We start from the raw sequence: 71,939 nt of genomic DNA on the forward strand, positions 1-71,939 counted from the left end.
TGACTGCGTGTCAAGACACAAGAGTAACATCATCAAGGCACAGTAGCAGATTTTTCAGAGTAGCAGATTTTTCTAAACTTCCCCTTCCTTGTTGTGCAGACTTTGGAATTGATTTGGGAGAAACTTTTGCCTCACAGCAAAATTACATGCCAGATTACAAACACATCAAGTAATTTTGTATTACTGAGCTTCCTTTAAGATTTAGTAATGGGGTTTTTATATCTATCTTGAGACTAACTATCAATTTCCAAGCATCACAATTCTTCCATCAGAGACTTTTGTTACCTACCTATTTTAATACCATTCCTAAAACCAGCACATGTATATGATTTCACATTTGCTTATCATCGTAGACATCAGACCAGAGACCATAAGACGCTGCTTAGAAACTAAGTACTTGAAATTTTCTTGAGCCTGCAGACAATGGACTCCAAATAAAATCTACATTTCCAAAGCATACTTCTCAAAGCAAATATTTTAGCAAGGGTGGTTTGCTAGACAAAAACTCAGGTCCATCCAGAGAAGGAGAAAGACATCCTAAAGCAGGTCTGGAAATTTGTATTTAATATATAGTGGAAGTTTGGAATTTTTCTGTCATTTATATACAGTTCCATCCAATTCACTGAAATAATCTATCAGGAATTAAGTGGTATTATGGCATAAAAAATAAAATTTGATCTTTAAGAAATAGATTTAAATCTTTGATCCAGTATTGACAACTTGCAAAAACTTACAGAAAATTCAAAGGTTTGGAGTTTTTTTACCCTTTATATATTTGGTCACATATAAAACCTCTGAGCCACTCCAGAAATCCATTGCTTGATATTTACTGGAAAAGAGTAGAAATTAATCTTCTCTAAATTGTAAAACACATAAATTTTTTTGAAGACAGATCTTATCTCTTCCTGTGGATAGGCACTGTGTGAAGCTGTCCTTGACAGACAGTGAGAGCTTCAATGTGGTTTTAAATACATCACTCCATAATATAAATTAAACCACAACAGACATCATGAGTGCTTCAAACAGAAGAGCCCCTTTCTACCTCCCTCTACCCCACCCATCTTAACAGTGACTCTTTTGTCTGCCAGTGTGAGTTCTAGAGAGGTTTATCATCTCTGAGTGATCCCAGGCCATCCAGTTAATGTGATTAATTTTTAATCTTTTCCAATAGCTCACCTTTACAAAGCAAAAACCATCAGTTTTAATGACTGGCAATTTCTACTGCTTGCCATTTTAATTGCAGGATTTGTTTCAAACTCTCACCTGTTAGCATCAAGGCTGAAGACTTAGACCCCCCCACCAGCACCAGGAGATGTTCTTTTAAAACCAGCAGGTCAACATTATCTTAGGGTGGCTTTGTTCTGAACAGACCTAAAGAATAAGAAGTGGCTCTGGTTTTAAGACCTGTCATCAGTAGAGCTGAGGGTTCTCAATATTTTCTTGTCATCTCCTGCTGCCTTGCCAGACGTACCTGCTGACTTTCCTAGAGCTGATACAAATACAGCTGAGGAGGTGCTTCCATTCCAGAGAGCAGACTTGACACATTTCCATCTGCTTGGTGTTAAATTTCCTGACTTAAATCTCTTTAGTCAAGTGTACAGGGACTGGAGGATGCTGTGTCTTACTGTAAAAAAATGCACACCCTGAAGACGACAGACAAAGTCTTCTGTGTAGCACTGGTTCTTTGACTTTCAGAGCATGTTTTGGAATTGCCCTTTCTTAGCAGGGGACACAAGCAGGTTCCTTGAATCCCAAAGGTAGCCTTTCACACCATCATGTTGGTATCTTTCTCACTGAGTGGGCTGAAATAAATTTACACATACGCCAGTTTTCTGTGGCTTCAGCAAATCACCTCTTAATCAGCCAAACAGAACAAAAACACTAGCAAAAAATGTTCCTTTGCCCAAGAAACCAATGCAGAAAGCTCAAAAAAAATCCATTTGCCCTGGCAGAAAGGGCATTGCATAATGTCCATGACTACTAGGGAGTGGGTGACTTTTCATCATTATCTTTCTTCAAAGGCTGTCTCAGGTTCCTCAGGGGGCTACAGATCATGGAGATGCAGCTGGCTCCACAAGCAGCAAAAAAAAATAGTAGAATGGTAAAAATCTCCAGTGGTAAAGTAATGGATCAGCTATTGGATACAAAAAAAATCTGACATGATTTCAGATTGCATTTGCATGAGAAGTGAGAAAAAAATCTCTGAATAGTACTCAAATATCTCATATATCAAATATACTCATATAGCAAATATATGAGTCAGTCATCTTTTTCTCTTCCAAGTGAACTCCCTGCAGCAAAATTACCTAAATTAGGATACACTAAATTAGGGTACTGGGAGAAAGGAGGGGAGGGGAGGAGAGGAGACTAATTTACTTTGGGATCAGTTGTCAGGAGATACCAATGACCTCTGAACAGCTACATTTCTTTCTAAAAAATTCTGGAGGTTGTATTCTAGCTGAATCATCCATTATCCTGGTTTTGGCTGGGATAGAGCTCATTTTCATCTTAGCACCTGGCACACGGCTGTGTTTTGGATTGGGATGAGAATAGTGTTGATAACACACTGTTTTGGTTGTTGCTGAGCATTGCTTGCACTGAGTCATGGACTTCTCAGTGTCTCCTGCTCAGCCAGCAAGGAGCAGCACAAGTAAGGTAGCATGGCCAGGACAGGTGACCAGAGCTGGCCAAAGGGGTATTCCATACCACAGAGCATCATGCCCAGCACACAAACTGAGGGCAGTTGGATGAGAGAGGCTGACCGCTGCTTGGTCAGCAAGTGGTGAGTACTATATTTCTTGGTATTTAGTTATCTATTCTTGTTGTTATTGTTGTTATTATATTTAAGTTTGCTTCCATTATTAAACTGTTCTTATGTCAACCCGCTAGGGTATTTTTTCTTTTCTTTCTGATTCTTCTCCCCATCCCTCTGGGGGGGCAGGCAGTGAGTGAGTGTCTGCATAGGGCTTTGTTGCCAGCTGGAGTTAAACCATGACATCCCCAATGCTGAGAGATGTCACTTTGGGCTGAACAGCTCATTCCTCCTGAGTCAGTTTTGTAGCACTGTGCCATAGTCCCTGGGGTTTTTTTAAGATCACAATTAATGGGGTTTGATTTCAAAAGGGAAATTCCCTGCCAGTTTTGGTCTCTACCAAATAGAAACAATTTATAAGCAGGTCCCTTAGAAAAGGCTGGGACTTAGCATGCACTTTATTCCTCAGGAACTTTCAGTTCAGGAATTGAGGGATACCCATTCCCACACAGCTCTAGCCATGCCACATTCTCCTATTGCCCCAAATTTGTCCACAGCATTTCTAAATATTCTGGGGAAAATACCACCACTATTTTGGACAAGGAGGTGCTAATTCATTGTGATTCCAGTAAGCAAGGCATTCAAACTTTGTAAATTATCACCTAAAATGCCTTTTATTACAGCTAATATGACAAAAAGGAGAGCATGGATAATCTTACCTGACTCAGGTGGGACCCCTGAGCTGTACCCAATTCAACGGGTCTCCAAGCACATCATCCTGATGGACATCCATAGGAAGGTTTCCCCAGTTTAGTGTTTTGAGCTTTAATAGGATTTTCTCAAATCCTACTCATCAATCCTACTACTGAACGAAAAGGATTTTTTTACACAAGAATGTGTGGCTGCACTTTTAAAGACAAGAAACATGGGGGTATAATTGCCTGATAACTGTGACCACCAGCAGAGAGAAGGGAGGGTTTTCCTCCTCACCACTACCAAATGGTAAAGAGGTTCCTTTTTCAATGTGGGGGCTTTGTCATTCCTGCCCCAAAGTATTACATCAGTCTATGTATCACACCAAAAGGGAGGTGCTGAGCCCTTGGCTCTAACATCCATGCCCCTGAGCTGTCCCTCTCAGACAAACCAGTATCTGTCTCCTTTTGACCATAAATAACCCTTACTCCACAGAGCCCTGAACAGAGCCTGTTCTACCACTCTGCCAGCCACATGGTCAGCAGTCAGCCCTGGAGTGCTGGGGGGACACAGACTCCACCACTAAACATGGATGGACATCTTCTGGCATGGATATGCTGAATTTCCACCTAGTGTGCGGAGCATAGGCATGCCTTTCATCTCCTGTCTCTTCTACAATGCTACTCTCAGACTTCAAAAATATGAGGAGAAGGAAGCTGATGAAGCCCTTCACTTTTGACACCATATCAGAAGTACCTCGAGGTCTTTTTTATGTTAGAAATTAGGTGACACCATCTTTTCATGACTCATCCTGACACCAAGATTGTGTTTTCATGCTCTGGGTAGCTTCAAATGACACCACGATTAAGCATTATTCTGTTGAATTAGAATTCAAGAAAATCTTGGAACCATTCTGCCTGCTATGGTGAAATACCAAATTGTCAATGACAAATAGCAATGGCAAATCCACCACAATATTTCAAAGAGGAGATGTGAAGGAGCAGGATTCTGTCCACAGCAGATGAACAGAAAGTAATGATCACTGATACAAAGAGCAGAATAAAGATGCTGCAGTGATGATAATCACTTTGTTAACAGAGAACAGCAATGGCAAAGGAAAGTGCTATAATTGAGCTTAAATCTGAGACTGTAGCTGGAATGGATAACACTTAATTTTTTAAATTAATGCAGCATCCAATTTTTTCTACTTAGACCACCAAAGAAATTGGCAGGTTTTTGGAAGGATCTATCTCCTGCTGAGACACTTCAATTAAAAAGCTGGTTCATTTCCAAAAATATTCCCAGTACCCACTAAAAGAGAAGAGGAACCAAGTGTGTCTCTGAGTAAAATCCAAAGTCAACAAAGACTGAAAATCCAAAGGAGTGTCAAGCCCGAATGAGATACAGGATATATTTTGGATACTTCTAAATTCAAAGGCTTTTGAATATGGGGTCTTTATAAACCTGTATAAACCTTGAGGAAGAGGTCAAATGCAGACTTCAGATATGGATCAGGTATAGTAAAATAAGGAATTTAAAATAGGACCACTAGAATCTATCTGGAGCAGCTAAGAAACATTCAATAGTTTCATACAGAAGATATAAGCTCTGCATTAAAAAACTTACTTGCCATTAGGCCAGGACAGCATTTTTCACAGATTATTTGTTGTCTTGATTTGAAAGATAGGAGTCAGCTAAGGAAGATAGGAACCTCCCTTGGAATAGAAGATATGGCCCCCTTCCCTCCAAATTATTATAATTCTGAAATTAAGGGGCTTTCAGGCAAAGATATGAGAGAAGGAAAACAAGTTCTTTACCAGTATGTATACAAGGCAAACAAACAACAGCAGTGTCTGTGACAGCCAAAACACAAACCCCGTCCCGGCTTCTCCGCGCCCCAGGCACGTTCCCTTCGGTGCAGTTCCGGTCACGGCCAGCAGGGGCGCTGCTGGCTCCCGGCCGGGCAGGGCGGGTGCGATGATTCCGCACGCCTGCAGGGGGCGCTGCGGCGGGAGTGTTGGTGGTGTGACTGCCCGCGGTGGGGATGGCTGCGACTGGCGGGAAGGGATGGAGACAAGGCTTCCTTCACAAACTCATGGGGGGAGCCGGTCCTGGTGCCCCTTTGGGATAGCAAAAGGAGTTGTAGCGGGAACCTTGGAGTAGCGAGCTGAGAAGGCAGGGATGAGCAGAGTCCTGGAGTGGTAGGTGAGATGTATCAGAAAGGTCCTGGCAGGGCAGGAGGTGAGTGGTTACAGTGCAGCAAAGAAACCTCAGAGAAGTGGCAGAGAAATGGTGGGGACTGGGCAGTGGCTCTCTGGCTCCTGAACAGCGCCAGCAGAGACACCTTTGGAGGGTGAAGGGGCTCGGAGATCCTGGGATGTCCCCTGAGGCACCTGGGGAGATGGTGACGGGTCCTTTATTTAGTGAGATCAAGTGTTAATAAGGTCCCAGTGCATCAGCTGCTCTTGTGAGCAGAGCTCCGCTCATGCTAGAAGGCTGCAGAAGACAGAACCCCACAGTGGTGGTGAGCTCTTACTACAGTGACTGCAGCCTCCTTCCCCTCTGAATGCCGAGAGACAAAGAAGGAATAACCCCTAGCACCTGCCCCAGCCCCCTTTTCCCCAGCCAAATTCTTTGGTATCTCTGCCCCTCCAAGAGAAACCCTCAGACAAGAGGAGTGCAGCCAGTGCCCTCTTCCTCTGAGCTTGGCCACTGCTTTTATCTCTCTTAAGTTCCTGGTCATAATTGTCTCCTAGCAATACACATGGGGAAAATTCCCTGAGAGAAGGAAGCAAGAGGAAGAATCCCAAACCCCAACATTTGTGTATATGTAACACAGCCCAGGAACAGCAGTACAGATTAGACAATAATCCTGAGATTTCTTAACATTTGCCTGGCAGAGGCCTTCTGCTCAAGAAAAGGGTTTGTGCTAAGAGACATTTGTTCTAAGGCAGGAAGATTAAAAAAAAAAAAAAAAAACAACAAAAAACACACAAAGCCTAAAAAATATATCCAAACCCTTCAAGGGAATAGTTAATAATTAAACAAAAAGTTGAATGTTTAAAGACTGAAATGTTTTTCTTGGGATCACTCATGTCATATACTGTGGCATCAAGACTCATGCACAATCCCTGGGCTGGTCCTTGTTTCCTACCCTGTCCCAAATACTGTTTACTTGAGAGTGACAAGCAACAGTCAGAACATCAGCTTCTTAGAGCTATTTCTACATATTTCATACACTGTTGTTGAGGGCAGGAGGTGCTTCTCACAAAATTCCATCTAAGCTGAAGTGAGCAAAATAAACATAATTTTCCTGCACAATCACGAAAGCCTGAACAAAGATGAAGAAAGCGGGAGATATACACTGTCAGAGAATTATGAAGTAGGGGGAAAAACCCCAGAGAAGTGAAAACAAAGGAGGTTCTACTTGGAAAAGAGCTGCTGATTGCCCCTGTGTCACCTTGCACATGAAGTGAGCCCTGAACAGACTTGCTAAATCTTGTGTCACTCGGCTGTGAGAGCCACCTGAATGGCCTTGTCCACCGAAACCTCTGCTGCTCTGAAAGGAGAAGACCTTGGATGGAAGTGCCACACCTGCTGTTCTGCAGCGCTGACAGCCGTCGTGATAGTGTGTCACTGTGGCTGTTGACAGCCTGCTTTAGGGTTCCTTCACATGCTTTATGCCTTTTGCCAAGCCACAAAGTGAGATACACTCAGTAAAGAAGCAGAAGAAGTGATAAAAGGAAAGTAACATGGTGACATAATCTAGTAATAAAGTCAAATTCTTCTCTACTCCCTCCTTTCCAGGATATTTCCACATCCCAAGTTACCATTGGAACAGCTGAGTAGGGTAGGATACCTTCGGTGTGCCAAGTATTTTTGCCATACTATATCCAAAAGTCACTTTCCTCTTGTGCCACAAGGCACATTTCCATATTTTAAAAAATACGTACATACCTAACATGCTCCAGGCAAATGTAGGGTTCATTAACATCAGTTGCAGACTCTCAGACTGAGTAAAGCCCCATGGCCAAATGGTGGGAATACTGAGAAAAAATACACGTGGTTGTAATCCATGTGTGCCTGCACCATCTGTTTGCTTGTTTTTCCAGAAAATCACAAGTCTGATGCTTTGTCCCACTTCACTGCCTGATTTAAATTAGCAACCTTTGGAAAACCCCAGCTATGCTTTATGCAAAGCTTAGGTAAGATTAATTACTTCACTCAGAGTCCAGTTTATTTAGCAATTAGGAAAAATTAGGCAGTAGCTGAGTTTGCTGTTTTGAAATGAAGGGCCTGAGACCTCAGGTCTGCTCCCAGGCTAAATGCTGGGTTTAGAACTTCATAATTTCAAAGTCTCCAAAAAAGTACTTTGCACTACAATTGTTTTTGCATCATTCGGCCTCCAAATAACCTCCCTATTCAATCTGTGAGCATACTAATGATCAAAACAAATAAACAGGAATGTGAATCTTTGTCATGATTTGATGCTGGCCAAATTCCAGACACCCACGAAAATTGCTCACTCAGCCTCCCCTGCCTCAGCGAGGCAGAGGAAAAAGAAAAGTTTAATGAAGGTTTCATGAATTGAGATAAGGAGTGGGAGAAAACACTCCAAGGGCAAAACAGGATCAGCCTAGAGGTACAAAGTGAATTTATTACTTAAAAATTCAGAGGAAGGTAATGAGAAGTAAAATAAGCCCTTAAAACCATATTTTCTTTCCCCAACCTCTCACTCCTTCCCACTGACAATGCAGGGAGAAAGGGCAGTTTTCCAGTTTGGTCAGTTTGTCACCCAAGATTTTCTTCCGCTGCTCCAGGAGAGGAGTCCTTCCCCTGTGAGACCGTGGGGTCCTTCCCACAGGAGAGACATCTCCACAAACCTCTCTGGTATGGGCCCAATCTCACAAGCAGCAGTCCTCCCAAAACTGCTGCAACGTGGTTCTCCTCCCACGGGGTGCAGTACTCCAAGGACAGGCTGCTCCAGCCAGGGAGCAGGGCCCTCTCCCTCCGCTGGGTCTCCCACTGGATCACAGCCTCCTCCAAGCACCCACCTGTTCTGGCACGGGCACCTCTCCCAGGGGCTGTGGGTGGATTTCTGCATTCCCCTGGATCCCCACGGGCTGTGGGTGGATCTCTGCATCCTCTGTGGATCCCCATGGGCTGTGGGTGGATCTCTGCATCCCCCGTGGATTCCCAGGGGCTGTGGATGGATCTCTGCATCCCCCATGGATCCCTATGGGCTGTGGGTGGATCTCTGCATCCCCCGTGGATCCCCATAGGCTGTGGGTGGATCTCTGCATTCCCCGTGGATCCCCATGGGCTGTGGAGGATCTCTGCATTCCCTGTGGATCCCCATGGGCTGTGGGTGGATCTCTGCATCCCCCTGGATCCCCATGGGCTGTGGGCAGATCTCTGCATCCCCCTGGATCCCCATGGGCTGTGGGTAGATCTCTGCATCCCCCATGGATCCCCACGGGCTGTGGGTGGATCTCTGCATTCCCTGTGGATCCCTACAGGCTGTGGGTGGATCTCTGCATTCCCTGTGGATCCCTGTGAGCTGCAGGGGCACAGCTGCCTCACCATGGCCTTCACCAGGTTTCACCATGGTCTCACCACAGCTTGCAGAGGAATCTCGGCTCTGGCACCTGGAGCACCTCCTCCACCTCCTTCTCCACTGACTTTGGTGTCTCCATGTTATTTCCTTCGCATATTCTCAGAGGAAGCTCCTCCTCTTCTCTGGCTAGGAAAAAAAACCATGTCCCCCATTGCTTTGATTTTCTTGAATCTGTTACCACAGAGCCATTACAATCATCTCTATTTGGCCCAGCCTTGGCCAGCAGCAAGTCCATCTTCAGAGCCATCAGGGATTGGCTCTGCTGGACATGGTGGAAGCTTCCAGCAGCTCCTCACAGAAGCCACCCCTGTGCCCCCCCCCGCTCCCCAAAACCAGACCATACAAAACCAACACAGTATTTTCCGTGATAGTTTTCAGTAGCAACTTTTCTTTCTCAGCATGAATGTGTCACACTGGTAACACTGGTCCCAGGAAATGCCTTGTGATGCTGTGTTGAATGTTGTGACACCATTGGGGAATCATCAGTTAATGTTATTAAGGAGAAACCTTGTCCTCTGCAGAAACCGTACACCCGAATCGTATGCATACACTTGCTGCATATACCCCATGGCTTTAGAGCCCTCAGACTACCACCCTAGCCCTTGTTGCAGTGGGGCAGGGTGCTGGGACAGTCACTGAGGCTCCAGACCCACCCCTGAACTTCCACTCTGCCCAAGGACAGTTCCCAGCACCACTGGTTTTGTTCTCTATTCAGTGACTCCCAGTTAACAGCTACAAAGCACTGCCTTTCACAGCACATGTAAATCACATCGGTTCACAATGCTAGTGGTGTTCTCTGAGAAACAACTTGACACATACAGCACAATTCCTTGGAGCACAGGAGATGAACTAGTGCTTGTACAGAAGCTCTCACTGAGCACGCAGTGCACATCTGGAGTTATCAAGGTTCTGATGCCAATTTGCTTTGAGTCAATGGGGACAGTTCTGCAGCAGATGAGGTTTTGGCCTAAAGGAATATAAATATCTGGATATCATATTGCTTGATTAGCTCACTAGATAACTTCATGTGAAACAGCTGAACAAAGTCTTAAAGAGATCATGAACATTCTGAATGCAAAGCTCCCTTTAGCGTATCAGCTTTTCATCAGGGGCATTTAAGGTTTATGTGGCCCATTTTAGGGATCATTTTAACATGGCTCTGATGTACAGTTTCCTTTGCCTCTCTCTCCATGCTTACTATATTTACATTTTTTGTGACAGAATTTAACAGGTGGACTGGATCTGATTTCCTCATTGTTCATCTGGTTGCACCCTTTTAGGACATTAAAAATTCCTTAGTGTATTTTCAAGTATTAAACTGGCTGTTCAAAACAAAATCAAGCAAAGTATTTGTTGTGAAATTCTTAATGCTCCCTGCTATCTGCAGACATTGGGGACTTTCCAATCTTCAGGTTTTCTGAAAGGAATGCCATAGTAGTGGCTCTTTTACCCCAAGACATATTTTATATTCACAAGTTTCTTTCCTTACCTATTTTTTCCAGAGCTAAGTGCCCACTAGCTCACAAGAGCATTGTGAATGTGCATTGGGGATATTCACAAAGGTTTTCTGCAAACCTTTGACCTTTGATAGCCTCTGATGGTCTCATCTGCTGGGGACTCTGTAATGTGTCCCCAAGGTGTCTATGCACCTTGGAAAATGTCAGCTAAATGAATAAGTCTGGAGGTGAAGAAGACAGGTGATGTGCCACACATTTCCTTTCCTTCTGGAGAGCTGGAAGCAAAAGAACTGCTGCCTCAAGTGTGAGTGCTTTAGAGCAGTGAGGAGACAGCGTTAGCAAAGGACACCAAGTTTTGGGGATTCACTGCCACTTTTCTGCTCTAAGTAATTCCCTGAGAGGGCAAGGAAAGCTGTCAGGGGTCCTCTGATTTACAGCTATTCACTGTGTCTCTCCTGCTGGAGCTACTGCAGCTGCATTCCGAAAGACAATAGCCAGAGACAGACGCACAGAGAAAGACTCCCAGGAAAGTACATCACCCTCCTTCCTCCCCCTCCTTTCCAGGGGGAGGTTTGTATTTTTTTTCTGTGGGACATCAGGTGCAGGCTGCTGCTGCCTAGCACAGGCAAAAGCCAAAGAGCAAGGGCAGACCGGGGGTTTTATGTCCCATGCTCAGGCTGGCTAACAAAGACACTCTGCCGATTCTGTGCATTCAGGGGCTTTAAGGCAGAAGAACCCCAAAAGGGCTGTGGTCTATTGTCTTCAGATCGCGCTGCCTCTTTAAAATCAGAAATGCACGGACAGCTTCAAGGTGCCTCCCACCGAGCAAAGGCTTTAGATGCAGGCACAGAGGCAGAGGAGCCATCCTCCCCTGAGCACAGGGCTAACCAAATGGGAGAGAAAGCAGCACTCAGCGGAGTCCTTGGGCTGCTCCCAGTGATCCTTTCTCTCCTCCACCAACATTAGCACATGCAGAGGAGAAACCTGGCGGCTCTCTCACCAGAGAAAAAACCTGGCTCTCTCTCAGGGTGCCTGGGACCTCCAAGAAGATGAGCACAACTGCAGGTACCCTTTGTTAATAGTGTTATGTTAGTTTGTAGATGGTTGTGTTGTCTGTATTTATTTTACAGATCTTTTGGTATTTAGCAGTGGAATCTGACACAGATACTGCCCCTTGCTTTGGCCAACAGATTTTGCATCCAAGAGTTTATTTAGCACTTCTCTTAAATGAATGTTTACCTTTCCAGGCAGCTGTGGCGATGTCTCCTGAAGCAGTCCCTTGTCAGAACTGTTTTATTTTAGGCTTTGGCTTTCTGTTATTCTGTTCTGCAATGCTCGATTAAAAAAAAAATGTGGTGACCAAAGTTGTAAAACAGAGTTTCTGACAGATATTTGTTAAGTGTCGGTACATCAGGGTCCGAGGGTGGTTCCAGGGAAAGAAGGGAGCAACAGCTCCACTATGCAGATTACCCTTTGTAGCGTGACTGCTATTGTTAGTAGCATTTGATACCTGGAGGATTTACTGCTTCAGGGCAGAAAAAGCAGTAATGCTCCCTGATCCTCTGCTCGGATGAGGTGAGACTGTCCTGACAGCTAGGAGTCTGGTGTGAAGATTCCTAGATGGACCATGGGAACATACAAGAAGATGCCCTCTCAGCATTTTGATACAGAGAGGCAAAAATAAAGAGTGGATGAAATGTTTTTTTTTCCCCTCTGTGTGGGAATTTTTTTTTTTTTTTAATATTTGGTACAACTGGCAGTACAAAGAGGGGAGCCTGCTCCTCCCCAGCATCAAAAATGCAAGGCACTATGTCTTGCTTACAGAAGATTTTCTCTTTCACTCTCTGTGGAAATACTTTCCCTGAGAATGATAGATTTGCCTTCACAGCTAAGCTCTACAAGTTGGTTCATGGGACAAAATTCTTGTCTTTGCAAATTGGCAGACCTTCACCTGTTTGACAGAAGTGATAATGGATTATGCTGGCAGAAAAATTTTGCCCTGTACTCAATTAATGGTTGCCAAAAAGGAAGTGCTGGATTAGTATTTTCTTGGGTCTTTGCAACTGTTACTTCATTAAGAAATGTATTTAGAAGCAAGAACATCAGTTCTCTTTTCATTCCGCTCTACCACGTCACTCTGAAACAACCAGAATAAAGCATAAACTTTGTCCAAAAGGCACATCAAATGTTTTACAGCACACTGAGTTGTCATTTTGTGTCTTTTATCTTGCACGGTGATGACAGCACCATGGGCTTGCGGGCTGGTAGAGTTTTAAACTCGATCTTACATTCCTCCTAGACTGTCATTTCACTGCCTGGTGAAAATTTCATTGTTGGTAAATAAAACTGCAACTGCTGTAACAAACAGTGCATGAAGCAACTAGAAGCATTTATTTTGTGAGAACGGAAGCATCCTTTCACAGGGTACTTCTTCCTTCTGTGCACATGCAGCAACAGATCTGTGGGGCAATGAGGTGGCTGTTGCTTTCCTTCAAGATGAGTACTTTTGCTGTCATTTCCTCTCAGGAAGCATTTTCCTCTTTTTGTTCCCACAGAAGGAGATATGTGAGGCTGTTGTCCTATAATCTTCTGGGGACAAAGACAAGGTTACTCACTGCTCAAAAGGAAGCTTTGTGTGAGGTCTCTCACTTGCCACTCTTGTGCCCTGCCACACTGGGCTAACACAACCCCGAGGGCCAGCCAAGCTGCACATGCCAAAAGAAGACAGACATGGCCATGGAGCAAACTGAACACAACCTAAATGCTACCGCCCACCTCAATTTTGCTTCAATCTACAACACCCACGATGGGGATTTCACCTATTTGAGAAACTTCTCTTTCCCTTTCAATTTCACTTACAGTGATTATGACCTGCCACTGGACAGTGAAGATGACATGACCAAAACCCGCACCTTCTTCACAGCCAAGATTGTGATCGGGGTTGCTCTGGTTGGCATCATGCTGGTTTGTGGCATTGGCAACTTCATCTTCATTGCTGCTCTCGCCCGCTACAAGAAGTTGCGAAACCTCACCAACGTGCTGATTGCCAACCTGGCCATCTCAGACTTCATCGTGGCTATTGTGTGCTGCCCCTTTGAGATGGACTACTACGTGGTGCAGCAGCTCTCCTGGGAGCACGGCCATGTCCTCTGTGCCTCAGTCAACTACCTACGAACCGTCTCCCTTTACGTTTCGACCAATGCTCTCCTGGCTATAGCTATTGACAGGTAAGTGGGATGCTATGACTGCACAAAGATGAAGCCACAGCTTCCAAAGGTCTAAACCATGTCCTCAAGTGTCAAATCCATATTTTTTGTGAACTATTCCATGGGTAGAATGTTTTGATGCCTGACCACTCTTTCAGTGAAGATTTTTTTTTCTAATTGTGCTGCAGTCCTGAGAGACTGCCAGCCTTTTACTTCAGGAATTTTAATTTAATTGTATTTAATTTAATTGTATCCTTTCTCAAGACTCTTCTCTCAGCCTCGTGCACCACGGACTCTGACAGACCAAGACACTGAGCATCAGTCTGGTGCTGACATAAGTCTGACATGACTGACTCACAGAAAGCCAGAGACTGGCTCGGTAAACTCTTTACAGAAAGGCCATCATCACAAGATCTCTTTCATGTTCAAACACAATACACATCTCTGTAGACTCTTTGCACATACATATGTGATTCCCATTTTTCTTTCCTCTTCTTTCCTTTTCTTTCCCCCAATTTCTCTCATGTGCCATTTTAAAGTGTAGTGTTGCAGTTTTCAGCCCCTGGTGCAAAAGTCAGCTCAGGAGTAGTTAGCTCTGCTGAGGGCTGTACAAATACAGCTTGTGAATGGCTGATTCAGCTGTTCCTGATGTGAATGGAAGTCTGGAGAAGTTCAGAGGTGTTTTTCTTGGTTTAGGCAAGGGGACGATCAGCTCCTACAAAACAAATCCTTAACAAGCATCTAACAGAACAGGCTTTCAACAGCAGCTGAGGACTCATGGCAAAGCTTCTAAACACTACCATGTATGCATTACCATTTTCTATCAGTTTTTCAGCTTCTACAAGGTTTTCTTGGAAAGCTCTGCCAGTGCATCCCAGGCTGATGAAGTAACAGGTCATGGCGTCCTTATGTCTGCTAAGAAATCAGATTTATAGCATATCTTCCCACACATCTTTAAAAACAAGCCCAGTTAACAAGATTAATCACTGAAGCATGTTGTAAGAACACACTGTTTTGGTTTCATGGCTTTTCTTTTTTCTTTTTCTTTTTTTTGCAAGCTATTGGTTTGGTAAACAGAGAGAAACCCCATGGTTTAACAATCACCTATTCCATGTTATGTCATGTGGATTGTTGACTTCTGTCTCTAAAAGGAACAGGCTCCTAACAAAAGTCTTCCCATGTTTAGATCGTTTAAAGGGAATCAGCTGTGTAAAGTGAGTAAGCCTGTCCCACTGAGGACTTTCTTTAGGGAGGGCTCTCTTTCTTCTTTGTCCATGTCTATTCACATGAAAAAATAGGAATTTCACATTTTTAAGGCTACACCTACACTAGAAAAAATACAACATCTGAAGAGGAAGAGGGTGTGGTAAGGGTCGAATATCCACACTGCAAATATTTAGCTGGGTCCCCTGTACCAAACACCTGTGGGCATTTGATGTGTTCTATATACACTTTAGGAGCACAACCTCCAGGATAGTTTCATCTGAATTCAGTTTGTGAACTGCAGAACCACTGCACGGTAACAGCCGTGGTAACCAATGACAATCAGGAAATCCACCACAAAACTTCCTCCAGAATCTATTGGACAGATTGATCCAATCCAGCCAAATGTTCTGCTGAGCAGATATGCACATTTATAAATACATAAACATACATTATGCCACAACTTACATCCGCAGAACCTGATCTAAAAATGTTAACCTTCTGCTCCACAATGAGGCTGACTCATTTTGCTGTCCCCTGACATTTACCCTGCACTATTAAGAGCCATGAACAATTTATCTGCTTCCAAGAACTGGCTGATGAAAAGTGCTGCTGACTTTCTATTTTACTTTAAAATAAATATATCTTATGGATGCTATTCTATATATTGAATATATACAGATGTAATAGACTCTAAAAGAATGAGAAATTCCACTTTTTGAAACAGTACTTTGGGTTAAATACGGTTGTACTGGGACCTCTGATAAAAATCTCCTAGCAGGAATACTACAACCTTACAGCTTTACAGTCCTAAGCAGTGCAAATATCAAACTCAAGTTTTCTGCTTTGCCATACTATTTAATACTGTATATTTTAGACAAATAAGCAAAAGTCACCTCCGGAATGCACACAAAAATGGTTTGCGTGGGCAGAAAATAGATACGCATTCTGTTGGTGGCTTAAAATCATGTTTACCTGTAACCACACATTAGCATCCCCTTCAGGTCTTTGCACCCCATGGAATAACCACAGAAATAAGAAAAACACTGTAATGTATATTTCACCTCTTTGTAAAAAGAGCTATTTAAGTAGCTCTCTGCCTAGGGAAAACATTTTCTTGATTCTACATGTTTGTGTTTTCTTCCCTGAACCTGACTAGATGTGTAATACTGCATTTTTCAAACTCTTGCTCCTGTTTAAAAGGAAAAGTTGTGATATAAAATTGTAACTCAGCTCCAGGCTGCTACTTCTCAACATATTCTTACAGATTATTATGTCCTTACAGACGAGTATGTTCAGGCTCTCCCCTCAGGAATGACAGCAATTTCCTCCTGCCCAATTCTGTTTGCTTGTATTTTGAAGTGTGTTCTGACCAGTGTTTTCAGACTTCATTTTGAATATATTTTTCTGTTCTAGGTATTTGGCCATTGTTCACCCACTGAAACCACGTATGAATTATCAAACAGCAACCTTCCTCATTGCCTTGGTCTGGGTCATCTCCATACTTGTAGCTATTCCATCTGCATATTTTGCTACTGAAACTGTGTTGTTTATAGTGAAAAACCAGAAGAAATTTTTCTGTGGCCAAATTTGGCCAGTTGACCAGCAGATGTACTATAAATCATACTTTCTCTTCATCTTTGGCATTGAATTTGTAGCACCTGTGATTACAATGACCTTGTGTTATGCCAGGATCTCTCAGGAGCTTTGGTTTAAAACTGTCCCAGGATTTCAGACAAAACAAATCAGAAAGAGGCTTCAGTGCAGAAGGAAAACTGTTATGGTACTAATGTGCATTCTGACTGCCTATGTTCTCTGCTGGGCACCTTTCTATGGTTTCACAATTGTCCGGGACTTCTTCCCCACCCTTTTGGTGAAAGAGAAGCATTATCTTACTGCCTTTTACATAGTCAGGTGCATTGCCATGAGTAACAGCATGATAAATACCATGTGTTTTGTAACCGTGAAAAACAACACCATGAAGTACTTCAAGAAGATCATGCTGCTCAGATGGAGGTCAACTTATAAGGGAAGCAAATCTAGCATAGATCTGGACCTGAGAACAAGTGCAATCACAGAGGAAGTAGACTGCATAAAACTACAATAAATTTTCTGAGGTTCTAATCTCACCTTTTTTGGAGAGGGGGCAAAGAGGAAATAATACCTTGTCAGAAGCTTCTTCCTTATCTGTGGGAATACCCACCACTGGTGATTGCCCTCAAAAAAGCAGCCTACTTTGCATTCCCACCAGAATTCTTCTCACTGGACTGCTGGATAATCCTTATGCTTGAAAAGATGCTGGGCTTCAGTTCATACATCTGTCAATTTGGGATGTAAACACTAATTTTATAGTTCTTTAATAAGAACAAAGAAGTCTATGAATACATTAGAGTGTACTACAATGATGGAAAAGTTGAGTGCTGACCCTAGCAGTGATGCTTCTTTGTTTCTTAAGAGAAACCCCTTAACACCTTTGAGCTTATGACTTGTACCTTTAAGCTATTTGGTGTCTTTTTCTTTCTGCTCAGAAGACAAAGGATGCCAAGAAAGCCTGTTTTGCTTCCTGTCCCTTTTTAACCTCTCTGTTTACCTTTCCTGATGAAGCTTCTTGAAGTCTACAGACCACCAGCTTTCTATTGTCATTGGACAATATGCGCAGCATGCTCTTATGAAAGGCACGTGCTCTGAAAGCTAAAATCTGCTTCACAGTCAAGTGAAAACCTGAAGTTTCTTCCTGTTACACCTTGTTTAAGAATGCTTTATCAATATTCCACTCTTTAGTTTTATGGAGAGTGTTAACTCTGTTGCGTATTTGGATATGCCACAGATATATATGAAAAGGATCTACTCCCTCACCTCCAGGCACCCTGTGGCCAGCTTCTGCTGCCTTGAGATGCTGAGCTCCTCACAGAATCAATCACAAAATTGTAGAACTTGGGAATAACATCTCCACATTGTCTAGCCCATCCCTCTGCACACATTAGCCAGGATTGTGTCCAGCTAGGCTTTGCTGGCTCCAGGGAATGCTGACAGTCTCTGTGGATCACCAGTGTCAATGTTCAACAGCTCTCACTCAGTGAAAAAGTGTTTTCTTACGTTCAGATGGAGTTTCATGTGTTTTACCTTGCCTGTCAGCAGGATCCATATAAACCTACAGCATGGTGGTGGGAAAAATCCAAGCAGACATCTTACCAAGTCTGTGTGCACCTTCACAATAAACGCTAAGCAACGCCAAAATATCAAGATGATCCATCCATCTTTCTGGGAGCAAGACAGGCTTAGCCAGCCTCTGGTTGAGTTGAGAAGCTTATTGTCTGCTCAGATACGACGCAACTCCAGATGAATTCTGCTTTTCCTTCTGCAGTACTATTCTGATTTAGTGCAACTTCAGTTTGGATGTTTCTTAAATAATAATTGTGGCAAAGCAGGTGACAGTAATACATACTCACTTCAACTACACATAAGATATAATGGACTTCTGTGTACAGTAATAAAATCTTTTCTGTTGTGATGACAAATGTGTATGTGGCTGTGCCTACTTTTGGAGTAAATGGTTTTGGTAAATAACTTGTCTCTTTGTGAATTTAAAGTAAGCAGCAGATCCTGCAAATAAAACATATCCTCAGTATAAACATTCCGAATTATTTTTTGTCTTTTTCTCTTAGACATCACTTTCTTACCCAACTGAGTAATGTGAATGATCCCATTGCTGCTAAAGAAAAACTGACCAATTAAATTTAAGGGCAAAAGGATATTCAAATCCATTAAAGGATATTCAAATCCATTAAAATGCTCAAAGCCTCTCATCATTAGCTGCTCTTAAATATATGTTGAAGACTGTTTTGTCATTTGCTGTTAGGCAAAACAATTACTGAAATCATCCTTCAAAATGTCAGACTTGAACAGGGGTAAGTACTAAATCCATTTGTTTTCCAGCCTGCCATAGAAATTTAAAGGACCGGAGAGTTTAAGTATTTCACTATCAAAAGGCTTAATCTTGTAATCTCACCTGAAATCTCATGGTTTCTTCTGAAACCTGCCCTAGTTGTAAGGGATTAGCTAGCATTACTGCCTGTTATTAGAGTGTGTGATACTCCTTCCACCTGTTTTCCCTACATGGTTTTGGTGCAACAAAGTCAACTGACAATTTCCACACTAGGCAAATCCATCTAAGGCCAAGTTAATAAAAAAACCAATTTCCGCCAATAAATATAGTACTGAACAAAATCTGGGGCAAAGAATTGCTTTAAGACGCTGGAAATCACTCTGAGAGCTCCAAGAGCTCTTGTGGTCTGGCCTAACCACTGTTCTGATTCCTGTGCCTGCCAAGGGTATTAAAGCAGCATCCTCCACAGCCGCTGCTGAGTGTTTAGGTTTTAGAACTGCTGTATTTTTGACATTTTGAGGTCCACCAAGCAGCAAAGCAGTGTTGCTGCCTGAACCTCTGCATAGGGCATGAGAAGTCATGCTTTGCCCTCAACTGCATTTTGCTGTGACCTGCATCCACAGAGAGAGGGACTCCCACTGAGGAAAGGTGACAGTTCTGTTCCCTGATCCAAGAATGAAGCAGTCACATTACCCTTAGCCTCTGTTGGCACCACCGCCAAACAGCCCAAAACAGGGCACTTTCAGAGACAGTACTTGCTCCCAAACTGAACTCCAGCAAGCAGAGGCCCAGGGCTTTGCAGGGGGACCAAAAGTCACTTAAAAACTACTGTGAATACTCCTGAAGTGTGCAGGTGGTGGGAACAGGGTGTGACACAAGTGGCTCCCTCAGGCAGCGGGGGGCAGGCAGGGAAGGGTCTGAGAGAGAAGACCAAACCCCAATTCCCTAGGGCTTATGTGAGCTGTGCAGGGAAGAAAAGAACAAAAAGGCTTTTTTTGTACCCTCACAACTTACTAAAGGACAACATTTAGAGAGGGAATTGAATATGGACTGCACCTACCTGGAGCTCTGCCTGCAAACAGAGAAAGACCAGCACAAGCTGGGAAGAAGGCAGCACCTGCCTCAGAGGAGAAAGTTGTGCCTTTCCAGCACAACTCCTGGAAGCTCTAGGGGAACAGCTGCAATAAGGGCTCTATCATGCAAGAATTGTGCCATGTGTCATGGACGAGGAGTGGGTGGGACCTGAGATCCTTTGGCAGCGTTTAGATCACCATGCAGTGAATCAGCCAGATACTACCATGTCTCGGTTGTGGCTAGCTCCAATTTTTGCTGCCAAATGCAAAACTGTGGTGCTCCCACACCAGATCACTGTTCAGCTGTCCTCCTGCAGCACAGCTCCAAAACCATAGCCTCGCTTCCTTCTGCAGCAGCTTCTCCAGGGATAACTTGAGAGTAAAATCCAGTCTCTGCTCCTTCACGCTGAAAAACATTAAGCCGGGTACACCTGGAGGCTAAAACAGTGACCTGAAATGGCTAAGAGAGCATTAGGAGAAGAAAAAGCAGTTATTCTCAGCAACTGGCACTGCGAAAACAAAGACTGTGTCATTAAAGCAATTGTCCCTCTACAAAAGGGGGACGACCTGCAAGATCCCAGGCCAGCATGCATCAAAGTAAGCAGCACAGAAAATTTCCCTAGAGACTGACTGACTCATTCAGGAACTAGGACTGCTGGGATCCTTCTTGAGTCCTTCCCGTGGCAACAGCACCCTCCAGCTGCTGCCTCTGCAGCACAGTGTCACTACAAACTGCATCAGCTCACATCAAACACTGTGGGAATGGCGTCAAGCAGGTATTCCCAGGATTCCTATGACTCCAACAAGTAGCAACAGATGCTTCAGCTTTCGACAGCTGGGTACCCAGGCACTTATCCAATGCTTGTAGTGTCTGCATTCTCCCTCTCCCTGTGTTGGCAGGGCTGTGACAGATGCTGGGTACTTGGGTTGTGCCCTTTCTAAATATTCTGCACCACCTGTGTAGAAAAACACACACCACTGAGCAGAAAAAAGCAGAATTGAGGCAAGACAGACATTTGTCCCTCAGACTCACAGAGATCTTGCTCTCTCATACACTCTGTTAGGATCCTGTCCTATAGGCTGCACTGTAACCCACATTGCCAGGATAAGCCCTAACTCACAGACCCAATTATTTTGGAAAAGACCTCTGAGTCCTTGAGTCCAGCCTTTAGCCAAACACCACCATATCAACTAGACCACGGCACTAAGTGCCAGTCTTTCCTGAAACATGTCCAGACACACAGTGACTCCATCACCTCCCTTCCAATGTCTAACCCTTTTTTTTGAAGGAAATTCCTCCTAATGTCCAACCAGAACCTCCTCTGGTACAGCTTAAGACTGTCCTCTTTTCCTGTTTCCTGGGAGAAGAGACTAACCCCCATCTGGCTACAACCTCCTTTCAGGTAGTTGATAATGTCACCCCTGAGCCCCATCTTCTCCAGGCCAAACACACCCAGCTCCCTCAGCTGTTCCTCAAAACCACTGACAAGGCAGGCATTCCCGCAGCTTCAAAAGTGACCTTCGCAACACCAGCTAGAACAAAAGAACAAATCCCAGCATAAAAGTCACCAAATAATCATGGATAGTAAGAAACATCACTGAGCATAAAGTCACTCAAAGTCCCTCAAAGGGATCCTGAGGCTCGACAAGGAGGGCTCCAAGACCAAGATGACCCTCCAAGAATGAAAGTTTGATGTCGAGACCAAGATGACCCTCCAAGAATGAAAGTTTCTAAGTGCCAAGGAGGTGTGTACAATGAGGTTTTCTGAGGTAGAAACAGGCAGCAGCTCAGGTCCATAAGGTCCATCCCCAGTGTCCAACCTCTGAACTGCTGGGACCTGAAGCTGCACAGCCCCATCTTGCATCCCATAGCCTGGAGCACACCTCTCCTGTGCCCCAGAGGAAAGTGGCTTCTCCCTCTGCCAACACCTCAGCATGAGGCTGGCTCCCCCTCCTCCTCTTCCTCCAGAGAGCCCTGCTCCAGCCTGTGGCAGCTGCATGCACCTGCTTGTGGAGGTGTCTCCTGGGCAGGACTGAGACAGTTCTGTGACACAGCCCAGCTCAAGCCAGGTCTGTGCTCTCCTGCCTCCTGGCCATGAGGGCAGCTTCCCCTGAGGCCAGCAGTTTCCTTCACAGGGCAATTCCCCTGCCCAAGACAGCCCCAGCATGATGGGAGCAGAAGATCTCAGGGCTGTTGAGAGCTGAGTCTGCACACAGCTCATTGCAGCAGTGGCAAGGCCTGGGCAATACTTGGTTTGATTCCCCCCTGGCAGTTTTTCCTGTAAGAGGAGCCTCTTTACAACAAGACAAGCACACAAGCTCAGTCAAAAACCAGGGCATTAGAGTTGTAGAGGGCACATCCACAAAGTCCTCCTGAAAAGTCCGTAAAACCAGCTGGTGTGTATTTGGATGGCTACTTGAAGCCATACTAGAATGCTTCTCTTGCTGAACTTCAGGACTTTGACCAAAAAAGGTGCCAAATTCACAGGGCTCCAGTCATCTGTCCCAAAATATAGTAAAACCTTTTAACTTGCTTTCCAGGAAGCTCAGGGGAGTGATGAACACACCAAAGGCAAGATCTTCCAAGGTCTTTAGAAATCAGCGACACAGTTAACATGCTTTTCCCACAGTATGTTACAAGTTTAATTGTGCAAAAATACAGTCATCAAGACTTTGCTGAGAAATGGAAACAGTTCCAGTGATGTACGTAGAAAGAGGTACTGTTGTAATCAGAGCAAATAACACTAGTTGTTGAGCCAATCAAGCACTTCAATACACTGAGATCCTGTTCTCAAGTGATTTAGACAACCTGTATTTAACTACTGCACCTCAAGAGAATCAACAAAACAACATCTGGAAAAGATGGAAGCAGAATAACAAAGTTTAAAACTGCACTAACTCAACAATAAAAATGGCTTAGGCTTTCCTACCAATATTTCTTTCAAGCACAGGAAGATGAAGCTTTAAAACTGTATTTCAAAATACAAGATACCAACAACACTGTAGAAAAAAAAAACAAAAGAGAAAAAAAGAAAAAACCAAAAATTTCAGAGCTCTATCCTCTGGGTCCACAACTTAATAGAACAAACACCACACCAGCCCCAAAATAATACATGTGGATAAGAAAGGCATTGCAGAATCCCCTCACCCCCATTATTATCTTCCTGTACTGTGCCTACATCATGGAGAAAAAAAATTTCAAACGAATTCCTCTCCTCTGTGCAACCATGTTTTAACACAACCACACTGGACATTTATAAGGCTGTTCTCAGCAGCTATTTCTTGATCCTAACAAATCTACATGATTCTTCCACAAGTGTGTCAACATCTTCATTATCCTTTTCTTCTGAACTTGGTTCCCAGTCCGAGTCTTCATCAGTAGGTTCACACTCCTCCTCCTCCTCATCTATAAAGCAGTCATTGAGGTCATATTCACTGGCTTCACCATCATTGACATTGTCCTTCTTCACAGCCCTTTTTCCTGTAGCAACAAAAATGTCATGTATTCATGACTAATAAATGTAGAGTTCAAGATCCCTCCCAGAGCCCACATGTAAGTGTCTCATCTCACATGAAAGAATCACCTAAACAGTACGTCTGTCTTCCAGTTAAGCCTCTAGCTATTAGCTATTGCTAATTTAATTTTCTCCATCCATCCATCCATCCATCCATCCATCCATCCATCCATCCATCCATCCATCCATCCATCCATCCATCCATCCATCCTTTATATTCTTAAGTCTTTGGAAGCTATTAGCTTCCTTCACATGAGAGAATAAAATATTCTAGATCACTCACCTCCTATGTTCTCCACTTGCCTTCATGATGGATACTCTGTGTTTCCCTTCTGAAAGTAATTTCATTCAGAAATGCATTTTGGCAGATGTGTTTCAACCTTGCTCTCAACATCTGTGACACCTCTTTTCTTAAATTTCCAAAATTCCTAACTAGCCTGTTAATATTCCAATAATGTCTTATTCTATCCTCAAGTCACAACTCTGAGTAAAATAATTTTCATTCCTTGGCCTCCCACCCTCCCAGTTTTGCATTCTTACCTTATCTAGAAATAACCACGCAATGATACCGGTCTAGCTAACTGATCTGTTGAGCAGTTGTCACCAGCTTTCATATGGAACTATGAATATGGTTTTTTTTTTCCTTTAGCTACAGACCACAGCCCAAATCCTAACTCTTTAAATTAACCATAAACAATTTTCAGCAAACTCTTGAAACCTCAGATCAGAGCTCCAGGCACAAACACCACCACCAGTACCTCACATAGCCAGACTACAGCCTCTTTCAGTCACACTCTTCTGTGAGTGGGAATGCTCCTGTTCCAGAATTACCGTCCTTTTTATGCTTGCTGGCATATTAAGAGACTCCAGAGAAAATTAATCATGCCATAATTGGGAGGGCACATTCATTTCAGGATGTTTCCTTCCAATTTGTCTCAAACCAAGATGCTTTGTTAGCCCATAACCAGCAGAATTTCTCAGCAGAATCACAGACTATTATAGTCCTTGCAGAATTAATTATGTCTTGGAGGGGATGGGTCAAAATGAAGATGCTGAATAAAGTAAAACAAAATCCCCCTTCTCAGACTAAGGTTATGAGAATAATAAGCCCAAGAGCTGCTTATCAAAGAAAAGCCCTTTGCCACTTTCACAGCACTGTGAATGGTATTTTACAACAGAAACAGGAATGCTGGCAAAATACTGATAACTTTCATATTCTTCTTACAAATGTAAGAAGTGCATACTATGTTCTCCCTCCTCATATATCAACACTTTGACTTCAGCAGTGAGTGATGCACTTTCTTTTATGCCTTTCCTCTCCATTTCTTTCCACTGTAGTTTAATTTAGCCCTAAAGCTGATGATTAAGCTCAATTCTGCCTTTTCTCTAGTAGCCTATCTATAAAGATGATCGTGAAACTTTCTATGGAAGTATCTCCTTGATGTGGGGAAAAAAAAGCTTGCTGAATTCTCCTTCCAAAACATTCTGTTTTGAAGTGACCTTATCAGCTTTCTAGAAAACCTACACAAAAGTATGTAGGAGAATCCATGTAGGAGAATCCATGGCTACAGGGTGTTATTCATTTCCGTAGCAACAACCTAGAGAAGTCATTCAGTAGTGACAATTTAACAACAGCATAACTCTGACTTTTTTTTTCAACTCCTTCCGTACAATTATCCCCCAGTAATTTGCCTCAAATTATTTTTCAGAACATTCTCTACAGGCAATTCCGGCAGCAATTAGACTTAAAAGCTAAACATGTTAACTGTCATGTAGAGAGCTCCCCTGTTCTCTTGGCTGGTGGAATTTAAATACACTTGTAGGGAATTTAATCCTGCTGTGTCTAATGGTGCAGTTGCGCCAAATATGACAAAATAAAGGTTAATGGAGCCCTTACTGTCTGTCTGACCCTGCAGGATGTGGTATGATGGCCTCAGGTGTGAACTTGCCGAGTACCACCTTTTATAAACTTTGCCCTCCACAGAGCTAAGTAAACCAGTCAACAAAACATTACAATTTTCTTTAAATAGTAAATATAAACAGAACTTAATAAATTAATTCCCTTCTTTTCCGTGTGTGCAGAATATAAATTCTTCCACAGTTTATTCTTAGTAAGAAAAGTTGAATTTGACAGACTGAATTTCGCTTTTGTGAGCAAGTTTTACATGCTACAAGAGCAGCATTTCTTCCTTCAGACCCTGTCTGACCATCAGATGCACACAAGGGGCAGGGTGGACCCTCCTATTTGGGTAAGGAACGTGCTCCTATGAGAGGCACAGCTGCAATTAAAACCTTCAAGAATAGATTAGGACTTTTAGATATGCACACAGCCCACCCTGCTTCATTCTAAAATCTTCAACACAGTGCACACTTCAACACTCTGCAACACAAATTTCTACCACAGACCTCTGATCACGGTGGGGCTGGTACTTATAACACAGGATACACTAAAGCACACAGGTAACAAACATGCCTCAGAATATGCTGGTGCACAGATATAAGCATAGCAAATATTTGGTGATAGTCAAAGTGCACACAAACTGGATAAGAAAATGGTATGGCAAAGGAATTTCTCAGTGGAAAGTTTATAACAACTTCCTGCATTCACTCAGAACAGAAATAGAGGCCGAAACACTTTGCCTAGAAAGCTAACTACAACTATTTGCACTTTTATTTACTTTCTGTAGAAAGCAAATCTATTTTGAAGATTTCTTTAGGAAATTTCCAGCCTCTCCTTGGTGACCTCAAAGAAGGCAAGCCACTTCCCACTCCCACTCAAAATGCAACAGTTCTACACCCTCCTGCCTTACTCTGGTCACTGAAAGTGAAGACTGCACAGCATCAGACTTTCAGACTGCTCTTTAAAGCTCACTTTTAATTTTAGAAAACATAGGAAGCTTCACATTTGGAAGACGAGACAAATAAGATTCCTAGAAGCACACCTAAGCATGTGTCCTGGGTTGTAAGATATGTGGGTATTCTATTTCTGTCTGTTAGAGGTGGGCAGTTATCGTCTGATATTTGGGCAGTTTTCTTTATCTGTTCCACAACCAATCCTCTCTCCAGGAAATATCTTCTGTTAGTGGGCCACTGAATGTCACCGCATGACTGATAAAATTACATGATCCCATTGTGAGAAGCTCTACCTGGGGGGAGGAGCCAAACATTCCTACCTGAATATAATCTGAGATTTGGAACACCACAGGCAGCCTTTTCCCACTGGATTCCCAGAGGAACAGCCGCAAGGATTATCCACAGACCCAAAAACTTATCTGCTATACACAACACCCAATCCTGCAAACGAGGAATGTCACAGCAAACTTTGAATTCCCCTAATCTACTGAATTCGCCCACCTCCTAGGTAAGATTCTCGACCTACAGCCTTCAAGTGCTCTCCTCTGGATTCCCAGAGGAAGACCAGGCCCATCTACAGCACCACTGGGCCTTCAGAGGAAGACTACACCCTTCTACAGGATCACTGATCCAACACAACCACACCTGTCACTCCAGGAGGACTGCAGCCACCATTTCAACTGGACTGCTACCACCCTGACCAACAGGGTTTCAGGTTGTATTCTGACTCTGTCAGTGGCTTTTTTTTTTTTGTTTGTTTGTACTATTGCATTTGTATTTTCAGTTTTCCTAGTAAAGAACTGCTATTCCTATCCCCACGTCTTTGCCTGAGAGCCTTTTAATTTCAAAATTATATTTTGGAGGGAGTGGGTTTACATTTTCCATTTCAAGGGAGGCTCCTGCCTTCTTTAGAAGACACCTGTCTTTTCAAACCAAGACAGCATGTTTAAAACTTAAGTCTATGTGCCCCCAACATACATAAACTTCTATACTTTGATCCTAACAAGCCCTGAAATGTCAGTACCTCACTGTAAGAGTAAGCAAATTCATCAGCACATGCACAGATTATCACCTGGAAGTTAGTTAAAGGTCAGAGGGAGTATCTCCATGTTGCAGGAGCAATCATTTCTTATATGGCAACCTTAACTAGCTGTGCATGAAATACTGGATTCTTTTCATCCTATTATGGCTGCTGTGTAAGGAGTGAAGACACCATTTAGCCATATATGTCTCTCCTCAAAATAAGTCTGTTTTCTTGTCCGCTTCTAGGAAAATTCTAGGTATGATTATCCAGGAAGACTAGCACAAATGCAACTAAAGGACTATTACTTGTAAGAAAACAAGAAGGATTTTACTAAAATAATGACTATTTTCTCCTCAGCTAAGTATTACCAAGCATCTCCAGCACTATTAAATGCCAAAAAGGCCACAGCAGACCACTGGTGTCCCAGGTTGATGCGCCCACTCATAACTACAGAATACACTCACCATTGCTTGAAGCTCGTTGTCGTGTTCCTCTTCCAGTCACTAAAGAAAGGGAAGTTGTCAGTCAGGACAGAGGGAACCCTACCATAAGGGTTATTCTTAGAGCTGCTACAACAGGAAACTGATCTATTAAACAAATGCTGAAATGGTTGTGCTGTATTTACAGGTATAAAAGCTACTCTGATGCCCCCAAAATATTGTTTTTGTCTTGAATCATTCCCAAGAGATTAATCAGATAAACTGTTCTTAAAATTATTGCCCCTGCCATCTGTAGACAAATGTCATCAAATCTGACTGGGGGTTTTTAAGCAGGAAATTTGAATATTCTAGGGCATTTAAATATTTTACACTACTGTTTCCATAAACGTTATATTCTTTCTTAATAATGTCATAGCCCTGAATCTTCAAAGCAAAATGCATTATTATGACAGATCCCTAAGTGTTTATCGCATTGGGATTTCATATGGAAAAGCTCCAATCCAATAATCAAGAGAAAGCACCACACAAAAATAAAACTAAGAAGTATCTCTTTCAATTCTTTAAGAGCAGACAAAATGTAAACAACACATTCTCCTGTGTTTTTTCACCAAATCAAGTTACTGGAATATAAAAGGACTATGAAGTGTTCGATTAGGAACTCAAATTCAGTTTTAGTTATATTCCCTCCAGGCCTCCAGAGAACATATATGCAAAAATTAGTTCTCACAGTAAGAAAATCACTGGTGAAAAAAACCCAACACAAAAAGATGACAGATATGGTTGCAATATTTTGTTCAGAGCATCAGAATACTTTAAAATTTTATCTTACCTGAGAATTTCTAATTAAAAAAAAAAATCCCAGAAAAAAAATAATCCTAATACAGAGGGAGTTATAAATGGAACTTTATTCCCTAAAGGGAGATCAAAGCATTTTATTGAGATAGACTTGATTGTCCTTGTTGGTCCCTTCCAATTCAGAATTTTCTGTGATTCTGTAATAATTGAACAAATTGGCCTACCTGGAGGTGCACTGTGCTTGTATTCCAGCATGTGCTGGGGGTTCTTCCTGCAAAGAAGAAAACAGTAAAAGCTTGATTCCATCACCATGTTCCACATTTCACAAGTACAGAATTCCCTGGTATTTTATGGATAATTTTCAAGGCACAGCATTTAGATCTGTCAAGCAATAGCCAACATATAAGGACAACAAAATTAACACAAAACCCCTTCAAATTTTATCTGTTGCTTCATCAAAAGAATGATCAATTTTTCATCAATTTTTCTCTATCCCCAAGGAATGAAACACAGATTAAGAAATTACCAACTCATGCAACACAGAGGTTGTCTCATCTGGAAGGAGAGCCAGTTTGTTGTTTAGATAAAGCATCCATTGTACTCCTGAGAAGCACGTTGGCAATTTCATTACTGATATAAGTCTATATCGTTCAGCATGAGATGGAAAATTCATCTCATATATGTTTTTAAGAGAACCACTTTTTCGGCATTAGCTGAGTATCACCAAGGCTTTTTCCTAAGAGCTGTCCTCATTTTGTTACATTTCATGGAGCTCGTCCTTTTTAGGACAACCACACTTTCCAGGAGAAAATGTTTCTGTGCAGAAACAATCGTTAACAGCAGCCACCAGTTTCAATATGCTCCCATAGAAATGCTATTGCCTCAAAATATATCTTCTTGTCCATTGTGCTAATTATGCAGTCTGCTAAATATGTAAAACCTAGATACTGAAAAACAATGGAATACAACAATATTTTGAAGAAAATCAACAGTGCTTAAAAGAAACAGCAGTCAGCCATAGCCCGGATTTTATTGCTTTATGCTTTGTAACAAATAAATCAAGAACTGACTAAAATGTTTTTTTTTTACAAAATCACAACAAATACATTACCAAAATTTAAACTAAAAGTTACAGATCAAGAACAACATGTAACAATAAATCGCTTATATAAAAGAACAATTTACTGTTGAATAATTTAATGTTGAAAAGAGATACAGTGTTGATCTCCAGGTCACTGAATAGGCTCTTTGAGCAGTCAAGTTTTCATCTCTGACAGCTGACATAATTACCAAAATAGTGCTTTTTACTGTGTCAGTGTTAAAAATATGCACAGACTTGGGCACTTTAAGGGTAGCAGTCTGACCACAGTAAATTTTGGAAGGCTACAGCCAAAGTAAACATCAAGAATTAGTCATTATTCTACTGTCCTTCTGCAGCTGCAGGGGAGAACATTCTTAACCTGTCAACAAGAAGAGCAACTTTGCACATGTTTCTCACCTATAACAAGCTGTTCCATATGGACACTCAGGCCGGTTGCCATCATCATCCTGAGCCACCATCTCCATGTTGTAATAGTCATCATCATTAGGATGACTGAACTGCTGGAAGTGAATGGGATTCTTCCTGCAAAGGACAAATACACACTGAAACTGACTGTTCCATTTCAGCACAAGAGAGGACATATAAAACATGTTACTGAATCACTGACAGTTCATTTTTCTGTGGCTACATGAAGAGGAGTTTTTAATGTTTAACTTGATGCATACTGTATTACCTACTTTCAGGACAACAAAAGAAATTTTGTCTTAGCACCTGCTGCAACAGAAGTTAAACCAGGAATTTTTCTATTTCCCATCAGCTTTAAGTTTCAGACCTCCAACACATGCACAAAAGGTTTTATTTGAATTACAAATTAGCATGCTGACATGAAGTTGTACCATAAGACATTAACAACTTCATGTGTGTTTACACCAGTGTTAGTGAGGACAGCACAAGACCATCATCCACAACGTCTTGCTCTACAGCACTTTAATCTGAGGTGAACAAGAAAGGAACACAAATTTATGCATCGCTGAAAGAACATTTCTACCACTTCTAGGCAAGAGCTTTGTACACATGCCACTCAAGACTAGGCAGTCATAAACATCACTTAAAGAAGAGTTGTCTTCCTTCTCGAACTGTTCTAAGTGGTATTTAAAAGAACACAGAAAATCAAGTTCCCACTTCATGAGGGAACTTGAAGTGGGAAATTCATATGACAGATCAAAACAGGCTAAAAAATCACATCAAATTTAACATACTAGTAGCAAAAGCAAATTTACTTTTTCCCTATAATTTCTTGTAGACTTTTTTTCCAAGTGTAATACTGGGAAGCAAGAAATGTGAGATTTTAAAATAAATTATTTTCCAAAAGACATCTGCAAAATACTTTATTGATTACCTCAATCATTCCCTGAGTACATAGCCTCTAGTGTGTTTGTGCAAATTATAAAAGTGAGCTGCCTGCCTCAAGCAGGAGGAATAACAACTTTCAGATACAGAGTAGTTAGTGCTTTAGCTTAGACTTGCTACAGCCGCATTTAGAAGCGGGTATGGAACACACCGAGGTATGGAACACACCTCCATACACAGCAACTTCCTCACTGATCAGAGAAACTCCTTTAAACTCACAAGTACCTCTTCTGAACTTCATAGAGGAGAGTCAATATTCATTTTAGCATTTCAACTACCACTATAATAAAAAAGCATTTGTTACAGCTTTTACAAAAGGATGACTTAAACACTGTGAGCTCTGCTGGCCATTCAGGCCTCCTTCTAGCATTTGCAAAATACCAGTTATTTTAGTATTAATTCTTTAAATCTCCATTTGCTAGGTATCTTTCACTCAGGAAACTCCACAAGCAAGCTACAGATAAACTCTTCCATAAGCCACTTATCAAAGATCCAGTATACCTCAGATCTACTTACATAGGTGATAGGCTTCTTGTACTGGTCTTTTGTTGCTTCTACAAACTGTAGGATAATTGAATAATGTTTCACTAGAAACTATTGCAAGGTTGCAGTCTTTTATTCCATAACGAATTCTCATGAAGCATCACTTCTTGTGACAAATTCAGACTGGCTGCCCACTTCTTTACCCATTAAAATAAATGGGATGAAACCAAATCATTTAGAGGCCATTTGCCACTTTGTTTTCTTATTGCACAGAACTAACATACTTGCAGTAAAAGCAAGAATTCTCAGTCACATGAAACACAGTTTATCTTCTGAAAGGGATACAGCAGCAACTGATGTTCCTTGATTTAATTTTAATCCTTATTCCTACATCAAGATACATAAAGCATCATGGTTGCCATGGAAGGAAGAACTAACAGCTGTCAATTAGCAGATTTATTGTATTTTAGGAGACATCAATTTCCTTTTAAAATGTTGCTTCAAGACCTACTTGGACAACACCAAACAGACATTACTGAAGGAGAGGGGAAAAAAAGAAAAAAAAGTAGGGGAGAAAGAAGGAAGAGCAACAAAAGAGTTGTGATGCACAAGTCCTTGTCACTAGGCTTCAGAAGTCTTTGGGCCAGTAGATGATGCTCTTCAAATTATACATTACCTGTGGAGCACCTCCAACATGTCCTATCTCTTGAACATGTCCTACCTCAGATGCTCAGTAGAAACATCTTTTTTTATCTTAGCTTTACCTGGCTAATTTATACTTATTCTATGTGTAGTGCAACAATACCCCACAAACTAAAAGGAAGCAGAGAAGTGCATAGCTAATAAGCTAACATCTTCCCTTTTTTTCAGACAAACCCTAAGGCTTCTTCCTTAAAGGTTTTGTTTGGGTTTTTTCATATTTATTTGCAGACATAAGATATTTGAGTTACAGGAGCACATCTATCACACTGTAAGTTGCACTCCAAAGTTAATTGTTTCACAAAAAGCCTCAGTGCACAATGTGTTAATTCATTTGATCAAAACAAAATCATTAGGGCTTTACCTGCATGAAAAGTAACCAATTAAAAGCCTATTTTAATAAGAAAGTTTTATTACTGTTTGCCTTCATCTAAACATACTGACACAGTTACTGCAGCTTTGCTTTCACAGAAACTCTAAATTTGTGTACTCAACACTTCACAATGCAGGAAACCATGTGAACTAAAACTATGCAAATAAAACTTTAAAACTTCTTCAGAATCAACGCAATCATCCTCAAGCAGAACTTGAGTATTGCTCAGTGAAATATTTAAGACAGCTATTCATCTGTGTAGCTATAAAAAGCAACTTTAAAAACTTTTTATAAAACAAATTTAACTAACCAGTTCAGAATCCCTGACTCCTCACAATCTCACGCAGAAGACCCCTTGCCATCTCATGGGCTTATTTCTTCAGTTACTGAAAGAACCTCCTAGTGAAAATGTAATGAAATACAAGCACTGCTTATAAAGCCATAGAATTCAAGCCTGAAGTTATGCCATGACTGCACATAACATGTTTGTAAGTTCTATATTTTAATTTTAATTAAAATATAGGAGACAGGACTCAAGAAAAAAAAAAGACAGATGCAGGTCTTTAGCTGCCTGATTTACAAGCTTAGAGTGAAAGGAAAAATACTTATTTTCATAAACAAACAGCAAAGTATTTAGAAAAACCCACAAACAAGTCCAAACATTGGTTGAGCATCCGCTGCTCTGACAGTTTGGGAGAGATTTACACACCCCCAGTCAGCAGAGAACTGCGCTCCAGGCTACGACAAAAGGACTGAATTGTGGAAGAAAGATTCCGAGTTCCAGTTTCAGACACGAGAGTTCAGCTCTACTATACCTCTTCTATGGTGGCCCTTAAAAAGGTGGTGGTGGTGGTAGATTTATCTTAATTCCCTATTCTGCTAACTTCAGAAATGCAAGCAGCAGACAAAAACATGTGACAGAATTCAGAGGGCAAGTTCCTTGATAACAAATAAAGGCAGCTACAACATACACAGAGCACTTTGTCTCCTAATGATAACAGCAGCTCCTTTGAATTTGGCCACCTCAGAAAGTGACACTGAATGAAGATGACAAGAAGACTCCTTGGAGCAAGAGATGTGCATCAAGTTTAACTCTTTCAAAAGCAGTGTCTTCAAATAAATGAAGAAGCTAAACTATGGGTTACAAATTTACTTGCTAAATGTTTGCTACAGGCTAATAGAAATGTAGTCAAATAACTAGAACTAACATTTAATCTTTGCTATAACATGCTTTTGCCACCATAAAGAAACAACTACTTAGGGGCCTTGAACTAAAAGCAAATACAGAGACTACAAAGCATATTTCTTTTGCTGCAAGCAAACAAGTTGAGTTTCATAATATTTCCTGAAGATCAAAGCAGACATTTTGATTCTCCCTATTTACCAAATTCTCCCTATTTTTCTCCCTATCTGACACAGTAAGACTGCTATTTGTTATTTCAGAACATTCTTTTCTTTTTATAAAGCAATACTTTCCAAAAGTATTGCTGCCAAATGTTTCACAATCAGGAGACCCAGGAAGAAATGTGCACATACAGACTCCTACTCCCTATTACCAGTACCTAAGATTTGCCTTCCTAAAGATAAGGAATATTTCTTCATAGCAGAGCATTAAATCTCTTTAATACCCACATAGGGCAAAACCTGTCTCAGAAAAATTCAAAGTAGCTGGAGGAAACCAGAGGCTGCATTTGCACAACTGGATCAACAGAACTGTCTAATAAGACATGCTTTTCTCATAATCATTAAGAGGCAAAAATGAGATGTGTCAAAGTTACATGAAAACTGACATGTGATGTGCTCATGAACACAACAGCTTTACACTTTTGATATTCAGTTATCTCAGCATCAGGCTCATTGAAGATACAGGAAGCCAGTCACTTGTGCTTGTTTGGTTCCTTACCAAACTCACTGCTTTTATTATTGCTGAAGCCCCTTGGGGGAAGATAAAAAAAGTCACAGGATCTGCTGTTTCCTGGATTAGCCTTTTGTATTTACAAAAAATTACATGGGATTATCTAGAGCTCAAAACCTTCTCCTAAATGTAGTTCACAGGTCAGTGGGCATTTTCTAGACTCAAGAGCACCTCTAGATTTCATCCTTCCCTTCAATGTAACACCACAGGACACCACACATCTTTTCTGGCGAGAAAGAACTAGCAGGAAGCCAGGCACCCAGCACTGGTGTTTTGGAACTTCTCTGGAATATTTGCATGACAAATCTTCTACCATGTCCATCTTGAAAGGATATGAGTGAAAAGAAGAGGAAAAGCCCCTCTTATTCCTCACTTGTAGTATTTCTAAAGACTGTCCGGATAAGAGTTAATGATGAGTTCTAAGTATGCTTTGTTCTGGTTTTAGGGGTGACTGAAAGCTTTAAAAAAATTGCAGAAACATCAAGCTATAATAAGAGAAATTCTTGATTATTTATGGATGACAAAGAGTAAGTATTTTAAACATTCAGATCACAAAGCAGGCAGTAACTTCAATAAATACAGTAATCTTTTATATAAGTCTCATCGGCTAAAAAAAACAAACCTACAGGGTCTGTGTTGGGCATTTGAACCTTCTATAAATATCTCTTCTCCCTGCTAGTACCTCATACCATACATACAGGTCTTTTATTTCTTTTCCTTTTAGGATGGACCTTTACATTTTATTTACTGCAACACTTCATCTTTTAGTTTGCTCAAATACTTCATCACTTGTTTGGGTTGTATTAGGAGTTAGCAAGACATCCCGGCTCCTCCTTTTATCCTTCTAAAATTTGTGTTCTGCTGTTTGTTTCTCATCAGATCCCTGTTCAACAAAAGATTTTTTTCCAAATCAAAGCTTATAACAGCTTTACAGTTTTTTCTTCAATAGCTAATACATTATTCCTGAATAACAAGCTAGACCAAGCTAGTATTGGTTTTGCTTTACCTGTAACAGCCACTTCCATACTTGCAAGGTATCCTCTTATGCTGTATCTGTTTGGAGGAGCTTTCTGAAGCATCTGCACTTCTGGCTGAATCAGAAATTTCAGTGTTGTAGTCCAGATTTGCATCAGGCTCAAGAATCCTTTCCTGATCACCAAGACACTGGGAAGTCCTGCCCCAGTGAGCTTGTCGGCTTGTAGAACCAGCAAAGTGTTCTTTGTTTTCTGTTTCCTCAATTCTATTGTCTTTACTGGAGATCTGACCTTCTCTTTTAGACCATTTGCTAAGCATCTGCCTATCATTTTTTTCCAGAGAATTTCCAGGGTTTGCTGTTTCAGTCTTGCCACTTCCTTCCATATCTCTCATGGTAGTCTCAAGAGGAAATTCAGATGTATTCTGTGGAACAAGGTTAAATTTTAAAAAACCTGAAAATTTACACTCCTCAGAACGAAAAGCTTTGAAGCAAAACTGTGCCTCATCATCCCTGCTTTCAAAATCAGTCACAGAACAGCCCGATTTAGAAAGGACCTTGAAAGTTCATCTGGCCTAGACTTTAAAAATCTTCACTTCCTAAACTCAAGTTCACTGCTAAACACAGCTGCTGAGTGAAAACCTCAAGTTCAGAAAACACAAAGAGAAAAACTTATCTTGAAAGAAAAACTTAAAGAAAAACTTGTCGAACAGCTTCCTTCGTCAGCTTCAGTTCCCTCACATGACCTGTTGTCTCATCACCTCAGTTTGTGAACAGTCCAAGAACTAGTTTAAATTAACTTACAATTTACAGTACTGCTCCTGAAAAATTAATGGGGATTATACAGGTGAAGATGTAGTAGACTGTAGAAGAATGTAATTTGGATAGACTCCTACCCATGAATCAATTTAAATGATTAAGGAATCACTTACTAATTTAATGAGTTTCTTAATAATTTAAGCACACAGATACATGGAGTATATATGCATTTGTCTATATGGAAGATATATGGGAACTCAGGACACATACCCTGAGGTTAATCCCACACTGATACATCTTAAATGCTTCAGCTCATGACTCTAAATTACAACAGTCTGTCATAGACGCCATTAAGCAAATATTTAAGTTTTGACACTTACTGCATTTTAAATTTTGGAAAAAAATGTACATTTAAAATAAGAAATGTGTTCTTTAGAAAAAGAATTTGAGATACACAACTGTGGAAAAAACACTGTCCTGACAATTGAGACATTACCTGGAATGGTATTGCATTCAAGGCTGAACTACTTTGATACATCTTAGAACAATTCAAATGTCTGTGAATTCTAAAGATTATTATCTATGTTTCCCCTCCAGTAAATTTATACATAATTGACACAGGTGTGTTTTGCAGAGCTTGAAAATCAACCATTTCCTACTGGATTTTGTTCCTTTCCAAGCAAGTCTCATAAAATGTTATCCAAAACCAATTACATTTGAGCAGCAACTTGATTAAGAAAGGGCAAAGTCAACATTAACATCAGATGATCCTGACGGAAGCACATTTAGTAACTCAACTAGGAGACAAAGCCAACTCCCAAAATACAGCTCAGCAAACAACTGCAATTTAAGAAATAAGCCTTTCTTTGCAAAAGAAAGCATAAATGACTATTATTTGCCACTACCACTTCTGAGTGGTAGTGTATTTCCATGTACCATGTATTTCCACCCATTGCCTGTACTGTACATAAGGAGACAGAAGGCTCACACTGATTCCCTGGTTAAACACCATGCTGTGATCCAGGGAAACCAAAAGCCACCAGCACTCAGCACTGGGACAGCCTCTGGTGGCTGCTGCCAACCACAACAATTCAGATATTTTTGCTTTCTTCCTTACAGACCATTTTCTCAATCACCTTAAACACGACAGCAGGGCCATGATTTAGGCTCTGCTATCCAAATTACAGTCTTTCAGAGCTCTCTATGGTTACTACTCTTGCTTTCCCTAATACATCAGTTTCTCTGCAAAGTCCTGAAAGCAATTTCTTAAAGTGTACTTGAAATTAAAATTATTTTTATGAAATTATTAGGTGAAAACAAGTAAGACTTCCTACATACAAATCACAAAATTGAATAATTCATTACGTTGTCACCCATTTTATAACCAGGCAAAGAGAAAATAGCTCAGCAACTACTATTAATGGACCTAGTGGACCACTGTTATACCAAAACTACTACTACTACTTGCTCTTTATGCACAGTTTTTTTCAATTAACCTTAAAACCAAAACCCCAATAATTTTCAGTGTCAGAAGCATTTTAAGAATTTTATCAGATCCTAGAACACACCCAGTCATTAAAAACATCTTCCAGAGTGGTTCACTTAAAGGAAACAAGTCAGTGAAACTCTTGTTTGCTCTCACCAGAATATGCTTTGTTTGACTTTAGCAATGATCCTTCTCTTTTCACCACTTGCAGGATGTTGTTAGTAAGGATTTAACTGCCTATAAATGCAGCTATACTGTGAGGTCACAGAGACTTGACCAGCTGGACCAAAGGGTCTGTTCACTCATTGCCACAAATAGTTTTGGGTGTCAGGTTACTTTTTTTTCCTTTGTTTGACTCAGATTTGGAGATGGTGGCATAAGCACACTCCATGCTACCTTCCTTTGAAACACAGCAGATGCTGAGCCACACACCTTCCTCATCTGACCATAAACCCTCACTACTAGAATGGCAATAGCTTGGGCAAAGCCCAGTGTTGCATTGCATTAGTTTCACACCACCACCTATCCCCAAAGGTTCTCAGAAAAAGAAGCCACATGCACCAGCCACTCCTAGGAGAAGTGCTCTGGCCCATGTGCTCCTCCTTTGTAGCAGGCTCCGGGATTGCTAGGGCCCCATGGAGGGAAGAGGCTTAAAATGCCAAGTCACGGTGAAATAAGCCCCTCTCTTCTGCCTTTCAGACCCCAACTTATCTCTCTGTAACCCCACAGGTCACTTCTCCTTAACCCCTCCTACTGGACAATTTCTGATCCCCCCTTGCCCTATATAATGGGCTGCTTTAGCCCATTCTGGTGAGAAGAGATTCGCTGGAACCCTTCACAGACCCCCAACAAAGCCATCGCTGTGGAACGCCAGGATTGCCTTCTCCTCTCTCGCGTCTGCCTGCCAGCCGGCCTGCAGAACACCTTAGCAAGCAAGAGCTGAACTCAAATGAGCTGATAATCACTAAAAAGAGCTGATAAACCTCCCGCTTGCTAAAGGAAGCCAGCGGCTGAGAGCAGCTTGGGTTTCGGGCAGTCTGTCCCCTAAGGACTGGGCTATCCGGCAGCGCTGCCTGCTCGGGGGCAAATCTGCTCTCAGCAGGAGGCTGGAATACTGCTTCTTGCTGCAAAGTTCTCAGTCTGGTACTTCCGTGGGACATTTGGGGTCCAAGTCCCAGATGCTTTGAAGGAAATGCAGAAAACCAGATCTCTGAGGCTTCCATGATCCTTGCTACAGAGCTATCCAAAAGACTGGTATTTCAAAACAACAAATCATGATCAGAACACATAGAACAAAAAGTTATGTTGCAGACCCAACTTTCAACATGACATTGCCAACAACATTCTCATTTTTTGCAGTATCATGGCTCTGCCCTGAGCCAAAAAGTTACCTGAGATAAAGGAACAGGGATGGGAAGGCAGCTTCTTTTCCCTTGGTCTTGCTTTCCACCTTCAAAATCCTCTATAGTTTCTTCAGGAGGTAATCTTTTTTTCTGCTGAACATGTACTTCTGATTTTAATGACTCTATAAGACCTTCTCCCCTTCCTTGGCCTTTTTTCCTTCTACTACCTTAAAAAAAAAAAGAAAAAGGGCACTTTTGGAATGCAACTTTTTAGTGAAATCCTAACACTAGAAATCATTAAAGCAGAACACCGGGCACATGGCATGAGAAACAGCAGCAGTTGTGAAAAAGACTTTTTAGACAGTTCCAAAGTTTGCATGTATCCCCAGTTCCCTCAATGTTGCATGTCCCAGCTAGATGGTGACAGTGAGGGTGACAGTCCCCCTTTTCCGGGGCTCCGCAGAGTCCCAGCTACCAGTGGAGGCGCAGCGCGGAACAAAAAGGCCACAGCAGCAGCAGGGCCTGGGGTGCCACTGGGTTACTTTAGACGATGTTACACTCGGGGTCCCAGGCAATGAGCTGGGGGCAAACAACAGCTTATAAAGGGGAGCAGGTCCCAAGGGAGGATACAATGTAAGAACTGTGGGTGGAACACAAGGCAGGGAATACAAGGGAGGAAAACTGCTTGGGACAGGAGGGGTTAACAGCTGGATGTGAGAGAAAGGGGTTTGAAACTTGGCAGAAAAGTAGCTAAGTAGCAAAAAGATAAGACACCTGGCTCAAGTGAATAACAAAGGCAGGTCTGTGTCCCTCTAAAACAGGGGGAGAAAAAACCTCAAAAGGACAAATCAAACAACAACCTGCAAAATAAAAACACACTGCAACACCTCAAGGTCAGGCCTTGAGATATATCTCACCCACACAGCTCCTAATGTCAACACAGAAAAAACCAAAACATTCAGTCCTTGAAATAAACATTATATTCGCACATATAGCAAATGTTATAATACTGGCAGAGAAACAAATATACAAACAAACTCCACTCCCCCAAAAATACAATACAAAAGCACAAACATAAGAAAACTATTACACCAGTACAGGACTCAACGCCATGAAATTTTTATATAAATATGGCAGGAAGGAACAGTCTAGATTTAGAAGGGAGATGAAAGAAAAAAATACCGAAACACAGATTTTCTTTGTCATATAATTTTTTCCCAAACTAGCTTTTGAGGAGAAGAATAGGCAGTGTGGTGGATGGCACATGATTGAGGTTTTTAAAGCTACAGTTGCCCTCACCAGTGCACACAGACACTAGTATTTACATCAAGAGGGAAGAAGCAACTGGCCAGACACTGCACAACATACTCGTGTGGGCTTGCTTGAATGTTAAGAGCCAAATCCATAACAGCATCTCAGCAGAAAGAGCAGCTGGAGGGAGTCACTAGAGTAGAGCTGCTGCACACAGGGGAGCAGAGACACACCAGCCACAGTTCATATACTTGGACTGATCTGCGAAGGAAACTCAAGTTTGCACCCAAACCACTTCACACCTCCCCACAGAAGGGCAGACAGGGTGGGGTGGGCTGTGTTCAGCACAGGGAGTGACAGAAAAACTTTCACCCTCTCACTTCTTTGGCCCTCTTGTTCCATCAACAGAAGTCACAAAGGCAATAAATGCCATGTAGAAAGTTTGTCTAATGGCAGTTTTAGAAGCTCCCAGGAGCAAAGGCAGCCGTGTTAGAAAGTCGTCTTAAGCTTGTGCCAATGCATAGGCACCTTGTGTGTCCCACTGACAGGGACTGAAAACAGCCTTCTGCTGCTGTCACTGCTGCTAGGCAGCAGCAGCAGTTGACACATCCAGCAGTTTCTTTCCCCACAAGAATAGGAGGGAATGCAACGCTATTTTAGCCTTATGTTGGTAAGAATCTATCAGACTGTAATGAACTGCTTCTCCTAGGAATTAACTTTGGACTAAATAACCAAGTTTAATTCAGTAATGACTAAAAAACTAGCATGCAACATCACCCAAACCCTTCTACCTTTAAAACCTGTGAAATTAAGAATCTAAATTTAGAAGGCAAAACATCAGTGACTTAAGTGTGGAGAACTCTAGGAACTAAAGAGACAGAAACTACTTAGAATTTGCATACAAAATAGGCAAGTTGACAGGAAAGGGCTCCTGAATGTCCAGTGCTCAGCTGTACAGACAGAGTTTATTATCTAGCATCAAAAACAAAAGAACAGAAAGAAAATTAACTGATGAAAAAGAGCTCTATCACACCCATAGGACTGATGACAAAGGAGACAACAGAAGTCAGTCTTTGTCAGCTGGCCCCACACAGAGCATGGAAAGAGAAGTAGCAAATTAATACTTCCTACCACCACCAGTATAATTTAAAAAATTATATCAAAGCACAGAAATGCATGTTGGAATGCAATCATTATCACACTGCAAACCTACCTCCCATCTTAACAGGCTTGGAAACCCTCTGCACCAGAAGATCTCTTTCCAGCATCCAAGATGGAAGCACTCTCTTTCTTTGAATAGATTTTGACTCTTTGCTTTCATTATTGTCAGAAAGAGGAACCTGAAAGAACATTTACTGTTTAGTGCCTTTATCCAGTTACAGAAGAATGGGGGGAAACCAGACCACAGTTTATACTCAGTTATGCCCTTCAAAAGCAGTCTGGGTAACTTACTTCTTGTATGGGGACCATTGCTCAAATATTTTAATTTTTTTGCAGTTTCCACACACTCAGAAAAACAACATTTATAGGAACCTTCATGCAGTAAAAACAAAACAAAATAAAACACAACTTCTTAGATCTTTGGAATAAATATCTAAAAGGCTACAAACTGAAAGATTCATAGAAGAGCTTTACCATCACTTTGCTCTAGAGTTTCCCTGCATAGATATAACAGAAAGAGCAAGTTTAGCTAAAGTCAAACTAACATTAACAAGTATGTCCAAGAAAAAAAAAAAAACAAAACCCCACAAACATAAGTCTTTCTTAAATTCCTACAATTTATTTCTCCAGAAAGTATCCAGACTCTAAATCTCTGTAAAAACAATGCAAATACACCAAAGTCACATTAATTATTTATTGAAACCAACACTCTAATTTTAAATTTCCTGAGCCAGTCCACCCCAGGGATCTCAACTACAGCAAAGGCTGACATTTCATTTGTATAGCGAACATAACACCTCCTTAACTTTCAACACATGCTTACAAATACTAAACTTCATTAAAAACTTAAACACCCACCAAAAATCTGGAAGTAGCATCATTATTCCTTGTTTGTGCAGCTCCCTGTACCTCAGAGCTGGAACATGCTGGTTCCATTAACAATGGAATACAGGACATCTCAACAGCATGAACAGTTTTGCATCAGCCTCCTGATTTTTTCCTGACAAAACAAAATCAATTTTATCTACTCACACACTACAAATATACACATGCACTTTTGACTCAAACACAAAAGTTGGTCTGAATGCTTGCCATTAACAAATGCAGTTTGAAACCGACCATCAACATTCTCTTAACATCACATGTTAACATAACAACATCATCTCTTAAGCTTACAGAGGAAATAAATGCACCTTCCTTTTAATAGACTCTCTAATAACTGCTGACCACAACTGTGCTGTTTTGGGGCTTAAGTACATAATTTACACTGGTTGTTGCCATGACAAAACTTTGAGAAAGCTGAAACTGCATCTTAGAATTTGCTTTATGGTAAATCTGCCCAACTGCCCAAAATCTGATCCTACTCTAAAAGTCAGGCAACAATTTTAAGATGCAGTTTTCAGGATCAGATGCCCAATTAATCAAGCACTTCCCAGCAAGTTCTCACTACAAGCTATAAGCCTGCAGCACGGAAGTGACAATAGATACGCAGGTGCTAGATTCAAAAGCCACAGTTCAGAGCCACTACCTCTAAAAAGCTTTTTAGGTTATAAAAGCACACCCAAACTGTAACTGGTTTTCCTTCAACACATTGCCTTTTCAGTACTCAATTCACCACCACAAATCATCAGGGAAAAATAAGTCTAATTGCTGGAGTATTCCCTGCACAGAATCACTGGGGAGTCTCTGCCAACCCTTCAAGAACTTTCTGCACTGCAGAGATGGCACACTGACCAGCTGAATTTCCTCTTTGTCACCCTGTGAAGAGAAACACCAAAGGCTAAACTCTGCCCTCACCCCTTCAGCAGGGTCTCACAAAACCCCAGGATGGGTGAGGTTCAATGGGACCACAGGGGGTCATCGGGCCCCAGCTCCCTGCTCAAGAAGGACCATCCCAGAACGCATGGCACAGGATGGCATCGAAATGGTTCTGGAATATCCCCACTGAGGGACATCCCTCAACCTCTCTCGGCAATCTATTCCATGTGCAGCCAAGGCACAGTAAAGAACTTCTTCCTTATAGTCAGGGGGAACTTCTGTGCATCAGTTTATGCACATTGCCTGTCCTATAGTTCTGCACCAGTGGGCACAGCCTGGTCCATCCTTTTGGCACTCTTCTTCTAGATACTTATACTCATGAATGAGGTCTCCTCTCAGCCGTCTCTTCTCGAAGCTGATCAGGCCCAGCTCCCCCAGCCTTTCCTCCTACGAGAGATGCTCCACTCTCCCAATCATCCTCGCTGCCCTCCGCTGGAGCCGAGATTTCCCCGCCCCGTCCACCCACGGCAGAGCTGCCTCGGGGCTACAGCGCTCCCCACGGAGCGGACACGAACGACTCCGGCCCTGGGAGCGGGGGTCGCTCTCTCGGGGCCGCGGCTCTGCGGGGCCGGGCCGACCTCACCTCGGGGCTGCCGGAGCCGCCGGGACAGGGACGGAGGTGGTGCCGAGCCCGGCAGGAGCTGCTGCCGCCGCCTGATGACGCGCGGCCGCCCCGTGACGCGCAGCTTCCCCGGGCCGCGAGGCGGCGCCGCCTCCGTGCTCCCGAAACTGCGGAGATTCGCCGCGGAACCAACGCCCCAGGCGGGCGACGGGGACATGGCGCCAGGCAGGCACCCAGCCCAGAGCGCTGCCGGCGGCGGCCGCCCGCACACAGAGAGGCCGCAGTGACGCCTCCCCACCCCGAGGCCGCGGGGATGGACGCGGAGCGCGCTGCCGGCCGGGACAGCGCCGAGGGAAGAAGAGGAGGACTCGGTGACTTCGTGTCTGCCCTTCCTCCCGAGATCACCTCCCGGATTTTCAGCGGGCTGGATGTCGAGAGCTTGTGCCACGCGTCCGTGACGTGCAAGGGCTGGCACCGCGTCATCGAGAGCAACGAGCGGCTGTGGCGGCACCACTGCTTGGCCGTGCGCGCCGTTTGCCAGCGGGAGATCGACTGCGACCGAGGGAACGGCTATTCCTGGAAGGTAAATCCACCTCCAGCGGCTGAACACCGGCAGTGACATAAACGAGAATGCTGGGGGCCAATAGAAAAGTGTAAGGAAATTACATCAGCCCGTCACGCCCATCCCAGAGGTGTGGGGGGAACGGCTGCGGTAACGGCGTAGGTCGGTATCGCCTCCCGGCAGACGGACATGTGGTAAAATACCCTGGGAAATAAAGCAAAGCTGTCCGTTTTCCTACCCAGGACACAACCTGTCCGTCCCGGCATTAGTCCTCATGCTGCCCCGCACAGCCTCAGCGCTGACCTTCGTCATACACAAGCCCTAACCCGGGGCAAAGGCCCGCGTTCCCGCAGGCAGGGCCGGCAGGGACTAGGTACCAGAACTCCGATAAGGGGTGTGTGCTCTCTGGTTGTATTTTGTGGGAGTAGATCTGCTGGTTAGGAATGACTGCTGAAAAATCATCCTGGATAGTGCTGTCTCAATACACCTCAAGTGACACACATTCAGGAGGAAAAAAAAATGGGGAATAGAAAAGGAGATGAGCAGGAGCTTTTATAAACTGTCCAGAAACTCTCCCGACGCACAGACTGCACTGAGGAGTTTGCAGCAGGTTTAGCTCCAGAACCTGCTGGATGATCTCTCACTGTTGAACCCAGCCTGGAAGTTGAGATAGATCAGGAACTGATCAGGTAGACCAGATAGGTGGTTCCACAGATTACTCTGGGCCAGCTATAGGGTACTCTCCCACCTTATTTTAGGTGGTGTGTTTGAGAGCACTGGAGGGGTGAAAGGAGAGAAGCAGCAGCAAAAGAAGCAAAAGCAGACGCTGGACTTTGACATTTCAGTAAAGTTTCTGCAGTGTGAGGCCCAGCTATGAGCAGATAGTGGTTACCCTTTCAGTGTATAGATCTTGCTACCCTTGCACAGCAATTTCCAGAGCTCCCTGCACTGATTGTCTGTTTTATCTGGAGGGGATTTGAAATGGAAGCTACAAACGCACCAAGTCTACATTTTCTTGCCCTTAATGGCTGGCAGAAGAGAAGAACCCAGCCAACCTCCAAACAAAAGAAAGGTCTCAGCCTAAACAGAAAGTGGAAGGTGCCTTTTTTAAAGGAGTAAGACAAATTCCTGGTTTGGGTTTTTCATCTTGACCACCAAAGAATTGAGGCAGGAACAGAAAAGTTCTGCTTCTTGGCAGCATTGCCCTTTCCTGGACTTAATGTCTAGATATGCAAAGACACATTCCAAATCCCTTTTCTAGCACTACTCTTCTAGTGTAAACTTGTTATATTGAATGCAATTTAAATTGGTTCCTTTCCGAGATCTGACTATATGTTTTTCCACCAGATTACATTGTTGAGAAACTACTGGAAAAGCAAAGTGAAGCAAGAATGGCTTAGTGGGAAATACAGCAACATTCCTTCACAATTCAGTTTGCCAGAGAAAAGCATGTATCCAATGGATGTCGACACGTGGGGAGAAATCTTGGAAGCAGAACTTGAGAGATAATAAACCAGTGCTGATTCTTGCAACTCAGACAGCTTTTGCCAATAGCAGACATACTGTTCAGCAGTTGTGAAACTGATTTTGCACTGATTATGAATTTGTGATGAAAACTTCTCCAAAAAAACGTTATGGGTGCCTTTTTTTAATTTGCATTTTACTGTATTAATTTTATGTAAAATTCTAAAAACAACTAAATATTCATTTGTAATTTATATTTATAAATTTAATGTTCTATTGCACTGTCAAAAATATGCCAATTATAATTTTTTGTTTTGGAAGAGATGATTTTTATATTAAAAAAACAAAACCAAAAACAAACAAACAAAAACCAAAAACCAACCAACCCCCAAAAACCCCCAAGGTGTGTTTGACCTTTTAACATGAAGTGTATCGTATCAGCAGTGCATGAGAGCCCACAAAGGAAGGCTGGGGAAGGGACAAATCCAGGCACTGGAAAGAATCCTCGCCGAGAGAGAGAGCATGTGGAGTTGAGCCCAGCCCCTCACCCCCTCGCCCAGATCTCACTATATCTCTGCCCTTTCCAAAGAAAAAAAAATCCTCACCTACGAGACTGCAGCCAACTGCTCTCCCTCCCCCTTGGCTACATGTTTTGTCTCTCTTAAAGTACCATTGTTATCATTTCTTAGGCAACAGATGGGGAATAATTCCCTGAGGAAAAAAAAAGGGGAAAGGAAAAAAAAAAGAAAAATCCTAACCTCCAACAGGTGTAACTCAGAGTAAAGAGCATTCCTAAATACAGGGGATGTACCAGAAAGATCAATGAATTGCAAACACTGCTTCCACTATTGTCAGCTGTTCTGCTCCAAGATTATATCTATTATTAGCTCAAATTAAAAACAAAAAACCAACACAAAAAGGCATACCCGAGCACATTGAGGGTACTGCTTCACTCCCTGCTCACAGCATGTTTTACACTGACTTAAGAGAGCTAGAAGTGCAAAAAGTGCATCTAAGTTAATCAAGATGAAAACAGTACTAGCAGTACATTCTATCAAATTCTATATCACCTCAAATCTGCCCAGTTTTTTTAATCATAGCATAGGGAAACTGCTCAATAATGGATCTAGTTCCTCACTTTTCTCATCCAGCCTTCTCTCTTACCTCTAGTCTGTAACTCCCTGACATTTATCCCCTAGTCCTGCTCCTTTCATGCCCTTACGCTGTAAGTTCTCATGTATCTGTCTCAGGATACAGTTTGTAAATAGAATAATATTCAGGTATGAATCCTAAAACAGTTCACTGTGCACTTAGCTCTAGCTTTTCCCCATTCTTGAATGAGCATTAAGAATCCCCAGTATCTGTTGTGTCTCTGCCTCTCAGGTGGCTGTGCCTCTTTAAAAACAAGGAGTTAAACATGCAGCTATGCAATTTCACAAGGCCTGCATCTTTAAAGCTGGAGTAATGGTGTATATTTCTTGTGAAAAATCTATTACTGAGAAAAAAAAGTATTTAAGTACAAATCCACATAAAAATCCACAATCCACAAAGTTTTCTTCCTCTCCCTACTCTGACTCCTTCCTTTAGGGGTTTTAATTCCCCCTGGAGATTTCATTACATCAATTCTGGTCATCTAATCTACTCCTCTCTGCCCCTGCACCATCTACTCTGCCTCCCATCTCTGCTGCAGGATGGATGTCTTCCCTTCCCTTTAAGGCCATCCCAGCAGCATCCAGTGGTGCACTGCTTGCACCACCTGGTTTGAGCTCATCTCTTGCCCCTTCCATCTGCCAACAGAAGCCACTGAAATGCCAGAAATAGGAAGATTGTACCAATGCCTATATGTGGGTGTCCTTCTCCAGAGAGTATGCCCAGCAGCTAGAACCACACAAGTAAAGCTCACACCACCCAGGGCACACATTAGCTGTCCTCACACCTTGGCTGGGGAAACCCTCTTTCTGCTCCAGTGCTTGCCTCTTACACATTTTTGCTGAAGTGCAAAGTTCTACTTTTGCAAACCCCACTGACCTTCCATTGTCATGCCATTTTTATGCCTCTGACACTTGGAAGGTGTCAGCTGCAGAAAAGTGCCCAAGGTGTCCATCACCTAGGCTTTCCATTAGCCACCTGTGATGCCTCAGGTTTTAGCTTTTATATTTTTCAGATTCTGTACTGCTTTAGAGTGTACTTCTGAGCTTCATATTAGGGGCTAGTAGGCTCTCTTCACAGAGTAGGTAGACAAAACAATTCCTTCTCCAGCTGGAGACCAAGAACAAATGATCCAATTTCAGGCCCAAGAGCATAAACAACAGTGGACTGAAGAGAGAAAAACAAGGATGGGACTTCATAACCTAAAGCTATAATTGGACAATTAGCTCCAATATGCTAATGGACCAGAACTTATAAAAGTGTGAGACCCCGTGACCAGTCGTCCATTTTGTGACCATTTTGAGTTCATCTTGGATGTAGTCCTGGCTGGGGTCTTTTGCTGCCCAAGGTGTATCCATTGAGGCCTTCTAATAGATACCTACTCTATTCTTTAGCTCCATCTGGTCTCTGTTCTAGGTCAGCCTTCACAGGGCATCACTTGGCTTTCCTGCCATTCACTGTCCCACTGTCACAATCCGTCCTTACAAATGGGTTTCGTGATGGTTCGCGATCTCAGAGTGCAAAAAGAACCAACACAGTACAGGGGGTTTGCAGTGATAATCAAAACAAATGCACTTTTATTGAAATAACCACAGCAAAAATGCGTTGGGTAAGGATTGTGAAAAGGGAAAGATAAGGAAAAAGGGAGGAAGAGGAAAGGGTATATAGCTACCAAACGTGGGAATGGCGAAGGTCCCTTGGTGTCCAGCTGATGAGGTTCACCAGTTCACATCTGGGGAGATCTCAGAGATGCAGTTCATCTTGATTCCAATTATACACTTTTTCGATGGGGGAAAGGAATGATTTTGAAACTGAATCTATTGTATTGGGGGAAAAAATGGTATTTGGAAGACGGGTACACACCGTCCATATCTCAGTGGGCGAGAGCCATTGTTTTCAGGGTTGGTTGCTCGCACCTGCAACATCCATCTTGCTTTGGCTGGCTTGCCTTCCCCCATGCACCTCCCCTGGGCTGGGGGCTTCAGTCCCAGTCCTTGGAAAGTGTGGGAGAGGCCTTTTCACATGGGGATTTAATGTCTCAGCTTTTTCTCTGGTGAGGTGGCTTCCTACATCTCAGTTTGTCTGTCACGGTGGGTGCAAATGGACAGAAGGGGTCTTCTTTAAGGGACCACTCCTAAAAACTCAGGAAAAGTCCAGCCAGGACAAGAGCTGGGGGAGGAAAAATCCCAGAGCTATTGTTGCAAAAAGGTCAGAATGTCCTTTTTTCTTCTCCTGGAGCGCAGTGTAGCATGCAGGAAAATACACACACCTGTGACAACAGTAGCTTAGCCGTGCTCTCACGTCATCGAGCTCTCCTGGTTTATGAAGCCAGAGGCCTGTGGACAGGGGGGCATCTTTTCTCCAGAGGTCCCCTAATGACAGCTGGGAGGCAAATTGAGGGATATTTCGGACAGACTCTCACACCTACCCTCCTGGTTTTCCTAGGATACAGAGCCCTTTGGAGAAAGCACGTGAAGTTTTTGTGTGCAAAGCTGCTTGCAAATGTCTTCTGCCCACGCAACTCAACTATGCAACAAGGCCCTAAACCAGTCAGGCTTGTGTGAGGAAAAAAGTCTTCCCTCCTGCACGAAACCCTCTGAGGTGCTGCGCAGCTGGATATCAAAAAGACCAGCACCGAAGCTCAGCTGGAGGGCCCCCCGGGTCAACATTTTATTTCTGCGTCTCCAAAACCACCTGTGGTGTTTTTAATAGCACCTGTTGGTGTTAGAACCTTCTTTGCAACTACTCATTGTTGCAGTGCTCCATTTTTGAAATGACTAGCTGACAGTGTGGCTTTATTTCATCATGGTGCAGGATGTGGCTTTGGGCCATTACCATTAACTGACTAAATGAAAAAGTATGCAGAAGATATTTAAACACTACAGACTTTTAATCAGACCCCTCAAATTTCAAGCCTAATTTTGTCAAGCGTTTTTGCCAATAGGCAGAAATGTGCAGATAGTCATGTCCTTATCCTGATCATCTTTGGAAGGTACCAAGTGACAAAGTTATCCCAACTGAAGGCAGAACAGCTGAGCTCAGGACTGGGATCAATTGTTTCAGCCCACCAGAGCTGACAGGAAGACAATAAAAGCATACAGTTGGGAGGGCTTAGGTGGTGGTGGTGTTATTTTTTTTATTTTCCCTCCGAACGAACTTGAGATGAGGTATACTGGGCTCCCAAGAGCATGTTGACACTTGACAGTTGTTTTTCACCATATTGCCTGTTTAGAAAAGTCCATCTCCAAAACCACAGAAGAAATCATGTGCTGCATTTAACACCTTAAGTCAGCAGAAGCTTCTAATCAGCACAATGCTAAGAATTGAGTGTAGGGGACCAGGAGGGGTTGAGGCCTCCGTGTGAAGGGCTAGACCCACTTCTGCTATTCTGGTAAACCAAAAAACCCAAGCTACAACTGTGGACTGAAAGGGAAGGAGGGAGGTGATGGACTGCAAACTCAGAGATCCTGGATGACCTACCAAGATGAAACCCAAGAGGATAATTCTGTGTACTGGCACAGTTTGCTGCAGTCTCCCCCAGCTCCTCAGAATCACCCTGCCCAGCACTGCCAACCCATGCCCAGCAACTATGGATTTACAAAGCCAGAGGGGAATAAAATCCAGCATGCTAGAGCACAGAAATTAGGTACAACATTAGCTGGTTTTGACCCACATTTAAAAATATTGTTAAAGCTGCATTTTAAAAAACTTTAAAAACCGTAAGGGGCAAAGGAGCTGCTCTTTGCCAATCCAGGGGTGCTGACTGCATGAGCTGTTTTGTTGCTGAGATACCAGAGCTATACACAAAGGCTTCTCCAGATGCCACAGGACACCAGTGGCCATGAGGTAATGTATCACTCATAGCACCAAATATTGTTTTTAAACCTTTCCATGGTCTCAGAATGCCAAAACCAAAAGATGCTGTCAGCTGCCTGTTGTAAGATTCAGCTTGAAGACTTGAACTGAAGGTATAGGTTGAGCAAGCTGGGAACAAAGAGAAAATTTCAATCAAACAAACCAGCCACCTTAAGCCTTAAATCCTATATGGGAAAAAGGAAAAGTTGAGAAAGACAATTTTTTTTTTTTTTGTAGCAGCAGTATCTAGCAACTAATAAATGAAATATTAAAATACCCCATAAGAGCTTTACTTGTCTCTTGTTTCCACTACTTTTCCATCACATTGCTGAAGAACAAGAGCGCTGAACAAATATATGTGGGATATCCTAACACCTAAGTTTCACCAGGTACACTATATAGACCTTTAACATAGCCAATGACAAAAACGTGCCAAAAGTCACCCAGTGTGGCTGACGAGACTAAACTGGCTTTTCTAATGCACCTTTATTTTTGAACACCACTGGTCCGTAGACAATTTGTTTCACTAAGTTACACTGCTCTTTAAAGTACTTTTAACATGCAGCTCACCAACGTGTGTACTTAGCGATAACACCAGGGACCTGCTCAAACAGGGACCCAATACCCATAAAGGAGTTCCATACCTATGTATAGCCCACAAGTGTGAGCAGAAGAGGGGAAGTTTTTACTGTTTTAAGGAGGTGACTAAAGAACACATGGTATGTTGTAGCAATTCTGAAATGACACTAGGCATTCATGTATTCTCATCCAAGATCCACTCTATGATGCCTAAAAGCAGAAACACAAGCTACCTTTTAGGATGTTTAGGTCAAAATAGTTATAAGAAGGATATGGGGGAGGGCAGAAGAGAAGAAAGGGAAAATTGAAGATGTAACTTGGGAAATAAACCGTTTCTTTAAGTAAAAAATATTAAGAGAAACCCAAACCAACAAACCAATCTTATTTTACCAGTTGTATACCAGAATCATTAAATACTTCCTTTTAGCAAAGAGCTACATAAGAGTGTTAAAAGCCTGATCTAAATAACTCTCCCTATTATTCAAAAATATCTCACACATGTGCATTGATTTTGTTACTGTACTTTAACTATCATGTACTTGGGAAACACAGCAACTTAAGCTTTCAAAAGCAGGATCCTTACATACACATGTAGCAGAAGCAATGGAGGACAAAAGAGATGGTTTCTTGATTTTCTTTTGATATACTTTGGTGATTAAGAAAGGATTTTCAGACTTTTCCTTACGATATGGAAGCAGGTACATGAAAAGACTGATCATACACTGATTTACATAATTGATACTCTATTAATCTGCAATAGGCTGTTCTAGTATATTTGATAGGGAGAGAGGCTAATGACAATACTCTGAGAGTTCTCAATGTCCTTTTTGTATCAGAGTTTGAGGATGTAGGAAGATTAGGATGTCTAGTTGTTTGTGATTTTTTAATTGAACTAGTCAATCTCCAGGTCGTTTTCCTCTCCCTTGATCACTCCAGTTTATTAATATTCAAAATTGTGGTGAAAAACATACTGAAGGCAAATTTTAAACAATACTAACGTAATCTCTCTCCCTTTCAAGTGCTGGAAGCAAAATTCCATCAGTTTTATTAGCATTTCCCTTTGATTATTTTCCTCCCGCCTGCTCAGTCTTTTAATGAGTTGAAGAAAAGAAGAGAAAGACATTGTCATCTTAAAAAAAAGGCAGAGTCCATGCAGGAAAGCAAAGAGTTTTAATGTAGCCCATAAAATTTAACATGGAAGGCCAATGAAGCATGAGAAGCAGCATTTTATTCACCTTTCATACAGTCTAAGTCTCCCTTTTACTGCACTGGAAGGAAAAAAAAAATTGAGCAATCTACAAGAACCAGAAACAAAGTATGGAAAGCCACAGTTTTCGTTCTAAATGCAAAGCAGGAAGTGCTATGTTCTCATCAAAACCCCCCTCCCAAGCTTATTTTGAAGCCAAATAAAGAAGTTCTATTTCAAGAAGTCTGATGAGTAACAACAAAAGAAGAACTTTGTTTTCAGTCAGAGTTCACTTTGAGCATAGAAAAATCTCTATACATCAACAAGAAGATCACAGCTCACAAACAAAAATTACCTACACTTTTCAAAACACAAACTGAAGGCACCCACAGAAATACCAACAAGCTGCAGAGGACTCTTACCTACTCATTTCCTTTTTCAAGTTCCTCCTACAGTCTCCTACAGTTTTAAAAGGTACAAACTGAAAAAGAACAACCAAAAAACCCAACCCATTCCCACCCCACTGCCCTCCCGCAAAAAGTCCCACCCTACTTAAATGTTTCTGGCCCCCACCAGAAAGATTATTTAGGTAAATTTTTTCTGGATTTCAGTGCTGCCCAAGCTTGAACTCAGAACAAGTGGAGAAACACTTCAAACAGTGAAAAGCACTTATCAAGAGCCCTGTGAAGCAAGTAGTTTGAACTTAAAATAACTTCCCAAATATTTGAGAACAAATTAGGGGGGAAAAATAGGTGTTTTAATGTTTGTAGTAAAGTGAACTCTAAGCCAGAACAGAAGACGTACTACTACATTGAGGAGTTATAGGTAATATTGCGAGAAGAAATGAAAATAAAAACTTTTCTAAAAGAGAGGTTTGACAGTACACACTAGATACCTCAGAGGCCTTAATGAGTTTTTTTGTCTTTATGAAACAACTTTGATTAAATATTTCTAAGTAAACTCTTCTGTTACTAAAACACCTTTTCAGTAGACATTTCACACTTTCTGTTAACTGTTCTTTCAAATAAAAAGCAAAGATAGCACACTGCAAAGAAAAGCCCCAAAATAACTATACTTATCAACAAAGTTATACCACCTTACCCTTCAGGAGAAAGCTGTGGGGCAGGGAAAGTTAACAGCTCTTTGAAAAAAATGCTAAAGAGACATATTCAGTCCGAACTACATCCAAATGTGTTGTCTGTTGGATTATAAGAAGTACTAACGCTGAATCAAGCTAAAAGCTTGTTGGGCTTGGGTTATTATTTTTTCAGCATCTGCGTTTGTGGTTTGCTTCACACCATTTTCTTTTAAACTTCATTTTAAAATGGAAGTAGGAGCGCTGTGTCTGTGTGGATGTTTTTATGAGTGCATGGTTAGGCAACATTACCAAAGATCTGACTCTGACTGTAGTAAGCACGTAGGCAGTGTTACAGGGGAGGGAAAATTGCTCAGTGCAGGCTGTGGCAAGACCAAGATGAACTTAAGAGGATATTTATATAAGATTATATTATACAACTCTTTCAGACTGAAGATAATAAATACAATCCTTATCTACAATGGTTTGTTTATTTTGCTGTCCTTTAGGCTAGGTCTTTCTTATAAGTAAAAAAGAAACCAATGTTAATGTAGTAATTGCTGAGGGTGTGGGAGAAGTGTGATTTAAATAGTTAGAGGGTGAAAGTTAGAGGAAGCATGACTCTGTTTCCTCCCTTTTGTTTAGTAGTTCCTTGCACAAAGCTGTCTCTCCTTTGTGCCAGTATTCATGTGCTGTGCCTCTTCCATGCATTCTGAGTTACTGCACTGGCCTTATCATCTCTGATAGACATGTAGCTGCTGTTTAATTCTGAATTTCCTTTCAACAAGATCTTCTCACTGCTGCCAAGAAGCAGAGGCACCTACAAACCCTTGAAATGTATCTTCTGAAGCACTAACTATGAGGTTACAGACCCCATCAATATAGGATGCTACAAATATAAGAGCTCTCCCATAAATACACTGACTATCATCCTCTGCCTGAGAAAACACCATTTATAGGTGGACAGCCATACCTTGGACTGGGCACAAGTCAAAATGATAAGGTCATGTAGTGGTAAAATATTTTATTTTTATTAAATTTTGGAATGTCTCTCCTTTGGTAAGCTGGACAAGTTTCTGTTATTTGGTTGTGTGGGGTGTTTTTTTCTCTTTTCCTGTGCCCTTGGGTATTTTTGGGTTAGTGAGCTCTGAAAGCAAAATAAGCAGCAACAAGCAGCAATTATCAAGAAAGCAGGCTGAGCAAAAAGTGGGTTTTTTTACCATCAGTCTTCCTTCCTCAGAACGACACATCAGACTGCAACGATCCCGATAGCTTGCATGAGAGACAGGAAATGCCTGCCAGAAACTGATTTCTGCTGGCAGCTGAAGTGGACATGATGATACAGTGTCCCAGCCTGCTGCTCCTGCAAGGCTGTGTTTTCTTTGGGATAAGAAATGCAAGGCAACAGGACTTCAGGCTCATTAGCTCAGCTACAGGTATAATTAAGCACAATTGGAGAGAAGCTTTAGCTCTGCATTTATTTTTAGATAGAAGAGATCCCAATAAGAACTCTTAAGTATAAGGTACCTTATTAGATCTATGAACAGAGTTTTAAAGATTTTGAAGTCTTCTTCACTCAAATATCAGTCTGTACCAGGAACAGCCTATGTGCACAGTCTGACATTAACTTGATTTTCAACTCTTCCTTAGATTTTAAGACTTAGAAGTTTGCTTGATATACAATCAGACAAAAATGAAAGGATTAATCAGGTGAAGTGATTATCAAATAAAAATATTTCAGTTACAAGCACAAGGTTTCTCTTATATTGCTAAGGCAAAGAATCAAGGACTGAGTATGTTGCTGGAGGTTAAAAAAGGAAAACCTAATCAAAACCACTTCAGCCAATAGTTCAAGTAACCAACCCATGCATCCTTGCCCTTCTCCTGAAAGATTCTTAATTCAAATAGAGTGCAGTACCTAACAACCCAGCTTCTGCTTTGTAGACCTAAATAAAAGGACACAATGGTCCCGGGGCAGATTCTTGTGGAGAAATTTGGCAAGGTTTAAAATAGGGTGATATTGAGTTTCGAGTGAGATTCCTTTATGTTTGAAATACTGTGGGAAGAGACTTTTCCTCATATTGCTGTCATGGAGTTATACTTGGTTCCATAGAGTGTAACTCCATGGAGTTATATTATGGTGTTTCCATAGCTGTCTGCATTCTTCCCTCCCTGTCAGATTGGAAAGGAGTGGATCAGGTTTCCAAATGAGTTGACTTCCTTATATCTATGGCATTATTAGTATAAGTGAATAAGCAGCAACAAGATCTGGTGAAGAAGAAAGTCTGGAGAAGACTGAAATACATGAAAATCCTGAAACACATCACAGGCTGAAGAGAGTGATTAATTGAGGTACTCTCTGTTGGTGACATGACTGTGTTCCCTGTTAATGGTGAGATTCCCACTATCAGCTGTGGCAACAGGTACAACCTTGTCAAGGTCAACTGATTACTCTAAACAACACACTAATATGGCATATTCTATGCTAATATTTAGTAAAATATTACCATAACACAAGTGGAAAAACGTTAGTTTGTTAGTGCCCTCTATAAAATTGAAACTTCCACCCCACCCAGTTCTCAACTCCAAAATACAAGCCCTTTGGGATGATACTGCTTTCTCTTAGGGAAGTGCTAAATTCTGCTTTGAGTAACTAATTTAATTTGTCTGTCTTGTTGGAAGATCATCTTCATTTACCAGTCCTAGAAACTGACTGGATTGCTTTGATCCATTCTGTGCGCTCTGTGGATGAGGCTGCTTGCAAGTAATAGTGGATTTCACTTGCTGTGATGATTTCAAAGAGGATGTTGTCAGCATCATACTTCTTGGCTACAGGGAAAAAATAAGAAAGCTATGAGAGAAAAAAGTCTTATACTTTCAATATTTTCACCTTTACACGCTGTAAGGGGATCTCCTTTCTTTTTACAGCTGAGCCTGATCAGGCCTTCACAGACATTGGGTCCAAGAGATGAGTCTCTCTCTCTCTCTCTCTCAGCAAAACCATTCATGAATTCTGCACATTTCACTTTCAGGAGTTTTGGTCTCAAATCATGGGAGGATCTGCAATCCTGCAGACAGATCATATTCCCCAAACCATCCCATGCCTTGCCAGCTACAAAAATAAGATGTTTGAGTTTGTCATATCCGTTTCTTTTCTGAGATGCCAACAAACTCTCTTGCTGCATATGATAGCCAGCCTCTCATGTGGAGAGGAGAATGCATGAAATTAATGTTTCTTGGTCCTTGCAGCAACACCGTTTCTGTTCCCACAACGTCTAGCTTTGGGAAGGAAGAGAAGGTAGACAGTAACAATTTTTCAGCATAACCATTTCTAAGATGAAGCTTCCATCCCAAATTCATTAACTAAAGAGATCAAACTCAGCTTACTTTGCCTAAACGCCAGTTTTCCTAACACAGGGTTTGTGTCATCCTTTTGACCAGCCTTCCCCAAAGTACTGACAATACACAAGATTCCCTATTGCTACTTTTACTACAGTGCCCTTCCCCAGTAATTCAGACAGAAAGAGAGAGATCAGTTATTGGAATTACTGAATTATTGTACATAGATTGCTTTGGAATAAAAAGCACTTGTGATTTTAGGCAGATTGAAAGGAGGGGTTTGTACCAAAAACTTATTAGAGAGCTCATTCAATATGATTCCTTACTGTCTGGCATATCTTCCACTGCTGTCACCACGCAGCCTCTCAAGTGAATTGCTCCCAGTGGTTCTTCTCCCTGAGGAGGACATGAAATCAAAATGAAATGCAACACTTCTGAAACCAGCAGCATGTTAACATATGGCTACCTTTCCAGAATGGAGACAAAACCATTTGATTGCTTAGTATGGCTCACCTGAGAGAACAGAGGCTCTTCCATCAGTGTTGACATGGAGGGTTGGGGGTGTGGTAAGAGAAAGGCTTACAAATAAATAGGGAATCTCTTGTGATTTAGAATTCAGGATCTGCAGCGTATGTAGTATGGGAATGGGCCCATTAGAAATACACAAGAAATAGGATGCCATGTCTCACCTAGCATGGCAAATACCTCAAATATAAACTGCAAAATGACTGCATTATGTTCATTTGCACTTAGGACCTAATTTGTTTTGATCAAGTGAGAGTACACATTAATTCTAATAAATCACAAATAAGAGGTGAAAACACAGATCGGTGTTACTTATTCCCAGGTCTGGGTGACACTTGCCACCCTGACTTTACAGCCCCAGAAACTATCCTTCACTGCTTTTCCAGAAGATGGGTAGGCCATGGAAGAACAGTCCCACTGTCCTGCCTGATCTTCCCTGTCACATTCTCATGCAAATACTCCATTCAGGTACTTCTACAGGGCACTGGATTCAAAACAAACAGGGAAATAAACCGAATCTCTCTTACTCCAGCCGGATCATAATAGTGAAGATATGCAGGATCATCTCTTAAAACAAACTTTCTCACTTTCCAGTTCTTCCTCCGATGTCCCTAGGAAAATTCAAAACCAGGAATGTCACGGAGCTGCTTGGCCTGCATGCAAATCTTACCCATGTATGAGAAGACAGGCAAATACAAAAGGGAAAACACCTGAATATTCTGGACAGGAAATACTCACTGGAGTAGGACTTGAATCTGCCTTTTCTACATTCCAATCTTTTGCACAAGAACTGGGCTATCAAAATGCTTTCTCTCTCTCCCTTTTTTCCTTTTTTTTTTTTTTTTTTGGTGCAAAATGGAGGAGCTTCAACATGGGAGATTCCCCTAAACATATCACACAGTCTGATGACATTCACATGAGTTCTGTAAGAACCGGGTTTAACTGCTTGCTAGAAAACATGGCTGCAAAGTGCCTTGCAGAAAGGCACCTTGAGTTATTGGCAAGGATGAGCTGAAAGTCTTTCTGTCCCTGCAGAGATAACAACAAAAAAAAATGCTTATCTAGCTTAAACACCCTAGAGGGCTCATTGCTGAGAAGCTCAGGCAGAAATATGGACATAGGGGCCTCATGGCCCATTTTCATGACTGAAAGAATGGGTGTGGAAGCATTTTCAGCAGTAGCAGGGACCTCACCAAGCGATGACCCACAAGTCACTGAGGGTGACCAAGTGCAGACTAACACTGGTGGGAAATTGTCACGAATCACTTCCTCTGGCATTTCAAAATACAAGTTTCTCAATTACCTCCTGTTTGCATGGAAGCTGTTACTAACTAGGTTGGTAAGAATGCGACAGAGTAAAAGAGCAGCAAGGCGTGGGTCTAATTTCTTCCATTGAGTAAACTCATTAAACAAGGGAAATAATTTTTAGCACCACCAAAAAGTTCTTAGGCCCTCAAAGACTATTTTAACAGTGCAGGTTCAGATGCAATATTAGGAAACATTTCTTTAGAGAGAGGATGGTCAAACACTGCAACAGGCTACCTAGAGAGTTGATCAATTCACCATGTCTGTCAATGCGTAAGAAGCTTTTGGATAACAAAATCCTTGACAATGTGCTTTAACCCTTGGTCAGCCCTGAAATAGTCAGGCGGTTGGACCAGAGGATTTTTGCAGGTTCCTCCCCCCTGACCCGTTTCATCCCTTGAAGAAACCTGATTTTGCCTTCAGTTCACTGATATGTGCTTGCAATGGCCTTGGAAAATGACATTCAGTGTATGGATTAAACTATTGCTGGAAATGAGGGTATCCAGTTATCTTCTGTCTTACACATCAAATATTAGTGACTGAAACACCTCCTTTGCTCAAGCATGCTGAAAAAGTCCATGAAAACTGGCAACTGAATCCAGTTTTGTGTCCAGAGGGACACAGGAGTGGCAGCTTTTTTACCCAGGTTCAGTTTTGCATTGTACCAATGACTTGTCACATCATCTGTGTTAGGACTCTTTCCTAATTAAAGCTATCAACTGTTTTATATTGTGGTAAGAGCAATTAACCTTGCAATATTTGTCCAGAGTCCTGCTGCTGTGCTGCAGCCAGTGTTCCTTGTGCAAAGGCAAGAGAGATGGAGAAGAAACCTGCCAAGTGTGGAGATGCCATAGGGTAGTTTCTCTCTTACCTAAAGCTTTTAAGTGTAAAAGAGTAATCTTGCACCCATGGAACATCATCCTAGTTACAGGATGGAACATGGGCAACACTAACCTGTTTCAGCAAACATCCTTGCTTGACAATTGTGCCTCTGAATTCTTCTTTTAGGACCACATCATCATCACTGGAATATCCCTCACAGAAAAATCCACTGTCTGGCTGCAAGACCACAAGAGAAATGTTACAGAAGTTACACAGCTGCTGCATGCTTATGTACATGTACCAATCTGGCATCTTTTTGCTTCCCTCCATGCTGTTTTTTGCCACTCCAAAGAAGATATTATTATTGTTGTTGTTGTTGTTATGGTTATTGTTAAATAGTCTAACCTTTTACTGGAAGAGCCTCCCAGTGAAGTTGAGGAGTGCTCCAAATCACAATGAACACATTTCAGTGTGAGGTGGGACTACACTTCTATGATACCAAGTCAAGACATTGACTTTCTGTGGCCTCCATCAATTTTTAGATTGATTTTGAATTAATCTAAAAATAATACAAAAGCAAGCAGGTCATACATGGGCTGCTACAAGAAGCACCCCCAGAGGCCTTCACCAGGAGTGTCTCTGCCAACAGGTAAAGTCTCCCTAGCAGAAACATATTTTTTACAAATGAGTAGTGGGACAGTCATTCTGCTGAAGCGAAGTGATTCCATGCGTTAAATATAAACAGAATTGTAATACCAATTTACTTGTTTTCACTTTATAGAAGGCATACCTTTTTGTTAGCATAAGTCCATAAGCCAAATATCTTTCAAACAGTATTTGACTGTGATATTTCAAGTTCTTCAAATCAGGCCACAGAATATGAAGTAATAAATGGAGAAGGCTGGATATGACACCCAGGACAGGTTACTGGGGGATATTAAAAACTTTTCCTTCTTTGCTCATGGGCAAGCTATGTGTGGGCACACTCACACTGAGTCAGATTTGATGGCTCTGTACAAAAATGGGTTTGTAGCTTCTGCCACTCTGTGAAGCCCTGTGACAATGATTTACTCTCTTCTCTTCCCCTGAATCAACAGTGAAACAGATGGTTAAATTCTGGTCACCAGTACAATTACCAGAAACAAACTCTAAGTTAAAAAGAACCCAGCTTAAAGGTGCATACTGTGGGAGCCTTCTATCACGCTTTGAGAATTCTCTAAAAATTCATTTCCCACACTTGGTCTCAGCACTCAATTCACACTTAAAAGGTGCCAGAAAAAAAAAATCTGTCCTGGTTATGACTATTAACATGAGCAGGCTCATTCTGAGCATCACAGGAAAAAGACAATTAAGACAGATTTCTCCACTTCTGTACAATCTTTCCTCCAGGATTTAAGAAGCCCAACAAGAAGCATGAGAAGAGCAGAGCATCAGTAAGTGAGACAATAAAAAAACAGAATATGATGCTCACAAAGTAATAGTAGGCATCACTGAGATCCAGGAAGGGGGTGTCTGACAGTCCCTCTGCAGCTGCCTTGGACGTGTCCCCAGCAGGCTGTAGGTAGCCTTCACTCAAGAGGGAAGAGGCAAGCAGGAGACCTTCTTTGCGATTTCGGACGGAGCTGCTGGACACTAGCCAGTCAACCACACAGCTGCCTGGTTACAAAGGAACAAAATATAAGCCACAAACCAAGAGAGACATGAAAAAGCCTAGAAGTACACAGGAAACAAGCCTACTCCGTGTATTCATCAATCTCCTGAAAAATGTTCTTAGCAACAATATGGGTAGGTAATCTAGGGAGGTTCCTGGCCATCCAGTGAGGTACAGCCTTTTCAGCGGATGGCCGGGGCTGGGACAGATCTCAAACACCATTCCTGATAGAGAAGAGAGCTGGGAGGGGACGCAGGGCTGAGCTGGGAAGCCTCAAAGACAGAGACTGGGGATGTACAGAGGATAGCCTGGATCCAGGCTGCTATGCTACTAACATAATGCTGTTGGAAATCACCAAGGTTGGAAAATACCCTCAAGATTGTCAGTCCAACCATTAACCCAACACTGGCATGTCCCCCCCTAAGCAATGTCCTCAAGGGCTACATCTATGTGGCTTTGAGCACAAATACAGATTTGACTTAGAGAGAAACAGGAATTACAATGGGACACCATTTGGTGATGAAAAATCCAGAATGGAATAATTCTTCTGTATTTAAGTGTTTCACACTACAATCTACTCAAAAGATTACTTTAATCATTCTGACACTAATAAAATTTCATTCTTCTTTGTTTACCATGGCCATAACTGAACACTATTCCAAGATACATCCTTTGAGCATCTCCTGGGTTAGTCAAGAAAAAAATCAAACTTCTCCATGCTCTACAGAGCTTAGAGCTTTCTCACCTCTTTAGTTTTTCATCTCTGTGCTCCCTTTTTTGTATAGACTAGAGGGACAGGAGCTCCTTACCTGTAAAGCAGTGATTAAACACTCTTTTATCTTTTTCCAGCTTCAACTCCTTTATTCCCTTTTCAGGATCTTTCATTGAGAGGTACAAAGCGCTGTGCATAAAAAGAACCACAGAAACTGTTAGAAAATAAAAAGGTTTTTCCAGTTTGTACAAAAATGTCATTGTCATCATGTTCAGCTCTCTGCAGAGCTGTAACATGGCTTAGTTTCATCTCTTGCATCTCCTGAAAAATTCAAGTTGCAAAGCCTGGAGGTCTCACTACATTACTTCACAGCTGTGGGAGCAGAGGGCAGAGTACACAAAGGGCTCACCACCTCTCCCTATTTTGAGAATGCAACCACTTGTGGTGACTGTAGCATGAAGAGAGGAACACCCACTGCTGAGGCACCTTCACAGGGCCCCACAGCCTCAGCAGGAGGGTTCACTGCTGTGCTCTGTATTCACCCTAAGGTCCTGGGCTGAGCAGAAAACCTGTCTATGTCCCAAAGTCTGCATGCTCTCAGATGATCTTGGCCCTGTGCAGTTTTGCTGTCTTATAAGAACACTTCAGGCTCGTTTTTATCATGGCATTTACAGCTCAGAGGCAAAAAACAAGTCATCCTTGATTTTGAAAAGTACTAACAGATTGATTCCCTTTATCTCTTCTTCTCCCTTTGTCAGTTTCATGTTCTTTGGCAGGCACCACAGTCCCTTCACCATCCAAAAACTAGGCTAACATCAGAAGAAAAGATGGAGAGCAAACAAAAGGTCTAAAGTATTTTTTGTAATAAATGATTTATTGTATAAAATGCTTCTCCTGGAAGAGTCACACTTAAGCTGGCACATCCTCTTGCACTCCATTATGCCCAGGAATCTCTTTATCAGCAAAAAATCTTTGATAAACAAGCATGTTTTGGTAAATGACAGTATATTCAAAAAGATCATCTCAGTTCTGATTGCCAGTTCATTTCTGACACATAGTACAAACTGAAACTTTTTGTCATGCAGAAAGGGCTGTGAAAGAATCTCTGGACAGACAGGCTCATTGTTCTTCCTGACTAAGGTTACATCTCTGACACACTGACTGCAGATGGAAGTAAATGGGAGAGCAGAGCCATGAGAACAAACCTCAGATTGATTGTTTCAGGCAATCTGATGGACTTCCTTGTGGATTTTCTGGCAAATCTTTGGCCTCCATCTATGCAATGAATTGCTTTCTTGATGTCCCGCACCCAGGCATCTCTCTCCTCCAGGTAGGCAGCTTGAAAAAAGTGGTCCTGCTGCTTGGCCACAGTAAGTTTGAAGACAAACTGGAATAATAAATTAGAGGAGGTGTTTTTAAAAGTTGCTTTGGTGTAGCCAGTTGGGCACAATTAAGCTACCACAATATACAGCCTATCTATGCTTAAGGACTAGAGAAAGTGCCTTAGAGACACAGTAAAATGATAGAAACTCTAAAGAAAACCATGAACCAGCACTGCAAATAACTGAATCTTTTGTTAATCTTTTGTTATTTCACCATCACTGATCTTGACATCATCAGCACATCCGAGGTGTGCTGTGGAGGCAGGTCTCTAGTCTCAAAGAGAAACAGACAATTTTCCCAGGCATCATTCTGGGAAAGGCTGTAAGAAGCTCAGAGGGAAGGATTGTAATCAATTCTTATCTTAACTTGCTGCACCTGGTGTTGTGAACATGTGGATTGTGTTATGGATATGTTTACCAAAAGGGTGGTTTCTTCACTAGCCGATGGTGACGGTGTTTTGATTAAAGGACCAATCAGGTCCACCTGTAGTGAACTACAGTATAAAAAGAATGGGTTTCTTAATAAAATGATTTAGTCTTCTGTGAATGCACTGGAGTGTGGTGCTTGTTTATCTGTGCTGCTTCTGACACAATAGCAACACTATGTGGCACCAGTACAGCGGCTGATTCTAACTTTTGCTGGGAAGTTCAACACAGCTGAAAAGCTGAAGTGATTCCTTGGAGTGGCTACCTAGAACAGAGGCTGGACAAGATTAAGAGAATAAAAGTGGGTTTTTATTAAAGGCCTTCAGTAGGTTTACCTTGGGCAGTCAGAAGCCTCCGAGGGGCTACACCCAAGATGGACAACAGTCACAAGTTTTTCAGACAGATATAAGTTTGGTCTATTTACATATCAGGGGTTAATATTCCAGTCACAGCTTCAGGTAATGAAGTAATGTACCCCCAGTTTCTTCCCCCCCAACTCACTTTTGTTTTTACTTTCAGGGCCTAGAAGTGAGGTGTCCTTGAGTTTTGGGCCTAGAGAATAATTTTGTCTGACCAAAATGTGAAGTCAGTAGCTAACACTCTATATGGAGTTTTAGAGTTATACATTACAGCAGTACAGGATTTAAAAAATATAAAAGTTAAAGTCCTAAGGCATCAGAAGCACCCAGCCCCTGCAGGCTTACAATGGATGTAAATTTTTTTAATGTTTAGGGACACATGAGCATTTTGAAGAAGGAAAAATACCTCACATCATATTCAGCTACTGAGTCACAAGGGGAGAAAAGGTCATACACTAGAGAGTACCTGAGTATATTTGCAGCCTAGTAAACCTTTAATGGCTTAGTAGGGAGATGATACATCCAACCCTTGGCTACGCCTTAGGATCGCCTATCCAAACACACTAGCAACAATAGAAAGGCTGTATTTCCCAATAAATGAGAATAGATCATCTAGAGGTAGTTGTAAACAGAAAAAATAACAATAACCTGAAAAAAAACCAAAGCAAAACAAAAAAACCACAAAACCATCCAACAAAGTTCACACTGTTTGAACTCATTTCCATCCAGTGATGATCTGGATGGAAAATCTGGATCTAATTATTCCGGTTTCCACTTCCTCTAAAATATAGCTCCTCCTGAGCGACACTCATTTGTTCTGTAGTTGTGTTATAATAAATATCACAGGTTCTGACTCAGCAGGTGTCTAAAAATGCCAAGCTAAGCCACAAGCCAACAGCAGACTTGATTAGGGCAAGGAAAGCAAAGGCTACTGTCAAAGAGCAGCAAATTCACATCAGTGAAATCAGGACTCTGAATGAGTCTGCTGAAGCCCACATTTGTAAATGATACATTTCTGAACATCCCTCACAAGCATTTTCCAAACTGTGGCCCACAGGAAAAAATCTGACACCCTGAAATTGTGCACAAGTCCAACTGAATTTTGTGGAAGATACATTTCAAACTTAAAAAGCAACAAGTCCTCAAAGTTCATCTCAGATAGAAAAGTAGCCTTTTCTTATCTGATACTGTTCATATTTCCAGCAATACTCACCTTTTCTGTTATGCAGGAAAGACTTACACACTGAAAATCAATGCACAGTGTATGACAAAAGCAAACAGACAGATCTATCCAAATCCCAATATTCAACAGTCAAGCTAACATCCCAGATTAATACCAAATATATATATGAAATACCAAATATATATATGAAATACCAAAGCATTGATGAGATTTATTAGCAAAGGAAAAAAATAGCCTTCTCAAAGAGCTGAGAAGCAACCTAGACTGAAATGTTTAAAAGAGTTTTCATTTCCACCACAAAGAAAAGACTGGCAAAGCCATTTCTTTTTAGAATTTACAAAGTTAGGCCAGTAAGTTAGATAGACTTCCAGGCTTCCTCTGAAATTGGTAAAGAGGTTGATTCTCCAATCCTAGATATGACCAAGCCTCCCTCTGATGATGTATACCTGGTTGTGTTTTTGAGAAAATTAGACCACTAGACTAAACTAAATACCAACATTTTACATATTTAAATTGAGAGAGATGAATCTAACTATGAGCAACCAAACAGAATAATGCTGTCCACAAGAAAACCATGGGGGAAATTGAAAAAGCTGAAGAATATCAGAATTTATATTACATTAAACAATTATTAAACTTTTAATCAAGGACAGCAGACAGTGGTGAGTGCATTTTGAAATATAATCTCAAAATATGCAGTTGCAGCCCCTTCTGAACAGGCTTTATCTGTGCTTAACAAATCCAAGATTGGTTCTTTTCCCCTCAGCACCTGCAAATTGCAATTGATGTAAAACAAAGTAAACAAAGCATGTTGGTGATGTGCTCTGAGCTTTCAAATGAAGTCCTGGTGCAGATACACAAGCTGATTCAAAAATTTAACCAGAGAAATACGTAAGTTTATTTGTGGCCCAATAGTCCCTGTTCCAAACTGGGCCCAGACAGATGAGACTATACTTAAAACTGGCCCAATGAGAATTATCCCATGATTCACCATACAGAATTCCTGTCCTAAAAATATACTTTCATTTCTAGCCATATAAATTTAAGAACCAGAGTAATTCCCATAAGAGGAATAACTGTATGCTTTGACATGTAACTAGTGAGAAGCCAGAACAGAATGCAGAAACATTGAATTCAGCAGTACAGTAAAGCTGTAAAATGTAAGATGTAAAAATAAAGATACTACGTTTTCAAGGAATACATGTAGGAACTTAGGTATAGTCGTATTCGGCAGTACTTATAAGAACAATCCTGGTGATAGCTTTGCTCATAGGAATGAACATGTTCAATTTTTGACTATCTGAAATTTTAAGAGAAAAGCCATCTCCAGGGCTACTGGTTTATGGACTTGCAGAACAATCTCATCACCTCAATATGAAGGATCTGCTCCAAAGCCTGCTGAAGTAATTTTGATTGTTTCCACTGACTTCAGCAAACTCTGCAGCAAATCTCATTTATGAAAAGCTATTTTGGGTGCCTCAACCCCTGTGTCTCTCTTTATTATTCCTCAGAAAAGACCTCAAGAACTAAAATGAAAGATAATGTAAAGCTCATTATGTAAACACCCAATGTAAAATGAAGCATAACCAAAAACCCAGTGCAGCCAAAGGAATGAATGTCACCCTTCCATAAAGATACAATGCATCTTCTGTAGACTGGTGCATCCCAAAGGATGCCTTTGGGCAGGTGAGGATCTCTCTCACTCTGCCTTCAGCAGACATCAGATACTTCAGACCTCTGTGCCTGCTTTGTTGAATGCACATGCTGGTGAATTGTTTTTCCTTTATTGTAAATATGTTACTGACATTTTCAAGCAACTACTGTGAAACAATGTTCATGGCAGTGCCTTTCTGAGAGTTAAAGGAAAAATCCAAAACCCAACACAAAACTGTTTGGAGAAGAATGCTTTGTGAGAAAAACTTTATTTTTACCATTATAATCTGGGTCTGTGATACTCTTGCATAGTACCCTTCATACCTCATGCATAGAGTAAGGAGTGTTGTGCTGAGGCTGTTAATAATATAATCAGCACAGGATTAATGGCAATCTTTATTCTCTGCCCCATCCTTTTCCTATACTGTCTCAAAGACAGCTTGGAAGATAACAGACCCTTTCTCTTGACAGATGTAAGTCTAAAAAGACTTAGTAAGAATCAGGGTGGGGTTTTTTCATATAAATATGGGTTCTGCAACAACAACAAAAAAACCCCAACACCACCTTCCCCCCCCCCAAAAAAAAAAGGAAAGAAAGAAAGCAGAAGAAAAAAAATAAGGAAAAAGCAAAGCCAGCAGGTCCAAATCTGACACAAGGGATCCTGATTCCACTTACTGCTAAACTGCTAAAGGTTTAAGTATCCACACTTTACTCATATGAAAAAGTAAAGTTCACCATCTCAGCCATGTCTCACACTTTCTATTTTTCTAATACTCTCACAGAGATGTTTATCTTTAGTCAGGTATCCCTGTGGTAAATTTCTTTAAACTGTGGTGGAATAATGTTCCAGATTCTGGGGGACCTTTGTCAGAGGAATTCATGGGGATGTCATGTCTATTTGATGAAAATGAGTTGACAAAATAATAAATTTCTAATGATATGATTCTTTGCCCATATGAGAAATCCTGTTTTACCAACTATTTTTCAGGAACCCTGTAACAAAATATGTGTGTCACAGCATTTATCTCCTTCCTGTCTGAGCAAGCCCGATGTTGTTCCTTGACAAAAAATAAATGTTTCTCCTGCTCATAACATTTTTTCCCACTACCATTTTTTCTGTGGCACATAGATTTACATTTAATTCAGGACTTGTTGCCATTCAGCTGCAAAATGTCCTCACACCAATAAAATTTAGTTCTCCTCTCCGAGCGATTCAGAAGTTTAATAAAAACCAACCAACCAATCCCCAAGTGCTTTCTGAATTATACCTCTTAAAGTGTCCTGAATTCAAATAGTGCACAATTCCAAGCCTGCTTGTGACCTCCTAAGGCAAGTGCGAATCTCCACTAGGATGAGTGCCAGGAATTTGCAACCATCACCCTTTTGCCTTTTCAGTGCTTCCAGAAGTATAAGTATGCTGTCAATTCTTTTTATAAAAAAAGTACGTACCATTCTTTTGCCAAAATCTTGGCATGGGCTGTGAATAGAGCTTCCTTTTAGTGGGATCATCCCTTTGGGACTGTTATCAGCCTTCCGCTTGTAGAATTCAATTCCATCTTCTAAGAGCACAACCCACATTGGCTTCCAGGTATTAAACATGCTGCCCTGCATCAATAAATCACAAATTATGTTGAATGAAGCGCTCTTCATGTGATACCCAAGGAAGATATGAGCTTCCAGGGAGTGTCTGATTGATGCTAAAATAACTACAGTTTGTGTTTCAAGGGGAATATGCCACAACCTCACCCATCATACTTAGTTAAATATTACATAGTGAAATATTGTTGTTCCTTTTCTGACCACCTTTTATTTCCCCCTGTAGTTGCTCTGCCAGTGGAAGCCCTGTGGATTTAAATAAAAGTAAAGGCTTTATCCTATGGGCTGTACTACAAAGGACTCCGAAGCAGAGGTTGCTGTGGAGTGGCAAACACCTTCCCAAAGACTGGATGTGCCTGTGGCCCCACACGCTGTCTTGAGGCCAAGGTGACGTGACCTCTTTAATCTCACTATTCTTCCTTGATGTTTAACCCAATTAAGTGCAACTGAGTAGGCTGGGGCTATTTCCTGTTGCCTCTCTGCCAAGATTCCACAGTATGTTTCCCTACATCTTCCCAGCCTGTTCAGAGTTAGTTTTCTCTTCCACTCAGTCCAAAACTACCCCACTTACCTTCTTAACCAAGTATCCCTCCCTTATGCGCATTGGTTCTCGCTCCATGGCTTGGGCAACCCTGCTCTCGGCTCTGTCAGTGCTGGCTGTCAAGTTCCTCTGGCAGCAAAGTCTGTGGGATGGCGTTTTACAGTACAACTGTGACATTTCACAAGTTCCTCTCAATGCTAATCGCAAGCCCATTTCCTCTTAGAGAGTGAGAGATAGGGAAATGCAGAAGTACGCGTGTATTTATAGTCTGTCTCTGACAGCACAGACAACAGCCTGACAAAACACTCCATCATCTCAAATACAGCCAGCCTTGATGACAGAGTCCTGGGGAGTTAGATAAGCACTTCAGTGCTCAGTCACAAGAAACTGGGCCGGCTCTGCATATACATGAACTCTACCAAAACACACAGGGCATGGTGCTGCTGCTGCCTGGCATGTGCCAAATGATTTCAGAGACAGGTTTTCAGTGCACCAATGCTTTCACTTCACCCTGCCTTCCAAACCTGGCTCCCTGAGGGCAAGCAAGTCTGGCAGGAAGGTGGACCACCCTCACTTGGTTAATGAGGATGCGCCCTCTGCTGACATAAGAAATTTGTTTATCAGACTTGATCAGGATTTGGATTTTGATGCCGAGGCCTCCAAAAGACGTCAGCTGTCAAATAGGCACAAATGGATTAGACATGTGCATAAAGCACTGACCAAAAATGCTTTCATCTTTTACTTGCTGCAGAGCTTGTTTGGCTTTCTTTGGGAAAAGACAAGGCAAACCCATAGATTTTATAAATACCAGAGTCGCAATCCCTCTTCCCCATATAGAAGAAAGTGGGGGTATATGTGAAGCAACAAGAGGCTGCTTCATGGTGTCTTGAAGCAGCCTCTTGTGTTCTTCCAAGCATAAGATTCCAGGTCACTTTTGCAGCTAACCTCACACAGATAAGTGTTGATTGAGCCCAGGGTGACTCCATCTGTCACTTCTGCCAAGCTAAAGATTCTTAAACAGGGACTTTTTTCACAGACAGAAATTCCTGTTCTCCATATGACTCTCTGTCTCAGCCTTTACTCTGAAGGAAGTCTTACTCAGAAATCTGACAAGGTCTGTGATAGGGGACCAGAGGGTTAGCATAGCCCTCGGAGACCTTTCCTAGACATTCCTCACTGATGCCTGTTTAGTGGTATTTTCACAAATGAGACTCCTCTCCTTCCTAGTATCTGTATCAGTGCTTCACTATCCCAGCTGCTGGATGTTTTTCCTCAATGTCTCAATGGAGATTTTCTTTTTCCAGGTCTTTCTCAATGAGTTACTGCTCAAATGACACATCCAATCTCTGCAGGCAGAGCACCTGTCTATACCACCTGTTTCAGGTTAAACACTTTAACCTGAAACATTCTGGTTATGTCATGGTGCATTCTGTCCAAAGCATACCTTTTTGTGATGATTTAATCTGTCACTATATTGTTTGGGGTTTCTAAAACCTGCATTTCCAGTACATTGTTCCTTTGCTCATGTAAGTCATACTGTTGTAAGGATCTTATTGCTATTAGAGGCACTAGTTGCTGATGAAGCCAATCATCCATCAGTTTGCAAATGAAAGACTCCATGTATTCTCTAGCTGTGAAGCATACTTGAATTCAACAATTAGATTTTAAAATTTTTAGAGACAGAAACTCAAACAGACCTAATAAAATTTCATGGTTCTTGGAACTAAAGTAAAAATTTACCACTAAAAAGAAACATTGAATTCAGCATTGAATTCTAACATTTATAATAGAAAATTATCTCACCAGGTCTAGGACTTGAAATGAACTGAAGATGCTGTGGATTCCCAGAGCAGAGATGATCTAATGCGATTTCAGAGTTATATTTCTGTGAAGGTTCTCTTCTTCCCCCAGAAGTTTTAAAAGGATGTTTGAGGGACTGAGGAGCTTGTAGAATCCTCCTGTATAATGTCTTTTTTGGTCAGTAATTATTTTTGCTTTAAGAAGGTGTGAAGAGGGTCCCACGGAGTCAGCCGAGTAGCGACAATCACACCAATGGGGCTGCATGTTGTTCTACTTTATCAAGAAACTTTGGCATATTTATCTTTCTCTATACACTGTCTCACACCACTAATGCTTAATGCTCATTGGTTAAGTGGTTGCATTCATACATTTTGTTATTTGCTGATTGGTTGTCACGCTATAAGCGTTTTTGCTAAGGTGTGCCAAATTAGCAGTTCCCACAACACGCCTGGCATCTGGCTTCGTCCTGGCACAACGCTCATTTTTCTTTGTTGTATCTATTTGAGGACAGTACATGGTCTATCTTGTTCCAAGGACAGTACATGGTCTTCAAAGTAACTCTGTAAACTGCAGGCCAGGGTTGTCCAATACTTGTAGGAAAATAGCATGCCCCTGTTCTGCCAAGAATCCTTCTACAAGGGTGAATTGTTTCCTTCTCTTCACTTTCATTTCTGTGGTTCTATCTTCAGGAAAAGATACTTTTTTTTTCCTTTTCTCCGGTTAGATAAACCAAAAATACCGGTCACAGACAACAGTAAGTCTCGAAGTGTAATTTGGAAGCCAAATTATCCCTTTATTACCTGCCTTGAGGACACAATGCTTCAGAGCTTGGAGCTATGATTAAAGACCAAGAACAAGATCACAGTTAGCTCTTCCTTTTGTCCCTACTTTGCTTCCCCCACCTGGGTCTGAGGAAAGGAAGCCCCCTCCCGAGCTGGAAGGCTTTATGGGGAGCAAAGACAAAAGAACCTGCCAGTATTTCCCTC

At 41.8% G+C, this 71,939-nt stretch overlaps 4 protein-coding genes across 4 annotated transcripts; 2 read left to right on the forward strand and 2 right to left on the reverse strand.

Moving 5' to 3' along the window:
• Positions 1-13,249: 13,249 nt before the first annotated feature.
• On the forward strand, positions 13,250-17,035 carry PROKR1 (prokineticin receptor 1; the record flags this gene model as incomplete). Its single annotated transcript, XM_084202987.1, has 2 exons — positions 13,250-13,746; positions 16,345-17,035. 2 exons carry the CDS (start codon positions 13,250-13,252, stop codon positions 17,033-17,035), a joined length of 1,188 nt encoding a protein of 395 aa, XP_084059113.1.
• A 5,477-nt stretch (positions 17,036-22,512) lies between these two features.
• APLF (aprataxin and PNKP like factor) lies at positions 22,513-43,917 on the reverse strand. The gene is made up of 9 exons (XM_084203471.1): positions 43,811-43,917; positions 42,268-42,409; positions 41,458-41,588; positions 39,046-39,220; positions 35,443-35,834; positions 30,013-30,138; positions 28,739-28,785; positions 27,744-27,782; positions 22,513-23,368 (listed from the first exon to the last, which is right to left on the reverse strand). Exons 2-9 carry the CDS (start codon positions 42,364-42,366, stop codon positions 23,163-23,165), a joined length of 1,215 nt encoding a protein of 404 aa, XP_084059597.1. The 5' UTR covers positions 42,367-42,409; positions 43,811-43,917; the 3' UTR covers positions 22,513-23,162.
• Positions 43,713-46,757, forward strand: FBXO48 (F-box protein 48). The gene is made up of 2 exons (XM_084203472.1): positions 43,713-44,372; positions 45,699-46,757. The coding sequence occupies exons 1-2, from the start codon at positions 44,103-44,105 to the stop codon at positions 45,858-45,860; spliced, it is 432 nt and encodes a 143-aa protein (XP_084059598.1). The 5' UTR covers positions 43,713-44,102; the 3' UTR covers positions 45,861-46,757.
• Positions 46,758-56,348: 9,591 nt separating this feature from the next.
• On the reverse strand, positions 56,349-69,231 carry PLEK (pleckstrin; the record flags this gene model as incomplete). The annotated part of the gene is made up of 9 exons (XM_084202507.1): positions 56,349-56,488; positions 57,325-57,394; positions 58,051-58,134; positions 59,783-59,887; positions 61,122-61,306; positions 62,111-62,202; positions 63,219-63,400; positions 68,466-68,621; positions 69,184-69,231. The coding sequence occupies 9 exons, from the start codon at positions 69,229-69,231 to the stop codon at positions 56,349-56,351; spliced, it is 1,062 nt and encodes a 353-aa protein (XP_084058633.1).
• Positions 69,232-71,939: the final 2,708 nt, after the last annotated feature.

Source organism: Fringilla coelebs (assembly GCF_963513975.1).
Source record: "Fringilla coelebs genome assembly, chromosome: 3".
Lineage (NCBI taxonomy): Eukaryota > Metazoa > Chordata > Aves > Passeriformes > Fringillidae > Fringilla > Fringilla coelebs.

Excerpts from the sequence above, each read along its gene's own strand:
- APLF (XM_084203471.1), bottom strand. The coding sequence starts at position 42,366 with ATGTCCTGTATTCCATTGTTAATGGAACCAGCATGTTCCAGCTCTGAG. Across the intron at positions 28,786-30,012 it reads TATGGAACAGCTTGTTATAG|GAAGAACCCCCAGCACATGC; the intron begins GTGAGAAACATG and ends TCTTCTTTGCAG. Across the intron at positions 27,783-28,738 it reads CAAGCACAGTGCACCTCCAG|TGACTGGAAGAGGAACACGA; the intron begins GTAGGCCAATTT and ends CCCTTTCTTTAG.
- FBXO48 (XM_084203472.1), top strand. The coding sequence starts at position 44,103 with ATGGACGCGGAGCGCGCTGCCGGCCGGGACAGCGCCGAGGGAAGAAGA. Across the intron at positions 44,373-45,698 it reads GGAACGGCTATTCCTGGAAG|ATTACATTGTTGAGAAACTA; the intron begins GTAAATCCACCT and ends TTTTTCCACCAG.